The sequence below is a fragment of the Glycine max genome, chromosome 17, assembly GCF_000004515.6.
Source record: "Glycine max cultivar Williams 82 chromosome 17, Glycine_max_v4.0, whole genome shotgun sequence".
Lineage (NCBI taxonomy): Eukaryota > Viridiplantae > Streptophyta > Magnoliopsida > Fabales > Fabaceae > Glycine > Glycine max.
The window spans coordinates 6,344,311-6,416,399 of record NC_038253.2 but is presented as its reverse complement, the minus strand read 5'-3'; the positions used below and the strand labels follow the sequence as shown (position 1 = coordinate 6,416,399).

Genomic DNA, 72,089 nt, shown 5'->3' with positions numbered 1-72,089 from the left:
AAGGAACAAAACAGGAATAAAACTTGACTTATGGGCCACGAGAAGGTGAAGGAAGAAAGCTGAAATCTTGATTCTTGACCATTAAATCCATATAAACAACAACATAGTAGCCCGTGAAATAAGCATGAGATGTTGCTTCACAGCACATAAATGATACTGTATGTAGAGAGGGAACAACAACATATATGTTCTTCAAAAATGATGAAAATTGATGCTTGGAATTAGGATTATAAATGGTTTTGACAATTTAGTAAGAGATACTGGTAATAATTTACTTAACGTATATAGGTTAGCTTCTTATTTGTTAAAGGTTTAATTATTTATTTGATCCTTAAAGCAACTAAAAGAAATTAAAATAATATATTTAAGAATTAAAAAAATATTATCAAAAGAGAACATTTTAAGTATAGAAAGTAAAAGATTTTTTTTATAATTATAATTTATAAGAATCAAATGAATAATTAAACTTTTATTAAACTAAACATTTATTTTTGTTTTAAAAATATTACTACTATTTAATTAAATAAACCTGTTAAGTCCACGCGTATGGGAAATCTAGCCAAGTAAAAAGGGAACATTGTCATTGCGAAAGTAATGTGACAACCACGAACATTTGGTCTGGTTTGAACTTCATGAGTTTGTGAAGAAGTATGGATATACTTATCGGGCGACAACTAGGCAGAAATAAATGTAATAATTAAGGTTCCTAATATGATTTGATCTAAATGTTTGGTTTGGTATGAATAAAAACCTAAATAGAAATATATTATTCAAGTTACACGTGAAGAAATGAGAATTTAAATGTCATTGAAGCTCTCATTGCCCAAGCTAAAAACGTCACCCTTCAACATACTCTTCGTGAAGGAAATACATCACAGATTGACTCATTTGATTTTTGTGGATGCCATAGACACCACGTTTAGTCGTTGTTCTTAGTTTTGTGTTTGTTTTCAATGTATTTTTTCTTGATAAAAAAAAAAGTTAATAAGGATAAAATAACATAAATAGCTATGGTATTTAATTAATTTAATAATGAAACTTTTACTATCACCAAAACGTGATGGCATTTCTTAAACAGTTGTACTACTAGTTATATTTTGAATAAATTAAATACTGTCCTCTAAGTTTCTAATTATAACATTATTACTCGCTAATCGTAATGGTCAAACCAAAACACTTGTTTCGAAGTACCCTCTAATCTCGGTCAAAATGGGACTAGGCCTAAAGCTACATGTATGGGTTGTTCCTTTCTCAGAACCCCAAGAATGAGATACAACTGTAAGTCTATACTAACTACCTTTATTATTTTATACTCCTATGCACCTTCACCACAAAGCGCGCCCCAATTTATTTCTCCCATCCCCACTCGCTTTCAGTTAGTAATTTTTGAAGTTTAACCTAAGATCACTCTTTAATTGTACAAAAAATATTTATTATAAAAATCATAAAATAACAAAAAAAAATTATGAACAACTTAATTTTGAGTGTTCTAATAAAAAAGATTCTCTTTTTAATTTGTTAACCATAGCTAAGGACATTGATCAACATCTTCTTATAATATTAATATGAACAAAACCTTAGGTGCGTGTTTGTTAGGTGAATGAGCTAAAATGCGTTTTCAAAGTACAGACAAAGATGGAAAAAGGTAAATGAAGTATTAGTTTCATAGGAACTGCAGCGTCATGGAAGAAGGACCAAACAAGTTTTCCCCGTTGCAAATGCATGACGGCCGACAAGCGCTGAACAACTCGTATCTTCCATTTCACGCGATCATACACCTTTTTCTTCAAACACTTTGACTTCACTCCTACAAACAAAACCGTTTTCAACAACATTGTTCTCGCTACTATCGCTAATTACTTTTCCCAAGCAAAGACTGTGAAACCCTCAATATTAAATATTGACAATAAAAATATTCATTCTTTAATTAATTTGTTCATAAAGCGCCAAGAGCTAGAAGCTGGCAAGTTTTGACATGGGTTCAAATTTGGACCCTATAAAGAAAGACCCACTTCTCTTTCTCACGATTCCTCTCCTCTTTTTGTTCAACGACATACCCTTAATTACTTGTTATTCCCTTCGCAATAATGGTGTCGGCAAGGTCCACTACCTTTCTCCTAGTTTTCATTTTGCTTCCTCTAAGATTCTCCAGCGCACACACCCAACACCAAGGTTCACTAATCAACTTTTTCACTTTCCCCATCTCTTTTGTTCCTAATGTTGTACGTGTTGTGTTCAATCATGCAATTTCCCTCACCTTTGTCTTTGTTGCAAAAAAATGCCTTAACCTTTCGTCAAACATTATTGTTCAGGTAAGAAGACACCGGTGGTTGCCAAACTTGAAACAAAAAGAAGTCCAGTGAAGGTAGAGGTAAGAATATATACATTAATTTAATTATATGCAACACATGTATATGTATGTGATGAAATAATTCAAAAAGCGGCTGAATGTGACAATAATATATAATTGTCTTGAGCAGATTCATCATGGTGTTCCAGCAGTTGCTGAGACAGATCAACGAAACAGGCTTCTTCCAGGAAGGAAGATGATGTCTAAAGGAGTAATCTCGAAGTTGATTAATGCGGTAGACTCTGACAATGGAATTAACATGGCAAAGGGTGTAACCACCAAAGGAAAAGCGCGTTGCTTGAATGGAAACTGCAAACGTGAAACGGGGAAAAGAATTTTGGGTCTGAAACATAAAGACAGAAAAAGGAGCAATATTGGGCGTTCTACGAAAGCGAAGATGTCTGGTTTGGTGCCTCTGAATGCTGATTATTATGTTCCAAGACCTCACCCACCCAAGAATAACTGATTCACAAAGTTTTAAGCATATATACGGAATTTTGGCACACATTTATATATAGTTTGTTTTAGCTTGATTAGTTTTTTTCGTACTTCTAACCATTTGCTTTGTATTTGTTTTCAGTTTTGTAGTGCTTACGTACTGTTTAGGATAGTCTCACAAAAGAATATTAGGTAATTATACTTGTACGTATATTGAGACTTTAAATGTGAACTCAGCTACATGTTCTAAAATAGAGTTCTACGATTTATATTAAGATTTCGTTTAAATGTTATTAATAAGATCAACTGTTATTCCTTATTATTTTTTTACTTTTTTTTTTAGTTTAAATCCTCCATATAATTTAACTCGAGTGAACTCATTTAAGGGGATAAAATTCTCCTGTATCTATTTTCTCAGCTCACATAGCTTAAATTTAACACTTTATTTAAGCAAATTTAAACTTCTTACCACTTATCTTTTATACACACATGACATGATGCGAGGCATTGAGGCAATAAGTTATATTAATTCTAACATTATTAAATAACTTAAATAAATGATTATATTCTAAAATTTGTCATTAGATTACAAATAAATATTACATGGATTATATCTATATTTTTATATTGATTAAAGATTATTTAATATATCATTGAAATATTTCAAAATTAACAACCATATATATTTTTAAAACATATGACGATAAAATATTTAACTGTTAGTTTATTAATACTATAATTTGACAAGGTTTGAAATAAATAATAAATACAATAAATATTTATGATTCATCAATTGAATTAACAAAAATCAAATATTATCTAAGTTAAGAATTGACATAATTTACATTAGGGTAAGTTAAAACCTCTTCTTATATATATATATATAGTAAAACATAGGGCCTTTGGCCCATTCCCGAGAGTGTACAAGAGATAATAATGAATTGGGCCAGAGCCATAAGTGTTGGACTTAGCAGAGGCTGTCATCGTACTTGTCGTCTTCACCGTATAATAACTATCGCCTGGTTCTGAACAGTGTGTGTTTCGGAATTCGATTCCGACGAGGATGTCGTCGTCGGCGTTGGGTTCCCCGAAGAAGCGGCTGAGAGCCCAAACAGAGGAGGAGGATGAGGAAGAGGTAGTTTGTTGCGGGATTTGCTACGCCGAGAGTGGGGTTTCGATTGCAGGGGAAATCGATTGCTGCAGCCACCACTTTTGCTTCGTTTGCATCATGGAATGGGCCAAGCACGAGTCTCGCTGCCCAATTTGCCGCCAGAGATTCTCCAACGTTCGCAGGCTCCCTATGCATGGCGTATTTTCTTCTTCCAGGGACGTTAAGGTCCCCCATCGTGACCAGGTTCTTCTCTCTCTCCATAACTCATCAAGTGAAATTGAAATCAAAATTTTGCGACCAGTGCATAATGTGATTTTAGAACTATCAGATTACTCATAGGCACAAATTATATAGTATATAAAGCATCATGGTGTAACGGAGATAGATTAAGTTTATCAACTTCTCAGCTACCTATTAAAACTGAGGACTCAATCCATAATGTAAAACCCAATTACAATATTCATAAAACTCACTAAATGCATTAATATAAATTATAAGGATATAATAGATCATATAATCTACTCATGGACTAGAATAACAATTATGGTCAAAGCATGTGTTAATCAACAATCTAAGAAACATAAGCTCTAATGTTGTGGAAATGATATTCAATAGATATAGATCATACATGTTACATGCTCACACTTTTCGTAAGAGTAATGAATATGGAAAAGCATAAATAATTAAGAGAAATACGCTATGTAAGAATGGTCCCAACATCTGAAAATGCTGTAAAAAATATGATAATAAAGTCACGTCAGCTCATACATATTTCTATCTCATAAGAATGAAAATAGAAAAAAAAAAAAAAAAAGATTTTAGTAAGTGGATTTGTAACTCCTCTGAAAAAAAACATTGGCAATCGTGTTAAGTGTTCTACCTAACTGAGCTATAGTCCTTGTGCTTTTGATACATATTTTATCATAGTATGTAGATAATTTCTTGTCAAGATGAAAATTACTCGATCCAATCCCTTGAATGGATATTGCGTTGGTATTGCTTCTGAGTAATATTACATTTATAATCAATTGATCTGATAGATAGGTACCATCCTTTTTTTAGGGGTGGAGGGTTGATAAATGACCTACTTAACTCAGTGGTTAGAATATTGCTTTCATACAGCTGTTTCTTGTAGCATGATGCTCACTCTGAATTTGAAAATCCTTCATATTCTCTTGACAAATAGGTACTTAATATCAAAATGCTTTGTACGAGAAGAGCTATTATTTTGAGAGAAATGCATAATAGTATTTTAGTTATTGATTAATGCTAATTCACATCAACTGAATTCAACAGAGTGTGGAGGGTTCCTAATGTTGGATAGGAGAGGAGATGAAAGATTGGAAAGATTTCACAATCAATATATAGCTGTTCTTGAAGTTCACAATCAGTTAGCCATTAAAATTTAAACCCCTAATATTAAACCCTAATTGGAAACAAATCATAATTGATATAATCCTTGTGTTATAAAGTGACTTGAATAAGGAAAAAAAAAGGTTTAAAATACACTAATCAAATATTACATGCCACTGATGCCATGTTGCGTTGTATAAGTGTAATCAAACATGAAATTGGGAGAGCTATTACCCCACTGTCCTTGTACATCATTCTGCCCCAGTGTACATTTTGTTTGTGGCTTTGCATTGTCCCACCAAAAGTTTGTTGTTTATATCCATTTTTTTGTAAAATTTAAATTTTGACGCATAATCATTATTACATTATATAATAATGTGTTGCCATGTGATTTTAATGAGTTTGATATCTCCTATTGTTGAAATCAATAAATGATGTCACAATATAATTGGATGACAACGTAAAACTTATTTAGACCTACAGGGTATCAAAATTAAAAAAAAAATCATAATTCTCTTAATTTATAAATTAGTTTTAGCCGGTGATCCAATGAGCTTAAAGAATGGAAGAGCTAATATTTATATATGCATTAATGTTAATATGCAAATGATGGCTTATGTTTCGTAGCTTTATCATCCTCATGGAAATATGGCAACTGGTCCTGCTGATTCTTATACTGAAACCAAATGTGGTGTTTGTCATGCCGGGACAGATGAACATCTTCTACTACTTTGTGATCTTTGTGATACTGCTTCACACACATACTGTGTTGGCCTGGGCTATACTGTTCCTGAAGGTGATTGGTTTTGTCACGATTGTGCTATTTCCCGGAAGATCAATATCAAGGAAGACTCGGACCAACAAAATGTTGTGCCAACAGCTGAGCCCAGAGTAACCGTCGATATCTTTGATATTGTGAGGGAAACAGGCAGCCAGGTGGTTCAGAGACCAAGGGCATCTCCTTTACAACAGAACCTTTCATCTCCTTCCGTTATTCCTTTACCTGATAGGTTAAGTTACTTAAGTAGATTAAAAGGAAAAAGACCTGTCACAGGGTTCTGTCATATGCAGCGGAATGTAAAGGCTTTTCGTGAAAATTGGAATGCTTTGAGAAGTGGTTCATTACAGTTCCGTTGCAATTCATCTCAACCTGGAAGCACAGTTAGTCAAAAACAAGATTCTAGTTCCTTATCACATCACAAATTGGATGATTTGCATTCTATGGCTTCCACAAGCCTTCAACAATCGACTGTCCAAGGTGGTCCTTCTAATAAAATGTTGAATGAGAGAGTCTTTAAAGATGCTGACAAGGCATGGAAAATGATGGACAGGGCAAAGAAAATACAACTGCCTCATCATAGAACAGGCAGAGTAGATAAACCCTCATGCAGTGGAGGAGCTAGAAAAATATCATTAGCACATTGCAACTTCTCCGAAGTGAAAGATCAACATTCCAAAGCATTAGACTTGAGGAACACTAAAAAAGAGAAGCAGTGTGACTATTCTAGGCTCAACCAGAATTTGGAAAATCGCTCTACTCTGAAGTTGGAAGAGAAAAGGCAAAGTAGGGATACATGTGAGAAGATGATACATGTGAGGGACCATACTACTCATTCAAAAGGATATTGTGAACGCCCATTGTCAAGAAAGGTCCATACTAGTATCCAGGGTGGTCCCTGTCGTGAAGATGGACTGAGAAATGTTGCTGAGGAACAAAGCTTGTATGCTTGCTTGGTAACATCAGCAGATTTAGCTTCCTCTCGTGACAAATTTGGCAGTATGTTCTCTAATAGGGGTGTGAATCTTGTTAATGAAGAAAAGAGATTGGCTAAAAGCTCTGAGGATGGAAACACAAGAAATATTGTTGATTCAAAAACTGAGATCCAGTCTCTTGTTAAATTGAATCTGAAGCTCTTAACTAGAGATAAAAAATTAGGTAATTTGTTATCAAGTTTCTTATTTTCCTTTATATCTAAATGACCATTGTTGGCTAAAATATTTATACGTGTTTTGTGTACACTTTTACAATCCAAACCTGATCTTCAATTAGGTTGAGTGTGTGTCTAGTTCAGCTTATCTTGGAGAAATAATAGGTTATTTTTGTCAATGTCTTGAGAAAACTTTTGAAAGAGAAAACTTTTGAAAAATAACAATTGTTTTCTTAAAACCATTTCCAAACATGCACCAAATTCATTAGGTTTGTATTCTACATTTAGCATATCAAGGGTATCTCATATTTTGGTTCATTCGATTCAAGGTGGAGAGACAGAGTGCACCTCTATGCCAGGCACAAATTCTATCCCCTCATTGCAGTTTCTCAATTTTTCCCATGCAAGTCAAAAATTGTTTATGATAAATTTCTAATGTTGTTTTTCCTGTATGTATTTTGTAAGCTGTTAAACAGGTTGCATGTAAATTCCAAACGGTAACTGTTACTTGAATCAAAGTAATTTCACTTTAAGCTATTCTCTTGATGCAGGCTTTGATACCTTCAAGGTAGTTGCAAGGCAGGCCACTCATACCATCTTGGCTGCTTGCAGTTCTGATCAGCAAAAGTCTAGTACATCCTCCTCTAGCTCAGTATGCAGCCATGCCGACAATACTCCTCAGTTTCAGAAATCTACTTTAATGCCTAATTGTTGCAGGCAATGCTTTTATAACTTTGTAAACAATGTTGTCCACTCCACCATATTGGAGAAAGTGGGTTGCGCTTGATCTACATTTTTTTTTCTCTTTGGTGAGTGCATTAGCATGCAGCTACTCTGTAAAAAAAATTATGTTGCTTCGTGGCTCAGGCAACTGCATTGTAAAATTTATGTCGTAAGTTGGGGATAGCAGTGTAATCTATTTATTTTCTACCTGAATGGAATAGGAATTGAGAATATAAATTGTAAATTAGAGTATTCTTCTGTTTATTGACTCTTCAAGATTGCACAATAATCATCATGCGAAAAAGCCAATACATGGAAGAAACATAACTTTTGCACTATGTAATTGTATCACTTGTTTGGGTACTATAGTCGTAGAGAGAAAAAGCAAAACACTATAGCTCAACAGTTGTCTCCAATGAGTGTGTGGCCTCCCATTACGTCACGAATCATCAAAGCACTAAAACATCAGGATTCAGGAGGGTGCTACAATTGACATGAGCTCTCTCCACCAAAGCAGATACAGTTTGCAACCTCCTTAGTAATGGATAGTTTTTTATCTCCAATTCTTCATAATAACGTGGTGCAATTTTTATTGCAGTGGTTTAGTATATACGAAGCGTTAGATTGGTTCAAGACTCCCCTTATAAAAGTAGCAGTTTTAATGGCCCAGTCCATAGAAAATTTGAGCAGCAGAATTGCTAGAGGAAATAAAGCTGATGCTGGGGCGTAGTTAATTTCTAATTTAAACTTATACTGTCCTAGTGTCCTCCAATTATTTGTTGGTTCATTCTTAAATTCTTTTTCAAATAGCAGCGCACAATACGAGCAGCATAGTTTCTCTCCTGTGTGTGAAATTATTGTTTATTCTGTAAAAAAATTGAATTGATAGCCTAGCATGGTTTGGAGTTGCAAAATAAAAAAGGAAATATGATAGAAAATTGTTAAATATATGAATTAAAAAGAAGAAGAAAATGATATATTATAATTAAATAAGAAGAGTAATATATGAAAGAGGTGCGAATAGGAAATGGAGACATTAAAATAAAAAAGTAATGAAAAGAGGGAGTGGGATGGATGGTGAGGCCCATTGGGGGTGGTAGTACTAGTGAGTCTAGTCTGTGCCAGGGTCGATGGAGACACTTGTCCTACCACAGGTGGGGCCATGAGGAGGCGTAGCTAAACGACAAACAGAGAGGGGCACGTGAGTGAGCCACGTCATGTGAAGGAAAGAAAGAACAGTTTTCACTGTCTCTCTCTCTTCTTGGATCGCTTTCAGATTTGAATGACCCATAAACGACAGGTCAGTTCAGAAAGGAGAGCACATGTCCCCACTAAAGTTTTTGAGGCTGCATTTCTGGGTCCCTTACCCACCTCCACGTGACACCGTCACGAGAAAGAAAGCGACACACACGCACCAAGTCCTCCACGAAACCACGTGCTTTCATCTACCTTTTCCCTTTCCCTCCTTATTTCTCTCTCTCTTTTTCTTCTCCTAAATCCCAATTTCTTAAATCAATAATAATCCTACAATACACATAAAATTATTTTTTAATCTTTTAATAAATTAAAAAACACCCATAATATCTTAAGTAAGACAAACCAATAATAATAACACATTCCTTCTTTTTTTTCTTTTATTTAAGACATCATACATCCCATCAATAATCACTTAGCTGTTTGATACGAAAATCACAAACCCACAACTTAATCAAACTTTATTATTAGTTATGGTCATGGTTTAATAATTGTCTCTCTAAGTGATCGCTTGTCTATTTGATTTTTTCCCCTTCAATCAATCTCTTCTTGGCTATCGTTAAACAATAAACACCCAGTTCATCAAATAAATCAATAAAGAAGTGAACGCTTTATTAAGGACAATTTTATCACCTTTAATATTTTACAGGCTTGAAGTTGAATAAAGGGAGTTTAAATTAAAAATTAAAAAAATGTATAAGTCAATTATAATCTAATAATAATAGAATATCACTTATCTCAATGTTAGGGATTAGGAAAGGGTAAAGTGGGACTTTGAAATGAAGGGCAAAGGTCGTAACGGAAGGGCAGAGAGGAAGTGACGATACTTAACGGCGGTTAAGAAAGAGTGACGACGTGAAGGTTGAAGTGGGAAGAAAGACAAATAGAGAAGGGGCGCCGAATGTCGCAACTCGCAACATAAAAGTGGCGAAGGAGAGAGAGAATGGAGAAATTAAAAAATCGAAAGAGATATGGTCCCCACCGCACGCGGGGTAGACCAACGGCAGGGGATGATCGCACGTGCCCTCTGCACCATGCTCCCGTATTTGTAACAACAAACTACCCCCCTCCCTTGCATTTGATTGCATATAGCATATAATAATATTGAATTCATAATTTTATGTAGGAATAAAAATTGTTTTATAATAAATTACATTAATTCTTCATAATATTTTTTCAGACTGTACACAATATCTCTCTTTATTTAACTTTTTTACAAAAAAAATTCTTATAGAACTATATGATGTAATAATTTTAAATATTCTTATAGAAGTATATGTTGTAATAATTTTCAAATAAGTAAATGAGAGATTTATTTCTTACTTATACGTCACTTTTAAATGTTAATAACAATATATTTTTTATCAATCATACTCTTCATTGAATATAACCCTAGAATCGGGTAATGAACATTTAATGATTTGATTAAGATAAAATGACACTCCGTTTTATCACATGTTCTCACATTAATTAGTCAGTAAAGATTGCTTTATTTATAATATATAAAGTTTATGATGACAAGAAATCAGAATTTAAAGGAAAAAAAATACAAAGAAAATAATAGAAAGGGTTGAAATTTTCATGAAAGTGAAATCTGGTGATGACGTACACTTGCACCACAAGAGCTAAAGTAGTAGTTGAAGAGTCACTACATGATGCCAATACTACTGCATAGTCAGGAGAAGTTGAATGGCGTTGAAGATTGTACAAAGTAAATCAAGATTCCCACTCATTTGTGATGCTTGACGAAGAAAAATAGTATAAAACAATTAGGAATTTTGATTTAAATGCACCTATCCATTATGAATATGACTTAGTAGTAAATAAATTTCCAGAAGAAGAAGGAGAAAAAAGTTTTCAAGAAAGAGAGTTCTATATGTTATTTAAAATGTTATCACGCTATGAATATTATCATCAAATAAATAGGTTAATTGACATGAGATTATTTATTTCTCATAAAAAAGTATGTTTTATCTTTATAAAAAAAAGGCTTTTACAGCAACAATTAATTTTCTTTAATTTGTCCAAATATTTTCTTGTTTTTAATTTTAGAATTTTGATTTATATCTATTATATATCATTAGTATTTTTACTAATTAGTTCAACTATTTTATGCATTTTTAATTTAATTGAATACCGTATCGGGATAACCAACTCTTAGCTTTTACAATATTGAATTTCACACATAACGAGAAAATTTCCTTGTGAATTGTGAGTACTTTTAGATAGAGAAAAGCTCTAGGTATTATATGTATAATTTCTTTTAACTCATTCTACTTTATTGACTGAATGATATATACAACAAAAAATGAAATTATAAAATAATTACTCAGTGAAAAGTAGTTATGAATAACTTGCCTTAAAAAAAGTTATGAATAACTTAGGTAACTAACAGAAATAGAACAAAATATTTTGACTGAACCAACATTAGTTTTAAATAGAAATGTGACTACTACCTAATTATAATAGACATAAACCATACTATCGCTTTAAATAATTTAAAACTTCATGTGATCGGTATGCTATTTCTCACTTAAATTACAAGACATTGATAATGGGTATTTCTCTTTGATATTACACGTGCTTTCCCTATGGTTTAAAATTGTTGTAGTGGGATGATTTATATTTTTAGTCATTTTCCTTAAAAAAAAATAAGAAGAAGAAATACAATATACGTATGACGTATGAGTGAGATGAGAGAGAGAGCTTAAAGGATTAAGTTTATTAATTAACGTAAAATATGGTGGAGCCAGTATCGATGATGGATGAGTTGGCCACGTGAAGAGGGAAAGTATGCTTACATTTTAATCACGTGACGGGGTGCGGATTATCCGGAAAAACCGACACGTGTCCATTCAATTAAGACGTGTTGAAACCCGATATGATATTCTAATCCATATTGTCTGGCTCAGGGCATAAACTTTTATAGTCACAGCTAATTACAAGTTATTTGTTAATTAAAATATACATTTAACTTGTGATTCAAAAAACACACAAAAGAAAAAGGCTTTAGAAGTGTGCTTGGTCTTGCAATGTGTGTGTCGTGTGCGTGACTCTGTAATTAGATTATTAGCAAGAATGTCTCTATTATGATCATGACTTGTCCAGAGAGACTATTAAAAAGAGTGGAGTTAGGGGGATGAATTCATGATTATTATTTGTTAACTGATCCCTAAACTGATTCCTTAACAGAGGAATGTCACCACCTTATTAGCCAGCACATGGAATAAATATATAACTATTTTTTGACCAAAAATAACCAAAGCATTATATATACTATTAAATGTATTTATCTTCATATTTTAAGTGCGTGAAACCCTTTTTTATACATAAGTATATTTATATTATATATATATATATATATATATATATCAATATTTTTTAAAGTTATATTATGAAATTAGGCATTATATGGATCTTATTAAGTGATCTGAACTTTTTAAAAATAACAATATGCATTATTCTTTAAGAATTTGGGTAAAATTTCAAGTTATTCTTTAAAAATATGAGTTGAGTATTTTAGTTCATAAGATTTTAAAAACCCTTCAAGAATCTCTAATTTTACAAAATAATATACCCTTTAGTCTTTTTAATCAGGGTTAAATGATATTGGAAAATATTTTTTAAGACTAAATATATGTTTGAATTCCACTAAGTGTGTGGATCACATTACATAATGTTATTTTTTGGTTTAAATTTTAAGTATGTAATTGCTGTAATGTTAAATAGGCACACTAAGAATTTTATTATTTATAATGATTTTATTCAATTTAAATAGAATTATCTTCCATGCAAAATATTCATTATTGCTTGCACCAAAAACGTGTTTCATGGCCCGTACAATATTGGGGATTAATTAAAAAGTTTATTCTTAACTCACGACTAAAAATGAAATCACTTTAAGAGAGTATATATATACTCCATTTAAATATATAAGAGTGAAATGAATTGATATTATATAAAAATATACTTGAATTGATATTATATAAGAATATACTTGAATTTTATTCATCAATTTTTTGGGTTGGAAGGATATGAGGCACTCTTTAATTTTATTCTATGACTATACTTATTTTGTTTTAAATAAAAATGTGTAATTACTGAGTCTCAGTCTGTAAATCAATTAGTATAAGATTATTTTAATTTAATTAAGATCTCATTCAAATTTAGATTATACAATTAAATCAAATCGAAAAATAATTATTTATTGTAAAAAATATTTGTGCTCTTTACCAAAATGAAATATGCACAACTTATAGTTTAAATTTAGATATCTTGTGAGACCATGTTTCAATTTTCAATACTTAAAAGATATATTTAATAAAAAAAATTACAAACTAACCGATCTAGCTAGCTATCTCATTATTTTTTTTTCTGGTATACGTTTTTTTTTTCCGTCTACATATATTTATTTATCTTTTGTGTGTTACGTTTCTGCATCCACTTAAATATGAAAAAACATCTAATGATTGAAATCTTTTTTATACATAATATTATATAAAAAGTAAATGAATTAACTTGAAAAAGTGCATTGCACTACAGAATTAGAGTGTCGCGTTCTTGGTTGTATATTTTATTCATGCTTTCAATTGTTTAAAAAACAAAGTAGGATTGTCTAATTCATTCACTAATAAAGATATTATATAGCTAGAGCATAGTTTAAATGGTACTTTTTTTATTCTGTATCAAAAAGTTCTGGTTATTTAATAGGGATTAATTGATCTTTTACATTTTATTTTTCATTTCTTCATATGTTTAATAGAATATCATCACTAAAACAATTATTGTAACCAGTACTCAGACCCCGATGCCGATAAGGAACTTTAAGCAATTCTTTTATAATATTCTCTTTCAAATTTTTATTTTATGTTCAGGAAGGAAGCACAGGGTTGCAACTCCGTGCATGAACCTGGTAGGCTGTCATTATGCACCAGAATCTTTTCTTATTTTAACCTGAGACTTCCGTATATATATATATAAAAGCTAAGTCATACATTATCATCAAATATCTTAAACATCCATTCTTATATATAATTACTATATATAACCATATAAAATAGTCACACATATATACACACACACACATATATATATATATATATATATATATATATATATATATATATATATATATGATTTATCCGTTTAGATCAGATAAAGTCTACTTCAATAAATAAGTTAAGATTTTAAAAAAAAGTTTATTTAGTTAAAAGGATTAGATTTTAGGTTTTTCTTAGAAGAATAATAGTTCATTCATAGTTTGAGAAATGATACAAGAAGGGATATAATAAAAAACATGAGAGCTAGTATAAGATTTTAACATCCTTGCTAAGTTGTAAGTTACAAGATTAGTTTATCTCTTAACAAAATTCACCCCCTATCTAGGTTTTAGGTTATTAACATATCGTTTAAATTTAATATACTAGCTGGGAAGATAAGTGGACTTACAGACATATATAAATGTATAATTATGTGTTAAATGCTTGAAGCAGCAAGGATCCCAAATTAATAAGGCTATAAATTTGCATATAGCTAGTTCTGTTAAATTTTGTAGTTAAAATAATTCAATTTAATTTCATTACTTTTATTAATAAGGAAAAAAGTATTTAGTTTCCTTAAACTTTACTTCTTTTGTAAATAGATGCTCTAATTTTTAATTTTATCACATTTGATCCTTGAATTTTATCCCGTTTAGAAATATCATGTACTTTAAGTTTAGCTTCAATCGGTCTTGAAACTTTACCATTTTTTTAAAATAAATACCTTAAACTTTAATTGAATTCTAATTGATTCTTTAAAAGTTATCCATTTTGAAAATAGTTGTTTTCTGTCATGTTAAGGCTAAACTATTCATCTTAAATATCAATAATGCATTAGTATTTTTCTTCTTTTGTTACATTTGATTTCTTCAAAAATCAAAATATAATAAAATATAAATTTAGAAAAAAAAAATAAAAACCATAAACAATCTTTATTTGATTTTTTTATTCTAAATTTTTTATCAAGTTTTAATACTTGGAAAAGTGATTTATAAAAATGAAACTAATAAATGACTAGGATTTAAGATAAATAAATAATTGAAAGTAGTTTAACCTGAATTTGAATATGTGTCTATTTATAAAGGGTAAATTTTAAAGATTAATTGATATGAAATTGAAATTAAGATGTCTATTTGGGGAAAAAACAGTAAAATTTAAGGATATATTAGAATGAAATTAAAATTTATGGTGTATATTTACTAAAATGATAAAGTTTAAGGATCAATTAGGATAAAAAAAGTTTAGGTGTCATGTTTGCAAAATAAATAAAGTTTAAGGATTTCCGTTAGGGTACCTAACTTAATGGACATTATTTAAAAACCATGAAATTTAAATAAATAAATAAATAAATGACTATAATAAAAATAAAAATTGAAAGTTCTAATTTTATCAAATATTGAAGAAGATACCCGTTACAAATTAATAGTGGATATATGTTAATTGATAACGATAACAATGACAAATTTTGTCATCCTATGTATTGAAAAATACACTCTCCCATAAAATAATAAATTCAACAACTTATTATATAACATTTTGTCAAAAAAATAATATAACATTCTGCAAATAAACTTTTGTTTGTATTTACATACGAATACGAATTTTTTGCATATAGTTTAATTTTGTCCCTTGTGATCTCAAATTTTCCAATTAAGGAGGCTGCAGTAACTTTTCTCTTATTTTTTAATTTTTAAATAGGTTAACGTATATAGGTGTGGATTTGGATGAAAGTGGTGTGTGACTGAAAAAGTGGGGAACCCCGTGACTGGACCTGTCCACAGTGCAGTTCTTCTGTGATCTTGTGAGAGGTAATAGAAGTTACTGGTGCCTGGTTATGTTATGTTGTGCATAGTCCTTTTGTTTTTATGCACGTGAGTTAGGATCAACCTCACGTGGCCCCCATCCCCCTTCCATCTGTAACCCCATTCACGAAATTGACTGCTCATCACTTTTTCACCATACATTTTCCATCTTATATACAAGGTTAAAATATTAAATATAGTATTTTCTAACGAAACTGAATGGATTTGCATTTATTTTTTTTAATGGTGTATCTCTAAGTGCATACCATTTAACTTTCATTTAATTTGATAATAACTATATATACTTAATTTGCTAATGCATGCTCACTAACTTGTTTGCGAACTGTGCAGTATGCATTTTAAGAATTAGTAAATTTAGTACTCTTAATTAAATCTTAATAAACCATCACGGCCATTGGGAATCAGACTTTGAGGTGTTTTATAAGATCTTGTCCCTTTCTATATTTAACGGCAAAGTAAGTATTGCCATGTGTCCGAATTTGAGTGTTACATTTCTACTTTGTAAGAATTGATTAATTTAGTATATATACTCCCAACCAAAGATTATATATATATATATATATATATATATATATATATATGTCCGAAAAGAGAAAGAAGAAAGATAAAGATGTATGGATATCGTAATTCCAAGCTGTCCCATTGTATCTTTGCATCACAGTGTAAATGCTCGCCATGATTGTCGGAGGGCTAAAGAATCGTTTCATTAATAAATTGATATTCGTTTGTTTAATTAAAAGTGATACAAATAATTATAAAACTCGATTAAGAAAACAAAAGTACAAAAGAAGGTAGGGGCGAAGCTGCAGTCCGCGGAAAGAGAAAGGCCACGACAAATCTTAAAAATTCACATGCCTGTGCATTATCAACTTAGTAACCTGACAAATTTGTAAATTTCTGTTAATCACGAATTATATTAAAACTAATTGTTTCTTTCAATTATATATGTATGGGAAATCCAATTATCAAATGTAGGAATCAACGTAAATTAAGGTAAAACTTTTACTTGATATCAAATAATGCTCTTAATAATTTTGTTTCTTAATATGTGTGGTAGATAAACTGTTCGAGATTAAAAAAATATAAAAATTAATATAACTATTTAATTAGCTATAATGAGAATGTGAGACAAGTTTAATTAAGAACATTATATATTCAAACTGAAACAGTATTATAGCGATATTAATTAGTAGTTAATTACTAGTCTACTGTTAGCTGCGTAACCTATATATCACAGCAACACGAAGAAGGATACAAATGTAAGTATTATTTTTTTTTCTTTTGTTGAAATAAAAATGTAAGTATATGTTTTGATGGAAAGAACCTTGTCTGTATACGTTTTTTCTTGAGTGGGTATATGTATAAAAACAACAATGAGTGGGAGTAGATGTATTTTTGATATGTATGATGGGTATGAGAGAGAGGAAGAGAATCTTGAGGAGCATGCACATGGAGGCATAGGAGAAGACATGATATGATAAGATAAAGAGTAAAGAGCAAAGAGAGCTGTGTTTAATTTAATTAAGACACCCCCCTAAAACAAGAAAAATCGCGTTTGACGGCACAGCCAAAAAGATTCATCATACATCAGAATATGGAGAGTGGAGGTGGTGCAGCACGTGACATTTCCTCCCTTGCCACCAACATCTTCTGTTCCTTTTCTCTGTCTTCATTCTTAATTTTTTTTAATCTCTTGTTGTGGATAAAAAACGAATCAGGGGAAATGTAAGTCCATTTCGCATTAAAAAAATGTATTAGAGTTTAAGTAGTAACTTACGCAGATAATATCGCTAGGGATCTGTGCACTAATCATCAGGACAGTATTTATCACTTTCTTAATTTCATTTAGGGACGTCAACTTCGTCCTCTACTCCTGTTCTGTTCCCATGTCAACGCTCGCTCCGGTACCCTCCTTTCAGTCTCACGTGACTTTTTTTTTTTTTTTTTTTAACGAAATCGCATCATTTTTGCTTGAATAATACTATACGACGGTAGTAGTATATTTTCCCTGAACGCTTAGACAAAACTGAAAAACTTTGTAATATTCGTATTTTTATCCCCAATGATTTTTTCTATTTTTTTAATTCGTGGAAATTAATTACAGTATTAAATTTATAACATTCAAATATGTTTAATCAATTATTGAATTAGATCTCATGATGACTTTTTTTTATATGTAAACAGAAAAAATAAAAATAATATATGTAATTGATAAAATATAATATTTTAAAATATCGTTTACAGAAATTTGTACTAGTTAATATTAATGAGTTATCTTTCATTATAGTATTTTTACTTGTAATATGGTAAAAAACTGTGTAGCTCCGATCCATTCCTGTTTTGGATTTTCCCTCCGGTACTGCTTTGCTTTGGCAGTTTCGCCCATAGAATTATCCAGGCAGCTATTGAAGAGAAGAGGTGACGTGTCCTTGAAAAGTTAGGCTAAGTTCGAACAAATACAATTGCTGTCGCACTGCATTCTGAACGTGATAAAAACAGATAAGAATTGAGTTCACCAATATATACAAATTGTAGTTGACTATGTAATGAACCTAGCTATATTCAAAGCCTGTCTGTATTACAGATGAAATGGAATAAATGTGTTAGTACCTAAATAAAAATATGTATTGCAAAATACCTTTTCTAGGGCTATATATATTATCATAAATTTTTTTATATTGATTTTTTATATCTACAAATAAAAAAGACATTTTAGTGCAAACTTAGGAGGAAATAAATATATTTCCTTGAGAATTTAAATTGGTAATATTTCAAACAAATCTACCCAAGGAAATTATGCGTGTAAAAAAATTGATTTTTAGCATTTATCCTCGTGGAGTAGATCTCCTTTCAAAAGATTTTATTTTTTTTAGAAGTAATTGAGGAACTTTAAACAATATAGCATGAAATTATAATCATTAATTAAAAAATTAATAACTGTTCAATTCCTTATGTCAAGGTTGATATATGTAAGAAAAATAACACATCAAGAATGATAAATATTCTATATGGATTTAAAAATTGATTTAAATACTTTATTGTCGAAGATATAATTGATGTATTAAGAATCGTTCACTTGTTGTGTGAATTCTTTAAATTGAGATCAAAGTTTTCATTTACCTGATTGCACACTCTAAATTTTAGATTTTTAATAAAATCAACCTAAAAAATAATTGAATATGTGAAAACAAACGAGACTTGACCACACTATTTATTATCCTTAGGTATTTGCTATCACAAGTCTAATAGTTAGACCTAGACCTAGATGGTCTCTCACATAGTAATATTAGATGTTCAAAATTCATTAATAATTAATCATATTATTAATAAACTTAATATCATTAAATAGATCATAATATTAAACTATGATAGGACGGCAGAAGGCTAAAAACCAATCCAGAGCAATAATATGTTATTAATTTGATTGTTTTTAATTATATGTATATATATATCCTAAAATACTATATACGTGTATTTTATTAATGTTTTAATTAATAAATATAATTATACTTTTGTACAGTCAAATTCCTCCTCTCCAACTTAGTGTACTGTATGAATGTTGTGGGCATAAGAAATCCGGGACGCAATTAATTTTTTACTCAGAAGACACAATTAATTAGAAGGAGGCTAGGAGGGTATTGTGGGTTGAATAACCATTAAACAGAAAATATACATTTAATATAAATAGTTAAATAAAAGAGTTTTCAGTAATACGTGACGTCTCGCGGGCCATATAGTGGTGTATTTAAGCAAACGGCGACGTGTCGCACAGAATAAACCGTTTGCTTGTAACTTAACGCCGTTACCCGCCGCAACGACGTTTGTAAACGGAGTGCGTGAGACAAGAGAAAGGAGATGAAAATGGATGGCGAAAACACAGAAGGCAAGAAACTATATAAAAAACATCTCTCATCTCAATTATGAATTCTGAACTCAAGACACAACGCAACATAGCATAGAAAGAGAAAGCGCAGGGTCCGACCCGAGACCTCATCTTTCGCCGTAGTGCTCGTTTTCAGAGTTACAAAGGAATCGACCCAAAAGTGAGTTAAAAAAGGCCAGACACACACACACAGAGAGAAAGAGATCGAGAAGATAGCTTTGGTGTCAAACGCTCCCAGATTCTTCTGCTGTGGACTCCACTTCTCTACTGTTCCACCAATTCCTGCTCTCTGCTTCCACTCCGCACTACGGTAATTCTTCTAATTAATTACGTCTTTCTTAATCGAAATTCGCACGCACTTTTATCTTGTTATCCTTTGGATCTTTACTTTTTATTTCTTGATGTTGCTGAATTTTTTATTTTTCGTGGTTTTTCAAGTTGAATTACGCTTGTGCGAGTTTTGATTTGTTTTGTTTCGTAACAATTACTGATTAGAATTTAGAACAGAGAGCGCGTTAGATTTTGGAAGTTGAACTGTGATTCTGTGTTTTTTTTTTTATTTGATTTCAGATTCTGTGAAATCTCTGACTGGACGCTCTGTAATTGGTGATTTTGGAGCCAAACTGTTTCGTCCAATGAAAATCAATCGCGAAAGTTTCCGTTGATATAATTCGTGGAGAATTTACTGATAAAATAGTTATTCGTCGGCGAAATTGAGCGAATGCGTCTCCGATCTTCAGCCGGCCGGGGACGTAATCTGAGAGGATCTGAGAATTTTTCATACTAATCGAAGCTGCAAGTTCTCAATTCCTGTGTGCGCTGCCGAATTCAAACGGAATTTGAATTTAATCTCGCAACGCTGTAGCGGAATTGAATTCTATGAGATAAGAGCGAAATTCAAAATTCCGTTGAAAACCGGGAAGGAAAAGGAAAACAGAAAAACGGAAAAGCATAATATTCAGGTTTTGATGGAGCTTCCTCAAGCACGTCCCCTTGGAACCGAAGGTAGTTCCTCAAAGTAGTTGTTGATCTAAATTTTCCAGAAAATAAAATATGAAATAATGAATTAGTTTGAATTTGTTGGTATGAGATTTTCTGATTTTTCCGGGAACACGAGCAGGGAGGAAACCGATGCATGACTTTCTGTCACTCTACAGTAATTCAACTGCCCAACAAGATCCAAGGCTACCTTCTCAAGGTATTCCGCTTTTTTTAATTTTTGATAACTATGCAAAGCGATTCACTGTGAGTTTTTGTTTTTTTAAAAAAATTCCTCTGTTTTTTGCCGTTTTCCCCTGACGTGGGATCGTGGTGTAAATATCGTATAAATTCAACATCACGGTCAATTTCATTAAATAATTCAATTAGTTATGTGCATCATGGTTGTTGGTGCACGTGACCGCTATTTAATCAGAGGATCTGGGCCATGAATCTCATGGTCTGCGTATTTATCATTTAAGAAAAAATTGTGTGGTGTTTTTATTCATATCTGTCGTTTGAAGGCTTTCCCATCGAACGGAGAAGTGTCAATCAGAACGTATTTAACACCGTTTGATAGAAGGGTGGGTGGGACATGGGGATGGTTGGGGGGCCCAATTTGGAATTGGAGTTGCAGGTGATTTGACGTTTCGCATCTGCTCTTGTTGTGGAGAAATGGCGTGTCCTCGTGTAGGTGTAGTTTTCCTTTCTCTTCATTTGTGAAAGAAATTACTCCCCCTGCTCACAAATAATTTTTGATTTTTCCTCAATGAGGAAATGAAAACGAAAATGAAAGACTTGGATGCATGTATATTCTTTCTTTGGGTGCTATATATTTATTTCGCCCTCTTTTTTCTCCAAGCGAAAGGTTTGTTTGTCTCTTTGGCTCAAGTCTAGGTTTTGGAATATCCTGGCCTGGTGGCTTGCAACGTCTAATGGGACTTCAGGCTCTGCTTTCTCTCATTCTTGTCTCCTTGTAGTTTTCTCCAATAGATTAAGAATACTTTTATTTCACAACAGGTGAAATCTCGTTACGACACAGTTCGTACCACGTACCTAATTTTATATGACTGGATTTCAAAAACGTTGAAACAATACCATGCGTCCTGCTCGGTGTAAGGGTACGGTTGAGAGATTTAGGAGGCCAAAAACACGAGGGAAGGGAAAGTTTAAGGGTAACCTTTTATTTGTGACTTTTGTTTTTTTTAAAGGAAAAATATTAGTTTTTTTAGAGATTCTCTCTATTCATCCCTTCAGTACCTTCAAATTGAAAAAATATACTCAGTTAATTAATTAATCTTTTTTTAAAATAATGAAATCACAAATTCATATTATTATTAATTATTTTAATTTGACTAATATTTATTTTCTTATAAATGGATGACATCCAATCAAAGATAATAACTTATTCTTTGATCTCCTCCTTCATCTCTTTAACTTTTACCCTCTCTTATTCCTTTACTTTCTTTCATCTCTAAACTCCAAGCACAAACGGTGAAGGTTTTATTGTTTTTAGGCAAAACTTTAATTTGATGGTATTTTTATACTTTTTTATATTAGGTATTCTTTTCCTTATAAAATTAACTTAATCTTTATTTTCACAGATTTATTATTTTGTGTTGATAAGTTTCTATTCCTATATAATTGAAATTATTAGCGCATTTAAAAATATATCAATATTTGCATGGGAACTAAAAAGTAGTGAAATAAAAAGTGACATTTCTGATTAACTGAACGCCAATACGTTAACCTTAGTTAGTGTCTTACTGTGCTCACATATTGTGCACATGCGCGTCTTTGTTTCATGCATTATAGTTTGCTGGAAATGAAAACGATGTATCAGCTTTTCTCACAATCCGTCTCTGAGCTAGCGAAGCTTTACGCTCTTGTATTTGTTTTAATATTTATTTGGGATTTGGAATGAATGAATGAATGAGTTAGCTTTCTTTTCCCGTAACATGTTATTGCCTTTTTCACGTGTGAACAGGAAGTTACCTCAAGACCCATGATTTCTTGCAGCCACTAGAACGGGTAGAAACAAAAGCCTGTGCAAAGGAAGAAGCCACAGAAGAAATATTATCGGTGGTTCAAAAGCAACGTCCACCTTCAGTTGAGCACCTCTTACCTGGAGGAATTGGGACTTACAGTATTAGCCACATTTCATATGTTAATAATAATAATAATCAAAGGGGGGTTCTGAAACCAGAGACATCATCCCTTTTCGTGCGTCAAGCAACTAGTACGGATAAGAATGAAGAAAACTCTAACTGCAGTTCATATACTTCAAGTGGTTTTACTTTGTGGGAAGAGTCATCAGGGAAGAGGGGAAATACAGGAAAGGAGAATAATGCGGGCGAGAAACCCTCTCTAGGAGGTAAACACATCAATTTTCTCTCCGTCGCGTCCATTGCATTAGGAGTATTTTGGAAAAACTTCACCGAATATATATATATATATATATATATATATATATATATATATATATATATATATATATATATTTATTTATTTATAAAAATAATAATGGCTTTTATAATTTATTTATTAATAATACATTTTGGGTTTATTAAAATAAATACTTTTCATCTTAATTCAATAGATTTCATAGATTAATTTATTACATAAATTTTTGTATGATAACAATTTATTGAATAAATATCCGTGCTATATTAGGGACATTTTCTGTTATCAATAAAAATAAGATATATACATTCTCGTGTCATTATTTGAAAAATATCTTGATTGAAATGAAGCATGTGAAAGTTTACTTCTAATGTATTTGATGATTCATCTAACCATATATTCAAGACTAATAGCACAAAGTAGGTTTTGTTCACGTTGTATATTCGTTCCATTATTCTAAAACATGATTCCATAATAGAGTCACCTACAGAGGAAATTATCTGATTATATCTAGTTAATGTTCTTATCAAATTTAGTTGTTCATATATTGTGAATTTCTAACGGCAGCAGATCACCTCAAAATATAGTATAGTTGCAGAAAAATATTTAATAGAAATAAAGAAATAAAAAATAATATTATAAAAATTTGTAAAAGTATTACATATATATATATGTATCACTACAATATATGTGTTGATTCCTTTAAGATTTACATGGAATAGATAGACCGTGGCTGTGTGCTGGACTAGTTAGTCAAATTCATTGTTTGTCAGTATTCAGCAATAAAAAAAACAACAGAAGTAATAATATTATTGTTGTAAAATATTAACTGCATGGTGTGTCTAACGGTAATTCTTATTAGCCTTAATTATTATTTTAATCCTTAAGGAGATATAACTTTTTCCCTTGAAATTTAAATATATTTTTTTAGTCTCTAAACTTTGATAATTTATTTTTTAAAATTCTTGACACAATAAATTAATACTTTATAGTATTTTTTTAGTCTCTAATTTTATCACTGTTTTAATCTTTAAAATTAAAATATTAAAATATTAATTTATTATCTTTAAAACTAAAAAAATAATTTATGAAAAAATTAAGGAACTAAAAAAATATTTTAAAATTTTAGCAACTTAAGAAAACACACCCCTAGGACACAACAATTAAACCTTCTTATTATCAACTAATAATAGCGTTTGGCCGCGCTTTATACAGTGACAGAGTCTGCAGCGAAGCTAGGGCAGTGGACATCAACGGAGCGAACGTCACAGTCGTTTTCTAACAATCGTCACGGCGGTTTCAGCTCTCGCTCTTCATCTCAGTTAGTCTCTGCCTCCAGTTCAATGTTTATTGGCCTTTTTTTCCCGTAATTTTATTAATCGGAAAGAGGTGTCTTTTAATTAAAGTGGGGTTATTTACATGTTGGGTTTCTGGAATTAATTCAACAGGACAACTGGGCAGAAGAACCAGAGTTTTATTGAAATGATGAAGTCTGCAAGGGATAGTAATGCCCAGGATGAAGTGCTAGAAAGCGAGGAAACATTTTTTCTCAAGAAAGAACCCTCCTCGAATACCCAAAGAGGTATGTTTTAATATTCCCTTCTCGAGAAAGGCTGGAGCAGGCCCATGCCTATTTTATGGAATGGAAGTTTTAGAATATTTTAAGCCGGCTCAATTAATGTTCATGTTAAATTACTCCTTTTAGCCGGAATCAATGCATCATCATAGATATGTTAACTAGATACACTTTTTTAATAACTTTGTCAAACAATTTTTATTATTCTCTAATTTTAAAAAGCCATTATTTGCTTTAAAACCTTATCTATTTAAAGATAATTAGTAACTAAAATACATTTTTAAAAATAAATTAATAACAGTGTATTAAATTTTTATATTATTATCATTTTTCATCTTATTTAGTATGTTGTGAGTGGTTTTTATTTATTTATTGCCATATTTTTTAATTTAAGAGTTATATATCGTCAAAAAAAATATTTAAGAGTTATATTATCTATTCAACATCTTTACAATATTATTTTTTATTTTTTCCTTTGTATATATTTTTTTTTCTCTTCTTTACCTATCTCTATGTCGTATAAAAATATTAGAAATTCTAAAATACTGCCTAACACATCTTTGTTATTTGCTGAAATTTATTTAAAAAAATACTAATTTATGTGTATCTCGTTCTAAGTTTTTTAATGGATTTTACTTAAAATTTTATCATTTACGTTACTAACAAAAAAAAACGTTAGACAGAGTGTGGTACAGAATTTGTTGTTCACACTCGTAGAAAAATATTGTTCAAGTACCATTCTCCTTCAAGTTTTTACTAGTTGTTTTTACTTTATCTTTGGACTACAAAATACCGCTGGCTAAATTTTCGCAAGAACAGGTATGGACCAATTTGAGAAAGTTTAAACAGGAGTCTCAAACCAAAACAAGTTGAATTTTGTGATGCATTCCGGTGATACTTTGTATCAACTTTCTCATCTCAGAATACATTTTGTTCCTTTAACAATTATTCTTCCTGTTTGTTGTCATTATTCTTGTGTTTTCATTTTAATGTAAAGAGGGAGTAAGGAGAAAATTTTGAGTGCGATAACCACTATTTAGTTCTAAATTCTAATTTATTTATCTACCTTGTTTGAAATTTTCTGACAAGGTTAACTTATGAGATTATTTACAACAGAACTCAGGGTGAAAGTGGATGCGAAGAGTACTGATCAAAAGCCAAACACACCAAGATCAAAACACTCTGCAACAGAACAGCGGAGAAGGAGCAAAATTAATGACAGGCAAGTATCTCCTACCAAGCTGATAGAAGTTTTTCTGGATGCTAGAACAGACACTCACTAGTTGTAAACTTGAAAATGCAGGAGTAAAAGGAACTTTCCTTTTTACTTTTTTTAATTATGAACTGAATATAAACTGACATAAATTAAAAGAAAAATTCCTTACAATAATTAGGAGTAACTGATGGGTCCTAAATCCTAATGGTTAACTTGTAAGGACATCAAGTATTTTCATATTTTGATACATAATATAAGCAAGTTACAGCCTTTCAGGGCTTTTTATGCTTCCATTGCTGCCTCATTTTTGTTTGGGTGGACCAAATTCAAAAATCATGAATCAGGGTTAATATAGTGTTTATTTTATAGTCTTCTGACTGAACATTTGAATTAATCATGCAGATTCCAAATGCTAAGAGAGCTTATTCCACACAGTGACCAAAAGAGGGACAAAGCATCTTTTTTATTGGAGGTACATTCATATGAGATGAGATGACATAGTTTTTATCTTATAAGTTTGTTATATTGCTGATTAATGCTCAATCTGAACTATTTGTAGGTCGTTGAGTATATTCATTTTTTACAAGAGAAGGTGCACAAGTATGAAGGTTCATTTCAAGGGTGGAGTAACGAGCCAGAAAAATTGATGCCATGGGTAAATATCATTTCTTTGTTGGATTCATTCATCAGTATCATTAGCCTGGTGCAACGGATTTGAATTTAGAAATATTCATAAATCATAATGATCGTGACCTATCCCAAAAACTTATTTTGCATTTTTTTTATACCAGAGAAATAATGACAAGCCAGCAGAAACTTTTCAACCTCGTGGCACTGATAATGGATCAAGTCCATCTCCAACACTGCTGTTTGCTTCAAAGGTTGACGAGAAAAATATTACCATCTCCCAAACAATTCCTGGGAGTACCCAGAATGTAGAATCTGGCTTGAGCTCAGCAACTACCCCCAAGACAATGGATCATCATGCTGGAATGATGAACAAGGCTTTTCCAATTCCTATTCCTTCACAGCTAAATTTCTTCACTCCAACCCAAATAGGTGGTCCAGGTGGAGTAGTATCTCAGCTAACACATAGATCAGCATCAGATGCTGAGAAAACTAAATATCAACCTTCAGTGGAATGTCAGACTATGACTGCTACCAATGAAAAGCTGAAAGAGAAAGAGCTCACTATTGAAGGTGGTGCCATTAGCATATCAAGCGTTTACTCAAAAGGGTGAGGACTTATATTTATTTGTTTTCTGTATAATAAGAAAACAGCTTGCTTCCTTTAGAGTTTAGACCATTTTGAAATTGTGTTGGTCTGTTGGACATAAAAAATATGGATTCATTCCCCAGTGAGCATTAATAGGAAGAGAAAGGAGATGTGGCATGTGATTATGGAGACATGCTCTTTAATACTACTAATGTTGCATGATACTTATCTTGACCCTGGCCTGATGCCGCAAAGTCTTTGGATTTATGTTATGCAACCTATATTTGAACTTATTTAACTTTCTTTCTTTGATTAGGATTTGCAATTCATGATCCTGTATAATAGGGGAAGAAGTCCATAATTTCAGTTCGCACCTTAACTGTTATTTCTTTATATTGTAGTGCTGCTCTGTTCCTTTCAAACAATTAATTATGCAAATATTAGAAATTAGTCCAAATATTTGCACGACATTTATATGAATCATGTCAATCTTTGCATAACATTTGAATTAAGTATGTAAATTTTGCACTTCCTATCTTTAGTACCTTTGTCTTTTTGTGATCGTTAAAAACAGTCTTCTCTATGAATGCTTGCAAGTGATAAATGTTGTAGCTAGAATAGCAACATTGATTTCTAGGAGCATTTTGGTAATAATATATTAAGATAATTATACTTGGACAGGTTGTTGCATACGCTTACACATGCACTTCAAAGTTCAGGGGTGGATTTGTCACAGGCTAGCATCTCAGTGCAAATTGAACTTGGTAAACAAGCAAACATCAGACCAAGTGTACCAGTGTCAGTGTGTGCTGCTAAGGTATATTGACACTTGATTTGTAATAATTTAATGCTAGAATCTAGCTTATATTCATTATCTAATTTTTGAATCATGTTCTCCTAGGATGGTGACGTTCATTCTAACAATCAAAAGATGATGCGCTCTAGAGTTGCTAGCTCTGGGAAGTCTGACCAAGCAGTTAAGAAGCTAAAGACATGCAGAAGTTAATTCGATCGTTATATTCATTCTTTCTTTACTATTATAATTCTTATTAATTATTTGGGTTAACTTTTTAAAATTAATTTTTGGAAGGGGTAATTATGTCTTCTGCTGGCTTTATTATCCAGCGAGGGTGAGATCGACTGTACATTCAGTGCCTTTTTAGTTTGTTGGGATCATTAGGCTCACCCCAACAAAATAATATGAATTATTTTAGTTTCTAAATCATATAAATATAAAGGCTTCCATACTAATCGAGAAGCTATTTTTTAACCAAGGCTTCTATTCATGTATAGATTGTAAACTCTCGCTCCTTTATTTGCTGCATATTCTTTAACATTTGGTTTTGGTGGTTTAGTCAATCGTTATGAAATAGTGGTATAAACTATAAAGAAACGTGTTGTATTTTTTTATTTTTTTTGTAGAATATTTGGATAATAGCCAACAGGGATTGAGTGAATGAGTGGAATGATAGACGAACCTCATTCTTAAAAGGACCAGAGTTTAAACACTAAAGGAATGCAACTATTGAAATGATTTGAATCACAATAGTGTATTAGTGTGGGTCGATTTTATTTACCTGTAGGAATATTCTGGTTGAGATTAACAAATATATAATAAATTAGGATAATCAAGTTATTGAATTTTATGTACTATATGTATGATTACATAAATAACGATTACAAGTAATTTTTGAAGTTTGTTGTTATGAATTAATATGTTGTTGTTGGCCTTTTGTATTTTTGTTTTTTTCTTTTATATATATATATATATATATATATATATATATTTTAAGGCAAGTCAAACCATATAATCCACTAACTCACAGATTAGTTGCGTTGGATTGTGTATTTATTCGGCTCAAAAAAAGCCAACCAGGTTGGATTAATTCACTTTTTAAGCAATCTTTGGTCAGCTAACACATGATTCGAGATGATTCTCTTTGACATCTCAAGAGGACAACATTTAGTAACATTAATTCGACAATAATCAAAATTTAATTTTATAAAGAAAAAATCTAAATGTCTACCTCGATTTGAGAAGGACTCGGATAGAAAAATAAAAAAAAAATAAAAAATAAATAACCAATCAAGTGTAAGACTGCAACTGCAACTATCGTTATTAGAGGCTTTTTTTTTCTTCCTCTTTTGATAATTGTCTAATTGATCACTAGAACACGCATTACAGTAGAAGAGGGGAAGGGGTAAACTGAATTACTCTATGGTACAGAGTACGGACTTATAGAACAGATTCTATTCACTATTCAATTAAAGTTCTAAAGGAGAATAGTAAATGCGAAATTTGACCTTTTACAAACTTAGCCAAATTACATCTTTCGTCGGAGTTTTTTTGTTCTTGTCACATTTTTACTATATAAAAAAGGTAAAGGGTCTCATGACTCTGTTAATTAATCAACTTTGAAAACACAACAATGTGCCGAGACAAAGGGAATGTCACTAAATCATCATTAAAATCAAAGGAAATTCATATATTTTCTACTAATTAATAGTGTGAAATTTAAGAAAGCGTTGAAGTAGTACACAGCACCAACCATCACCCTCAGTATATAGGTCATAGTCATAGCACGGTCTCGGCGGTAACAAAGATTGTAGCTTGCCTTCCATTGCATATTAGGATTTGGGTCTGAGCAACAATCAGTTGCTTGAAAAAAAAAAAATCAGTTGCTTTAACTTAAAGCATTTGAAACAGCAACTCACTGTCTTAATTTTAATTAATTAGTCAATTAATTATCATTTACTTGATGACGGCACTTGTTAAAGGTTGTTAATCGAGAGAAATGTTGAGTACCGATCATGACGTGGCACCAAATTTAATATATAACCATGTGTGTTATCAAGCCTATTAATATTTGCTACTTATGAAATCCCTACGTACTGCTACCAACATTAGTGACCACTGACCAGTGACTAGGGTAGTGACATTACTCATTGTTTAGGTGTTTAGATAATTTATACTAATTGGACACTTAGTCCTAATTGTGGTTTCTTGGATCATTCAATATATATTAAATTAAAAAAAATTAAGTCGAAAAGTTCGTGAGTATTTTCTTGGGATCTACTTCATATTCAATTTCCCAATGATCTTCTTGTTTTTTATTCCAACACTAGTATAGATTATTTACAAGAATTTAGATTTAGTTGCTCTCTGTTCAAACTGTGTTTGATTTGACCAAAACAATCCTTCAAAGCACTCAAAGAAGATACTCCATCATCTCTTGTCTTCAAGTTTTATTTAATTGAATAGTAATCCTAATTTGGCCGTGACGGATTGGATTCACGGTTTCAGAAAATGCTGCCTTGAAATTGTGTCTGCCACTTTTATGCTGTTCACAAAGTAGGAATTGAATATGATGAAATGGATGAAGTATTTAACAGTAGAATACAACGCACTAATTTTGTGCTATTCGCATATTGCCGACACCTTACACATCGAAAGTGACTTGAATTGGTGGCTTTCAATTGTTAATTTGATTATGTTAAAAGAAATTGATCTGCATGATTTAAATTATTTTAAAAAATTATACTCTTTTGATTTTAAGTTGAGTTGTATTTGTATTATATCCGTGGTTCTAAACTGATTTATCACTAGATATTAAGTCCATTTTCTAGCGTCTATTGAGGTATAAGTTTATGAGCGAGTACACTAGCCGCTAACTAAAATAACAAGTGATCCTTATAATTCGAATAACTGCCAATTAGGTCGAGTTTAAAACCTCCCTCAGATCTAAACAAAATATGAAACTCACTTTTGAATACCCTAATTAAAAGTCATCTCTAGACCATCATCCGAAAGTTTCATGTGACTGGGAAAAAAAAGCTATTCATATGTGAATTTTAGCATGAACAAGTATTCAACTCCTTACATTTTTTTTAAGGAACATTGTTAGAGATAGGAGAAAAAAGGATTGAAACACTACCTTTTTTATATCAACATTCTCTAAATACAAGTGTTAACCATCAAGGGAGTAGAATATTGTTGGGGCAATTGAAATATCCAATAAAATCTCATGATTCTAGCATTAGTTTGTAAAGATTTCGATATTCAAAATAGTGACAGCTGGAAATGACGAGAGTGAGAGTTAGAGTGAATGTTGTAGTGGTGTTTGCTAAGGTGATGTTTATTGTGTGAATGCATGCGAAATGCACTTATTGGGACTCGCAATTTTTTTAGTGCTCGTTGGTAATTGTATTTTTACTATAATTTGGTGTTTCACGTATGTCTTATTTCTCTTGCAACGCTGAGATCATTCTTGAATGGAGTTGTTTACGCTAAGGTTGTATTTAGGTTTGGGCCAATTTGGCTTTGTTGAATTTAAGTTGATTAAATGGGACTGAGATGGACCTAATATTAATGTCAAGAACAATTTTCCCCAAATAAAATACTAGCGTGGAATGTATTCTGTTTTTACTCGTAGATTTTGAGATTGAACCCAAGATAATATGCTTAAATTTTCTGAATTCTTTTTCATGGGATTGGGTCCATCCTACTCTTTGATAAGTATTCTATTTGTAATACTATTTTCAGTCCCTTTTATAAAAAAATCAAATCAGAAGTTAGATTTGGTCCTCTTTATTAGAACCTATAATATATCTTGAATTAATTATTTTTCACAAATATTCTTAATTACGAGTCATCTTTTTAAATGATAAATAATAAGTAAAATTCATTAATGGCTTAAGTTCTTTAGAATTTTAACTTTGTGTTGTATGAAGAGTATTTTAGAAATTTTATTATTGGTACGCATAGCCACCGCCCAATCCACTTTGGAGGCAATGGGGGTAATTATCTGACAAAGTAATTTTTTTACTTAAGTAATTATTTTTTCCATAAAAAAATAAATGTTGCCCCAATAAGATAATTATTTTAAAAAATGAATGTAAAAAATTATAAATGATAAAACAAAAATAAGTTAGTACTAATTTCTTTATAGAAAAATAAATTAGAAATAACTGTACTCACAGAAAAATAAATCGGTTCCAATTTTACTCATTTTACCTTTTTAATTTTAACCATTGGCAATTTTTCTAACACCTAATTCAAAAATATGTAGAAAACAATTGTAATTTGTAAAAGATTAGATATTTTAGTTTTTTTTGTTTTTCATGACATTATTATGTCTTTTGTAAAACTTATAATATTTTTTGCGGGTAAAAGTATTATAAACTATTTTTTATCAACACTAAAGAAAATATTTGGATATGTAACTGTGCATAATCAATAAAAATTAAAGCAATATAAATATATTAATGATGAAATAGATTAAAAGAATTAAATTTAATAAAAAAAGTATGTGTCGTTACTATTAAGGGTATTTCTAAATATTTCTAATAAATTTTAATGTTATTAACTAATAATTATATTAAATAATTTTCTCAATTTTAGGAAATTAGTTAATTGGATCTTATCAAAGGAGATGGGGGAGTATACATTAATTGTTATCAATTTTATTAATAATTCTTCCACCAACTTTTTTTATTAATAATTTAACTTAAATTTTGAACCAATTGAAGGAGAAGGGAGGAGATAAAGAAAAAATTTCAATTCTGTCTCATATAGTTTATAATTTTGAAAGGAAGGAAAATATTGATGAAAAGGTTAATATTTTTTTCCTCTCTTTTTGTCTCCGCTTCAATACAGGGATATCAAAAATTGAAATTTTACTACTCATCTCTATCATTACTATTTATATAGGTATAACATTATAATATCCCCATTTTTTCTCCCCTTTCTTTACATACCAAGATATTCTTCTTCCCTTGAAAACATATTTCCTTTGCCTTTGCTAGAGAACATGATCCCTTTATTTACTCTTGTATCTCTTCGGGCTGGTAGATTTGGAAGTGGCCTGAGGATTCCTTTGGTTTGTTTACATGGCTATAGGAATATTTTCCTGATTACAAATCGTTCACAATTATTCACTCTATTCTTGTAATCCTGTTAAGCCTCTTATACTGCAAGAGTTAATGAAAATGATAGTTGCCTCTAACTGAAGTGGATTTGATGGCATTCTTAGAAACACCTTGGGTTCTTCGATTGTTAGATTTTCTAAGTTCTTGTTCGTGGAAATAAAAGGTTAAACAATATCAAATTAGTGGATCTTCAATTATGAAATGAAACACTTGTTATATTCAACAACAACAACAAAAAAGTGTAGAAGCAAATGACTTTGATGTTTTGATGATGATCATGATGATTTGATGCAAATGATGCAAATGCACTTTTCAAATTTAAATTCAAGACAATGATTCAAGAATACAAGACACAACATCAAGATGATCACTAGTATTTTGGGAAGGGAATTCCTAATTGATATAGCAAAAGGTTTGGCCAAATAATTTAAGTTAAAAAGTGTTTTTCAAGAGATTTACTCTCTGGTAATCGATTACCAGAGGATGTAATCGATTACCAGTGGCCAAAAATGTTTACAACAGCTATTAAAAATTTGAATTCAAATTTTAGACTTGTAATCGATTACACCATATTGGTAATCGATTACCAGCCGTTAATAAACGTTTTAATTCAAATTTAAAAACATGTAATTGATTACACAAATCCTGTAATCGATTACCAGAGGAGATTTTCAGAAAAATATTTCTAAGAGTCACATCTTCTCAAATAGTTTTTACATGACCACCAAAAGTCTATATATATGTGACTTAAAACACGAATTTGCTCAAAGTTTTTCAGAACAACAAGTCTTATTCTCTCAAAAAGCAAAAACATTTTATCCTCTTAAAAATTCCTTGGTCAATACACTTGCAATTCAATAAGGAATCAATTGAGTGCTTAGATTGTAAAATCTATCTCTTTCAAGAGAGATTCATTCTTCTCTTCTTTCTAAGTTCTCTAAGGGATTAAGAAACTAAGGGTTTATTGTTGTAAAAGAATTCTGAACACAGAGGAAGGATTGTCCTTATGTGTTCAGAACTTGCAAAAAGATTTTACAAGATAGTGGAACTCTCAAGCGGGTTACATGAGGATTGAACGTAGACACAAGGATGTGACCGAACCAGTATAAATTCAAGTTTGCACTTTCTCTTTCCTTAAACTCTTTTATTTATTATTGTTTTATATTTATATTCAGATTGTTCTATTTGAATCATTATTTAAGTGTTGTTGTTACTAATTAAAAGGTCCTCTCAGTCCTTGTCTTCTCTCATATTTTAAATTTACTCATCCTCCTAGAATGACAGCTCTTTATTATTGCGCCTAACCTTCGTTGGTATGTCATTTTTTATGATTGAATGGCTAAATAATGTGAATTGTTTAGGGCGACATTAATATTACTCTTTTATTACTGACAGTAATTTGATGTAAACATTTTTCATTAGACCAAAATGGTAAACATCCAATAATGATAATTTTGGGTCAGAATAGTGACTGATTTTTTCATAGAAATAAAATTTTAACTCCAAACATACTTAACCTACAACGTTAGAAAATTGATTTTGAAAATCACTACGGCCTGTGAAGAAAATTATTTAATCATCACCTTTTTTTAAGATAATTTAACCATCACCTATGGTCCAAAAGATTAAACTCATAACTATGCTTATTAAATACAATAAATAATATTTATTAGTTTGTGTTAAATCTTTCAACTATGATTTTTCAATAAGTATTTATGTTATTAATAGAATAAATATTTGTTAGTTTCTTTATTTATTTATTTAACCGGTGTCCTAGGAATACTAATTTACATTCTCCCGTGATAATAATTAAATAAAATCGAAACAACAGAATCTTATATGGTTTCGATTCAGTACACGAGCGCCATCTTAGCAAGACATCAAAAGTAACGGTAACAAAGCATATTCCTCCAACAATCACATGACCCAAATAATTTATCTTCAATGAATAAACCAAAAATCACAGTGGTCCACTTTTTTTTGTCTAGTGGCTTTCTTTGTTTGGCACAATTGACCACTGATTTTTATTCAATGTACAAATTTGTTAGCATGTCTCCCTCGGGAACATAGGCTCCAAAGAGAAAGAGCCTACCCTAACTCCAGCTTACCAAATTATAATCTTATCTATAAACATGACACTACATGCTACACCCATAAGGACAAGGAGTTCCTATCCGATTTTGTATTATTTGGTCTTCAACTACTACTTTATTATGGTTTGATGGATAAGTTTTCATGAATTAATTAGAAATGACACTCACTGTCAAATATAAATATGAGAAGATGATACAAAAGGCTCGTCCAACCTAGCATTCCCGAAACGGACCAAAGTGGAAAATGAAATTAGGAGGCATTAACTAATACACGAACAAACAAATTCTTTAGTGTATAAATAATCCAGAAAATCACAATGATGGAGGCCAATTTAAGAAAAAAGGAAGGGGGGATATTATATATTTATATCCAAGAAAGAAAGAAAAAAAGTGAGGCAAATACCAATGAATGAAGCTTTCCACGAAGGGCAGTTTCCAGTAAAATCCAAATTTGTATAAGAAATTCCTCCGTCTACATGTTGTTTGAACTGCTGCTCTCACCCTGTAATGGCAGGGTAGCTTTCTATACATGAATGTGATGGATTGATTATTTTGCATATATAAAATATAAAGTATCCCCTGGCTGTTTTTGCTTGACTAGAGTTTTTACCCACTTCACTTCACTTTTCTTTATGGGTCACCTTTTGACTACCTTGTTGATTCGCTAAAACTGCGTGGAAAAACTATCTGTGGTAGAAAAACCAAGTGCACCAGGAGATGATGGCACAAGTAAATTCCACTATTTCCCAACATATTACTCACTCACTCACGTACTACTACTCAACGCCAACGGTTCATCTGCTGATTGTTCCAAACACTCCTGTGGGTTGGCATAGAAATAATCCTCTTCTTTTGGCCTCTCAGGGATTACAAACCTCTTTGTTTGGCTACCCATGCGATCGGCATGAGCTTCCTTCACCGCTGAAGAGAATTCATCCCAGTTTAGCACTCCATTATTGTACTGATCTATCAATTCAACTAGGAGCTTTCTGTTCAATAAAATCGTTCTCTTGAACCCAAGATATCTGTACAAGCATTGAAGAGGGTAAAAAGTCAACTCACTTAACAGATAAGTACTACTGGAAAGTCCAAAATCTTTAAACTAAGCCAGAAATTGTTTGAACATGAAGTGTTTTTAGTATTTTAACAGAACACACATGCCAACACTCCTAAAGAAATATAAAAAATACAGTTTGTGTAGTCACTGATAAGTAGTTCAAAGTTTACAAATAATGTAATTTTGTACAGAACTATACCTGCGGTGGCCCTCAACCACTTTGGCCATATTTCCATCATATGTGGGAACAAAAATATCACTCTCTAACGAGACAAGATAATCCAATGCTGCCATCTGGGATGAATGATTTTGGAAGAAACGAAGGTCAGATGGCTCCAACAGCGTTTCCTTCCTGACCTGTTTTGGCAAAGTGAAAAGTCAAATGCTAAGAAAGACATTAAACAATAACAAACATTACAATTACCATACTGCCTTGAGTATTGATGTTTACCAATTTTGGGTACTCCTTTGCAAGACCTGCCATTCTCCTTTCCCCTCCATATATTTCCCCTGCTGCAATGTAGATTTGAATGTTCTGATCAATGTCAAGAGCCTTAAGTGTAAGGGCGGTCTCCTCAGGTGTTAGAGGGCATAAACCATCTTTTCTTTTCAAATCAGAATTAATTATTTTTTCTTTCCACCAAGGATAAGCATATCTGACAATGCACAGAATATAGAAATTTGAGAGATTCATATCAAATCTTTTTTCAATATCCAAGTTCATCGGAATTAAAAAGGAATGAAATCATGGAATAGCATGACTTCACAGCTAAGTAATCACCTCATTCTTGTCAATTCATCCACCTCATCACTGTTACAACCTTGAGTGCAGCCAGAAAATGCCAACATGTCCATCTCATACCTAAGGTGGAGCACAAGAAATTGACCTTTTTGCCTTAGAAGCCTGATCACCTTTCTGCCCAACTCCTCTATCTGGGAAGTAAATCTCAGACCACTAAAATTGACCCGGCAACGCAGCTTCTGAATCTCTATCGGTTGACCATTATTGGCCAACCGAGCATCAGTTCTATTTAAGTGAACAACTTTGTACTTTTGTATCAAGGGTAGAATCTGAAAGAACAAATACAACACAATTCAGTTACGCAAGATAAAAAAAACTATCACAAGCTAAGTTGACAGTTTCTAAACTCCAAAACCAATTGGCTCATACATAGCTACAATAAAGCATACCTGGTCCTTATAGTAAGATATATCAGACCAACTAATAGGTGGCATGGTGTAAAGAAAGCCGCGTTCCACTTTCATCTTGAGTCTGGGAGGCAACTCTTTCAATATCCGCACTTCATCTCTCAAGGACGCGATAAAATGATCCACATCAAATATGTCTTGAAAGTCACTAGGATACACAAGTAACAAAAAACACTCATTGATACGAAATCATCACTGGAAATTTCTTCAACCTGGGATCACTAAAACAACAAATCTACACCATGCACAGTGAAATTAAGAGGTTCACCTGGGATCAGCCCAAAAGGATGTTTTATCCAGTTCAGGAACTATAAGCGTGACATTTAAATATCTGGCAATAGCCACCATGTCACATATCTGTCAAGTTACATCAAATAATCAGACCCAAATCAAGATATAGGTTATGGATTATGATTGAACAAAACAAAACCAATCACTCACCGCAGCTCTCATTTGGTTGAGTCCTCCATTGCACGAAACCATAAGGTATCCATTGTTTTTATAAACCCCTGGTGACAAAAAAAACGGTCTTATCCATAAGGTAACTAAATAAACTGTTAGAAAACAAAAATTAGAGCAAAGAACTAGTTTAATAAAATAGATAGAAACAAGAGACAATCGAAACAGAAACACTGACTCTTGGGAGGGAGAAGAGGTGGACGCTGTGACGGTAACTCGACATCCATTGCTCTAACGGCAGACTCGTGAGTGAAACAAGAAGGCCAACCTTTCAAAACTCTCGGCCCCCACATGTCACCCAACGCCGTTAACTGAACGATGCAGGTCCACAATAACACCGATGTGGTTGCCCGTATCATCCACATCTTCATTCTCGACCGCGACGAACCCGAACCCGAACCTGAACCTGAACCCCCCGAACCTAACACACCCATTCCCACTTTCTGAACCTTACTCTCCCACTTCTTCAGACCCATCAAACCTTCCCACTCTGCCCTGCACATTTATTTACTGTTCTCTCTTCATAACCGTCAAAACCCTAAACGCCGTCGTTTTGATCCCTTCTCCTCTCCTACGAGATCCTTGCTTCACCCCAGATCGAACTTAAAACAATCTCACGAAACCACCATTCGCCAATGCCGACACTTCAAGAAGCGTCAACTAAGTTCAATTCTTGGCCGCATTAACAGAAAGACACATTCACCCGCTTCTTCCGCCAGAGAAGCGCAGACGGCGCTTATTATCCAAATCGAAACCGCACCACACAACCACACAATTCTTTTTACAAGAAAGAAAGAAAGAAACATATGCTGCAATTTTGGGGAAAGAGCAAATTAAAAAGGAGAAGGGTGTCGCCGGAGAGTGATGTGGCTGATCGGCGGCGAGTAGAAAAAAAGTGTTATAGTGAGAGAGAGAGAGAGAGAGAGAGAGAGAGAATAAAACGCAAACAGAGAGACATTCGGTGTTGACGCACACTAGAAAGCAAGCAACGGCGTGCGCCACCCGTGTTAACTCAACCCAACCCAACCCAACTAACCATGGTTAAGATGATCTCACCTTTGGTTCGCTTCATTTACTTACTATGAATGAATCGTGATATCATATGTGTCTTATTCACATTTCAACAACATATATTTTTTTTCTTTAAAAAAACATATTTAACAATTTTAGGTCTGTTTGTTTGAAGGCAAACAAAATACAAAATAATGAAATGAACACTAAAAATATATTTTTACATTTTACTTTAATTCAATATTTTTATCACATTTTATTTTCTTTATTTTTTTCATTCTACTAAACAGTAGCTTAATTTTGTTTACACTGTACTAACTGTGCATGATTAAAGTGTTTGTTGCTTTTGCCAAGTGATAAAAATGCTTTATATAAGAGCTTTGATTTAATTTTGTTATAATTTTTTTATTTTTTATTGGGAAATAGTAGTAAGTGGAGAAATCCATGTTTTCATATTATGTCTATGGGTCCGTGACAATAATATTTCGCACGTGTTGTTGAGTGCAGATGGACGCGTGGCGGTTTGTGATTGTGGGCTTTAAGAAACTCATATAGGAATAGGAAGCGGTAGGTGATTTGTATCCGCCGTTTGAGCTATACACGGCTAATCGTGTCCACCACGCCGACATTATATCGCGGATTTTTCAACCCTTCTACACGGCACCTCTAGAAATTAGTAATTATTTAAATAAGTTTATATAAGTAATGAACTGAAAATAAAACTTTGCACTTTCTAAATATAACATATATATATATATATATATATATTAAAATGAAATAAACGTACTTTAAAAAATAAAGCATATTTATAGTTATTGATAAGAAATTAATAATTATAATTAATTTTAAAGTTTATTATAAATAATATTAATGAACTAGGTTTTTAATTAGCACAATTTCACTCAAGTCCTTTCGTGTCAAGCGTTTATAACTTTTGGGATTTTACATATTAACTAGGTCTTTGGTCGGCTCACCAAAAGTAATCTAAGATCCCATTAACTTACATCAATGATAAAAATTCAAAATCAGTAGTAAAAATCTTGAATTGTCCTATCTCGCCTAATAAATACTTGGAATAGGATTACAACCCACACTCCAAAGAGACTCTTGTCCCACAAATTGTGTGTTTAATAAAATTAACCAATAAACTAGTTTAGAGCTCACAAGCTAGCCATAACTTATAAGCTATAAGATGAGAGTTGAAAAACTAAAATATTATAAACTAGATAATTGAATATAAAGGGACATGTGCAGTTGTTTTAATTTGAGGTGAAAGTGGGGTTTCAAAAAATTAGTGAGGATAAAAATGAAGAAAAAAATTAATAACTTATAACTATTTTTTTTTTTACAAACTATCTTAAGTAACTTTTTTTGTCATGAGTTGTAGGTCGTATTCCTTAATCTATTGAGTTAGAAACTAATCCTACTCATGGTGAGAAACTACCGCTGGTTCAAGAAAATTTTCCACACGATAAAAATTAAGTACAAGATAAATCATTTCAACTCATAGGCATGCAATGGAACCTTGCATCACTACATCAACCCTTTAGATTACTACCTAAAGTAACTTATGAATATAAACTAAAAACTACTAAAATAAACTTGTATATCAAACAAATTTAATTTGATCAAACTACTTTATAACCGAATGAAAATAGTTCATAAACTTTAAAGGAGTTGAGTTTGATCGTCATTGCAATATACTTATCCAAGAAACTATGATGGTTGTGGAAAATGATATCTATGATATATTTATTAAAAACAAATATATTTACTTAGAGTTTGATTAATCCCAAATTTAAGAGGAAAATAAAAAATGACATATTTATGAAAAAGAGACTCAAAATTCCAAAATTAAGTCCACTTTAATTGAGATTTGAAAATAAAGGACAAATTAAAAAAAACCCTTTATTTCACTATTCGATTACAAATAATATGAAGAAACTCACGATGAAAATAACAAACTTAAGAAAATGTAACAAAATAATGTGTAATTATATAATTTTTTATTTATTTTATTATTATTATTATCAACAACATCAACGTTATCATCATATGAATAAATATTTTTAAAGGATTAAGCATGTAGGCGCTAAACACACTAATAATGTGAAAGTGTCATCAAACAACATAGTTTGTGATGAATAGATATCGTTTATATAATGATGATCACCTACAAACACTTTAATGTCAAAGACAATTTAAATTTCAAATTTCAAATTATTATTAAAAAAATCCAAACTATAAGACAATTTCATACCAATAATGGGGAGAATGTACCCTATGAGAGTGTTTACAAATAGATATTTATAACAAAATCAAGGTAACATGAATGGATGGATGATTGTGTTATATTGTCATTCTCCTCGTTGCTTGAACACTATCTTCTTTTGTACACGAATGATTCTCATTGTAAGTGACAAGGAGAAATCATGTGACTTATGATGAAAAGATAGTTAAAAAAATTGGATAATTAAAATTGAGCTTAAAGTAGAATTTCATAAAAGTTTTAAAAATAGTAATCCCATTAAAAATTATATCGTCCCCTATTACTTTATTTTAAAACTCCCTTTTATAAACTGTGGGAGATCTCAATGGTAAAAAGCAATTTACTAGTCAGGAAATTGAATTTAAAACATAATCTAACATAGTAGAATGATAACTCCACGTTTCTATAGCTAGTTTTCGACATTTCCTTAAAAAAAGTTAGTTTTCAACCTCGAAAATAATGGTCCATTATTACTCATATATATCTATCCCAAATAAACAAGTTTATAAATTATAATTAACACACACTTCTCTCAATTCACGAAATTCCTTTTGCCTATGGCCTACCCAATCTTTCTTTTAAAAATATAGATTTTTTTTAAAAAAGGAGAAAATAAAAAAGGAGTTAAAAATATTAAAGATGCGGCAGTAAAAAGAAATAACAGTATCATACAATCAGAACAGCTAATTTTAGATGGAGAATACTAGTTATGGATAACATTTTTATTTTACTTTTATACAATATATTGTGTACAAAAGAGATAAGAGAAAAAAGGAAAAATAAATATTTGACAAAAAGAAGTGGTACTGTTATAAAAATGTTATATAAAAATATAATTCATACAATATATTTTTAGGAAGGCCCTGCAACATGCAGAATTCAGTGAAATGCACGAGAAGTCTCTCTCTGGGGAGGGATCACACGGTTACAGTGAAAAAAGAAAAAAAAGATAGAGATTTGTGAGTGACATTTGCCCCATTTCATTTCATGCTTTTAGTTTGCTTCCACGAAATGGGGAATTTTTATTTTATTTTTGTATTAAAAATAGGAAAAGTATTAATTTAGCGAGAACTTGGCTTTACATGTTCCTCGCCGTTAAGCCTCCGTTAGAGTGTCGGTTCGCCGCTACGACGTAGTCCGTTTCTCTTTCAGAACGGTCCACTTATTTGGGCCATACGATGTGGTTTCGGGACAGGTGTCAGCATCCTAACTCATCCTTTGAGGACCATGTATCACATCAACGGTGACTGATCTACCCTCCTAATCCTTGACCACGATAGATGCTGGGTCCCATGAGATACGCTGCTTCCTCTCACTCTCACGCTTTTTTTCTTTCACTATCCTCTATTTGCTTTCCACTCAAATTTTGTTTTCATTTAACTAATAATTGTGCACTAAAAAAATTTAACAAATTTTTTTATTAATATATTTGATTTTAAAACTGACAATAATATATAAAAAATGAAAAAAAATATTGTTCATAAATATATTTAAAAAATGAAAGTTCAATATAAGAATTGTAGATAAAGTCTTTGGGAAAAAAAAAGACATGGTATTTAAAAAATTTGAATAGTTATAATTTAATATAATAATAAAAAATTTTGCTTCATTTAAGAAGACGAACTTTGTTTTCATTATGATTATTTTGACAAGACAAAAAAGTTTTGCAATTGCAGTCAGTGTTGTTATAACCTCGCTGCCCCTGCCGTTCTCGCATGTCATTCGCGTGACATGCTCGCATGTTTAATTTTTACGCTCTCTTTTTAATCATTATTTAATTACCCTTTACAATTAATAGTTTGACCATTTGCTAGTAAACTAACCACGTCACTCAGAATTCATGCATTAAATAACGTAAAAAGGTATCTCTTTTGCAAACATAAAATGCTGAGGATTTGCGGTAATTGATCTCATAGAAAGATATAAATATAGAATTCATATTTTTTTATTAAAATAATAACTATAAATTTCAATATGATTATTATCATATTAATACTCTGATCCAAAGCAGTAGGTGAGGAATCACATATGCATGAATGCGCACTTATCAAATTATCCAAAAAAAAAAAAAACTGGAAAGTTCAATGTATCGATCGTTATTAGCAGTTAATTCGACTTTCTGTCTAATTCAAAGTCCTTCTCCTAATAAGGGCCAAGAGATACGCAGGAAAATAATATTAGTATTACCCACAAAAAAATATTAATATCAGTAGACCTTGGTCTTTAGGTAGGTAGTTTTAAAAATCAACTTTGGGATTGACTATGCATCAGCAAAATGACCTGTATGAAGTACGAATATATATATGGATTTCAATTTGAGATGCCATTGAGTTAGAATCAATTGTAACTCTTTTTTTTTTTAAGCAATACAATAAATATTTTTTGATAACTTGTGTGAAAATTAATATTAAATATCTCTCTGAGAAAACGATCTTTAAAGCACATATGGACCTCATACATAATTCCTTTATTTCTTTAAGTAAAGGGCGGTTTGGTTATTAACTTTTGAACATAATAAATAACTTAATTTATTTAGTTCAATTAATGGATACTACTTTTTAAAAAAATACCGGAATGGACAATTCAAGCAAGCTAACATAGCTTTATTTAACTAGTAAAAAGTTTACTTCTGTTCCTGGTGTCATCTTATATGGTTTCACATTTAGATGGAACATAATTAAATAAGAAAAATAAAAAGTCGTTAACACAAAGAGAAGGCCATGAATGTCTGAATTATGGGATAGACCCCTGACTGACTATAAAAAAAAAGTAAAGGGCATGAGATTTGGGGAATGAAAAAAAAAAAACAGCATATGTTGAGTTAATGGAAAATGACTCTCAGCATAAACAATTTCATCTTATCCTCAGACAATCAAACGTGCTTCCCGTTTCTCTCATTTGAGGGGAAAAAGCAGATGTGAGATAAAGTTACCAAAAAAAAAAAAAATAGAGAGAGGAGAAGCATAAGTTATTTGGCTGTAACTAGGTGGTCACATGATTCAAAGTTATACGTGATCCAGCTGGAGAATTATTATACAGCTATAATAACTAAAAAATATTTGAAAATATAGAGATATAAAGTGAAAACACAAGCAGAATATTCCAAATTCTCCTATCTCGTAAGCAGCCATTGAATGTATGCCACTTTTAGTTGGTTTCTGACATTTATTAGCGAAATAAATGAAAGAAAGAAGAAAAATAATAAGATATGGTATTATTGCAAAGCCTCCAAATAAACAAAATAACAAAACTACTCCTAAATAATAAAACTCTCACGCGGCTTATTATTCATCAAATAAGAAACTTTACTAATGATTGAACTGGGACCCGTGAAGGGAGGAAGAGGGAAGTGGGTGTATATGGAGAGGATCAGTTGACATTGAATATGATAAAAAAAAATGGCATTTATATTTTAAGTGGCATATTATTTGTTAAAATAAAAATGTGATGAAATAATAACTAATTTTAATTTGACTGAACTTTCATTCACTTAATCATTGTTATTAGAACTATCAATCTAATAGTTAGATTGATGAAATTTTTTTTTAAAAAAATATTCAAGATAATATTTTAGAAAAATATCAATTAATCACGTCATATATATTTATGAGAAAGAAACTCAAGACCAACTAAATGGGGCATAGGCGCATAGCCATTGACTATATAGATAATCAATTCAAACAAAAAAAAAAAAGCAATTTTTTAAAACTTCATGATAAACACGCCAAATGGAGAAGCAAACAAGAAGACAGCAGAATGGAGCAAAAATTAATAATCTCAAAACACATGATTAAGAATTGAACGAATACATTGCTATTTTAATGTTTTATATCTTATTGTGGGTTAAAAACAATGTTTTCAAGTTGGATCGCACTAAGGATTTTCATTTGTCAGCACTTAGCAGACTCATACCGAAGTTAGAGCCTACTAAAAATTAAAATGGCAGTTTCCAGGGAAAACGACACTGAAGAGTAGGTAAGATCAGGGTCGATTTTCAAACGTATCCAAGCCTGCTTCTCGAAAAAGAAAAACACAACTTGTGGTTGTGGACTAATTTCCTGTAATTTTTCAAGAAATAAAAAATGATTTTAGTAAAATTAATTTTAAATTATTAAATGTGACTAGAGTATATTTAAATTATGTAGTAGTGTGTAAAATTAATTTTAAATATAGTAAACAAAATTTAATTTCAAATGCTAGCTAAACGATAACTGAATTGAAACGAAAAACTATGTCTCCCAAAGACACTCACGGGACATTTCAAAACCTTAATGGCTAGCTACCTTCATTAGCCAGTTAAGAAAATTTATCTAGATAAGCTTCTTCAAAAATTTATTAAAATAAACTAAATTTAAACAAACAAAATCAGAAATTACTTACATTCGCTCAGATAATATTTTTCAGACATTCCCTTTTCCCTGGGTTGGGTTTGAGACAATACAATACATCCAAACGTGGGGAAGAGGGGGTGGGGGTCTGACCACAAACCAAACCAGTCTAAGTATACACATGGCGGGACAAGCAATATCTGTATGATTTTTCCTTTTCCTTTCAGTACATTTAATGTGTATCTTTTACATAAAAAAACTAACAAAAGTAGACACCAAATAATGAATATTTTTTTAATCACAAACCCAACGCCAGGAAACATCTAACATAAATAAAGGGGCAGGAAAGGGTTGAAAGAATAAATGTAGGCATCATGGAAATGGAACAGATCAGCCACCGTATGTGTTGCATCAATAAATTAAGCCTCATTTCATCGTGTATATTCTCAGGCATGTTGCAACCACTTATTTATTGTCAGCCAATAATTTCAAGCACCATCTATGATTTCCCTTTCTCATCATCCTGTACATTAAAATAAGTAATATAATAAATTAGTAATATAAATGCCGCCAATTTCAGTTAATGATTTAATAAAGTTTCAAATCAAAATGAAGTTCCAATTGGGCCGAATAAGTCTTCTATTATGGGAAAAAGGTATCCAATATGGTTCAATAGTCTTCTACTGACAAAAAAAAAAAATCACTATTACTGCCAAGGTCTATATAAGTCAATACCGTCATCCCCTACTTTGGTAATAGTAAGCAAGCAACGATCATTTCCAAATTCTTACACAAGTGAATACTGAATACTAATGTCCTTAGTCCTTACAACAAAAGCTAGGATTATGGCAATACAAAAGCAAGCAGTTGCTTATAATTTCAAATGGAAAGGCTAAACCCTTTTACTACTTTGTCATCCAAGAAAAGAAAAAAGGCTTGATCGAGTATATCAGTAGAATGACAAAAAGAAGAATTGACACGACGGGAAATTTACCAAATACTTAGATTTAACAGCAACAAGTGTATGGATGAAATCTCTCTCTCTCTCCCTCTTGCAAGGATCAAAACAAAGTGTATATCTGTTTCGTGTAGGGACAAAATAAAAAAATATTGGCAAGCACAAGGACTAAATCTAACAGATTTATAACGATAGCAAATGATGAACCATTTAGTAATCGACTTTTCAAGTAGAAATAAAATGTTTTTCCATATACGAACAAAAATGAAAAGTAGCATCAAATGTAGGGATCAGATTTTTAATTTAACCCCCAAAAGTATTTCAAATTGTAATTTTTTGTCAAGCACAGACAAGCATTTTCTTGCATAATGAAGAAAAAGTTTTATTTAATTTTATTTTAAAGATAACATTTACTAAAGGAATGAGAAGAGACATATACACACACGGGTTTTCTAATATACTCTTGCGGGTTTTTAAAAAGGAATATAGTAGTAAGCTACAGTTTTGGAAACATTTTAACAAATCTATAAGTTATGTTTGCCAACATAATCCTAAATAGCAAGTGAGTATATATATACCATAACTAGTACAGATTATTTCTTGCTTACCGAGTTATCCATCAGTTTGTCCAAATCATCATCATATCCCCCATCACCATCATCTGAAAAACCAGAGAGACTGTTGGCAAATATAAACTCTTCAAAATTTAAATTCATCCAAGAAAAAACGAACCACCCAGAGCACATATTATTCTATATTCCAACTAATATACTCAAAGGAACATACTATCATTGGATATATTTCTCGAACTCTAGAGAACATAGTGGTATAGAATAATAAACAGGCTAACATGAAGAAAATGGTAGTCCATCTAGTTGGCTTAGCTTTAGTTCTCACTGCATTGATTGAGAAAGTTAAGAGTTTAAACTACATTACTTATTTGGATGACTTAACACCCCGGATGAATCACACCACAATGAAAGCATTCCAGAGGCTGTGGAGGTTGTACAAGTTGAGGATGACTTAAAAAAATTAATTGGTACTACCTATACTAACAAGATGCATCTACTTTTTGGTAGTCTATCACATAAGAATTTCATAATTAAGCGTGTTTGGCTTGAAGTAGTTATGGGATGGGTAACCTTCTGAGAAATTTCCCAAAAAGCGTGTTAATGAGAACAAAACACGCTGAAAAGTTTCATGTTGATTTGTGAGAACAGTCATTGTTTCTGGAAGCAAACAAAACTGATTGTTGAGGTTTCGGAAAGGACTACCTACGGAAGCTTCTGACTGGTGGAAAGTTCTAACCAATAAGAAAGTTGTGTGAAGTGTCGTAATGTGAGTCGTCAAGAAATTGACAATAAAAAATGTTACGGATGACGGGTGGAAGGAAAAAACATGGAAAGGGAATAATCCCCTCAAGCTCTCACTTTTGTTCCCCTCCAAACAAGGGCATAATAAGGGTAAAGAACTTTGCTTTATTTTAAAAACATCGAAGTCTTGCTCAGTTGATGAATTTGAAGATTTGGTCTCTTTTTTCACTTCTTGCACCTCTTGATTGGAGATCAATTCAGTGTTTAAGGGTTCCATCGTCATTTCATGATCTTTTACTTGTATAGATGATTTTAGTTTATCACCTTCCATGTACTTATTCTCATTGCTGTCAGAAATCATATGACTATAACAGTATAACCTAGGTTGAAGAGCATGAGTTAATTTCTAGACGCATTTCATGTATAACTAGCATGATATTTCTAACAAGTACAAGTGTAGCAATTATCTGCAAAAGTTATTGTATTAATAATTTATGCACATCCAACCAAATTTTCAAAATCTCAACCAACATTCTGTATGAGGTCTCATTTAAAAAACTAAATCATATTTTTCAAAAAACAATATTTAATGCGAAAACCAAAATACTCAAGCTACAAGATAAAGTACTTACGGTGCAATGTGATTATTCACAAGTATAAAGTATATTCTCCAAAACTTCCTCTCTTTCATGACTTGTGGACACGGTTCATACCTCAATCTTGAAATCTCCTGTAACAAAGAATAAAATGAATAGTGAGTGGGAGTACATTGACTGTTACAATTACAACTACAAGAAAAAGTGGAATTGTAATTGACTTAGAATACATTATGACATGTATACACAAACCAATCCATATACATAGGTGACAAATTTTACTTTATTCATGCTAGATTAACGCAAAAACATGCAATGTATTTGACCCAAATACCCAATGATTTGCTCAAACAAACTTGGATATCAGAATACCAAGCATCAATTCTACCATGGCAGCATGTCACCGATCATCACGAGTGGATCTGGCAAGGTGACAGTTACAGGAGCATGAAAAAAGACAGCCATAACTCACCTTGCTGCAATTCAGGATTGTTAACTCTTACACCATTGTTCTATCCCCCTCCCTCTTTCTCTCTTCCTCACATAAACAGACAACACCTCCTAGAACACAAAGGTCAACACTAATTAAGACACAAATAAATCACAGTTTCTGAATCTCATACTCACTCTACAACTTTTATTGTATTTATATGTTTCAGACTCACAGCTACTCCATGATACTATTTTATCCCAAACATTGGTTTCAATTTACGAAGTATCCTAGTTGAGTAATTTTCTGGACAAGTTGATAAATATTAGACACTTCCCATTCCAATGGTCATAATTTTTTTATCTGTCGTCTATGACTACTTGTAGGTAAGCAAACAAAGAGAACATTTTTTCGCAATTAATCGGAAGGATTTAGATGCAAATTATTACTTGTCCAATATCTATCAGGACCTTTACCCCTAATCAATCTAGGCCTTGGCGCTCAATAACAAACAACCAAAGGCACAAATCTTTTCACAGCCCAATCCTAATCCTCAGATCAGCATCAAACACTGCCGGTACCTTCATCATACTCAACCTTTCTAATTTCTCTGGAGAAAATAAATCACTAAGACAAGAATACATAGATAAAACCAGATGCAATCATATCCAAGGCATGTAATGTTTTCAAGTTAATATGAATACTGAAAAATAAAAAAGAAAAGAAAAAGCATGTTTAAGAGTCTAGGACTAAACTCTTGACTAAAAAGAAAACTGAACTTCTTAGCCAACACTATTTACATGTTAGTAAAACAATGAATAACCGATGCCTCTCTTAAATTTAATGAAAGAACTGAGAAACTATGTACTATGTAGTCCATTAACATTGATAAAAGCACCCATGCCCTACATAGAAATGATAACATTTTGTGATTCACAAAAGCACATTAAAAAAAGATGCTACCTTGACTGTAGAAAGAACAAGCCTGGCATGTTTTTCCTGCCACTCGGTTAGATCCTGCCTAACATTTGAAACTGCAGGAACATCAGACAATTCCGTATCATCTGCAAATGGATGGGAACCAAAACTGTCATAAACTCCTCAAATTTGGTAGGTAGCATTAGTAATGAACTAATTGTGTTTGCTATGAATAAAAAAAAATCATTTAAAACATGTTTTAAATAACAGAAAGAAAAACTAGAAAATAAATTAAAATTCTCTCGTTTTCAGTTTAGAATATGACAACTTTGGTTGCAAATTATATTCATTCCATCCTCTATTTTCCATTTCTCATTTAATGAAACAGAGTTTAACTTTATTTATTTATTGATAGCTCATGGACACATAACTGCACCATCATTGCACTTAACCCTAATCCACACACAATAAAAAAAAAAGGGGTAAAAAGAAAGAAACCTTGAAGGGGAAAATCCTCAAAGGTAGTGATGGTAATTCCTTCGACGAACTCCCTCAACTCTTGGGTGATGCCAAAACGGTGGAGATAGACGCCGTTTATGATAGAAGGTTGGGGCAAGTACCTGGAAGCTTGCGCTGCGATTTCTTTGGTGGTTTCTGCTATGATTTCGGTGAATTTGGTAGCTCTAGATCCCAACGACAGTTACTGTGATCGTTTCGCTGCTTCTTCCGCAAAGCCTCGGGCTCTGTTCCACAGCTCCATCTTTCTCTATTTCTCTTTTGATTACAAGAATTTCTAACTTCATTTCAGAAAAAGGAATTCACAGAAGAAGTTAACTAGGTGATTTTTGATTGGGCAACGAAACAGAAGAACCAGTGCAGGGTAACACGTACTGTGATTCTGTCTCTTTTTTTGGATACAACCATGTCTCATTTTTCATATTATTTTATTTCCATTTGTTATTAAAAAATAAGAAAAAGATATGACCTTGGTGCGTGTTTAGTTTTACATTGGATATCTGATTTTAGATTTTTTTTATAAAAAAGTTTTAAATTTGAGTCTGTTTTGATTCTGAATCTGAAGTTGAAATAATTTTAAATAATAGGTAAGAAGTAGTAAAAAAAAAATTGACATCCAAACCAAATTAAAGTAATTAAAATCAATCTTCGGATTTCATTTTCTCCAACCCGTGAATACCATGATTCTTCCAATGATCATCCCAATTTCCAAGACACACTTAGCCTTTTGTCTTTCTGATTGCTTTTGAATTTTGCCAACGGGTTTCTCATAAAAGTGATAAATTTTGGGATCAAGACATGCAAACGTGAGGAAAGGTCTAATATTAATTAAAATAATTTGAACTATTTAATATATAATTATAGTTTCGATATTAATTTATTTTGCATTTTTCTTTTTTACTAATCCTAAAAATAATTTCTTTATATTTTGTGGAACACAATTGACATAAAGTGGGATAATGTACGTGTAACTATGTAAGTGTGTCTGTGCAGGTGTGGTTGCAGTGTGTGGGTGGGTGTGTAAGTGTGTGAACTCGTTACTTTGATCATGAGCTCTACTAACCTAGGGTGTCCTCAAAGGTTCCATCGGCAGACTTTCAAATTTCAACAGCACGATGAGAAATTAAGAATAAGAACCCAGACTTGGGGTGTAATGATGAATTGATATGAGCACATATTTGTTTCTAACTAGTAAGTGCAACCTCTAAGACATATTGATACAATTATGTTAGTCCTAAATTTGATACATCGTTTCGGTTTAATAACTGATATCAAGTTTGAATTTTTAATATACAGTTATATATTTTAAAAATGAATTTTTCGTTTATAGTAATCTTACAAGATTTAAATATATTTATTTTCCGTAAAAAAATGCATGTGACGTAGAATAAAATAACAAGTTTGAAGACACAAAAGGATAGTTCTAAAATTGAAGTCGGCTACACTTTTGGGTCAAGCCCAATGGACCAGGGATGGTAAATTAGTTTACTTTAGGCAATTGCTTGAGCCACCTAACAATGTGGGTGAAACGACGAAAATGCCTTTCACCCTTTATTATAAAAGCAGCACAGTGACTCGTCGTACGAGTACGAGTAACTGTGCATTTCTGAAATTTCTTCTTCTTCCTTCGAGAGAATGATTGTTCTTCTTTCTCCGAGAGAACGGCCCTTCTCCACTTCGTGGCTTCATTTCTACACTGCCTCTTTTTCTTCAACGGCCTCTCCATTGTTGGTTACGGCCTCTCCACTGTTGGTTGCGGCCTCTTCTTCGTCGCCTCCTCTTTATTTCCTTGTTGTTGCAGCGTCTTGTTCTCCCGTCGAGGTTAGTGAATCTTCTTCCTTCTGTGGTTCTTGTTCTGTCTTGCTGTATTGTTTTGTGTTTTGATTTGCATTATTGTTGCTTGTTTTGTGTTTTGTGTATTGTTAGACGTCTTGTTCTGTGGTTCTCTGTCTGCTCCATGCTTATTTTATGAAAAGACCATACGGATTGGCTGCATACGGCCAATCCGTATGACTTTTTTAAAAAAACTATTTTTTTAAATGAAATAGCCATACGGTATGACTTTTTTTTTAAAAAAAAAATATTTTACTTTTAGTGAAATAGTCATGCGGATTACCAATCTGTATGGCTTTTTTTAAAAACTATTTTTTATAGTGAAATAGTCATACGAATTGTCAATCTGTATGTTTTTTTTTTAAAGAAAAACATTTCCTTCATACCGATTGTCAATCCATATGGTTTTTTTTTCAAATTTTTTTTTATTTTTAAAAAGGTTTTTTTTAGAACAAAAATAGGAAAAATGAAGGATATTTATGTTGATTTTAGTTTGTTTATTATTAATTTTATGAATGATTTATTTATTATTCAGTTTATCTAAGAAATGTTAGTAGGATTAGATTACAATTTAGATTAGATTAGTTTTTTAACACAAGCATTAGATTAGAAACAGAAAAATGTTAGTAGGATTAGATTACAATTTTTATTAGATTATATTAGTTTTTTAACACAAACATTAGATTAGAAATAGGAAAAGTAGAACAAAAATACTTAAATATTATTTGTCAAATATATTTTAGAATGTCACACTCTTGTGCGTCGTCATCACATTGGATCAGTCTCAATGAGAAACTAAAACAACTTCTTGCGAATGTGCCTAGTAAGAATTAACATATAGTTACTTGAATGTTAATTTTGTCTTGTGCTTAAATGTCTGTTAATTGCTTGAATGTTAATCATGTCAGAATTAACAATTGAAGAGCACGAGGAATGAAGGGAATTGACAAACATAATGTAGAATGTCGCGACTCCACCAGAGGCTTTTTTCCAGACCGTTCACGCTAGGGACCAGGCCATTGTAGTAGGGTGGACAACACTACGAGATTTTTACCAGCTGACCGGAGATCATCTTGTATCCTTGTATCATTATGGTAAGAGTGCATTTTTTCTTATCATATTCAAGACCAGTTGTCTACCCAGATCATTCCCAAGATGACACTCTTTATACCATCAAGTGTCAGGCTCTGTTAGCTTCAAGGTTTATCTCACTGGACAGAAAGTTACTTGTAGTAGTCTGGTAAGCAACTTCCTAATTTAGTTGTCAGCATTTCTTTATTTTTCAAGTTTTAAATTTCATTACATAAATTGCTGACATAACACTATTCTTAATATTAGGACGTTCCAAGCAACATGTATTATTTTCTTAAAGACAAAGGCTGAACTCATTTGCACTTGGAGAACGTTACAAAATGCCGGCTTGTGTTCAATCATTGGAGGAAGACACTTAAAATTGGAGCTGGATGGAAACATTTCTGCGAAACCTTGTCCTTGAAAGCTGACATGGAAATCGTTTTTGAATTCATTGATCCCACCCTTAACCGTGTGCTTTATTGGCCATGTTTATAAACATTTTAAGATTTTGAACATTTTAATTACTATGAACATTTCAATTACTTCTGAACAATTTATTTATATAATAGTTGTCTTATAATAATTGTTTTATCATGTGTTGATTCTAAATTTGCTGCAACTTATATATAATAGTTTTTTGTAATGTCTAATATTATCCCATTATTTTGAAAAAAAATTGGTCATATTTTTGAAATAAATTATTTTTAATTAATGACTAAATTAAATTTTATCATTGCTAAATTTAACCAATTAGTAAATTAAAATTAATAACTAAATTTAAGCAATAACTGAATTAAAATTAATCATTAAAATATTATGTGAATTCATTTGTTTTATCATTGCAAAATTTTTGTTATTTTTGGTTTTTTTGTTAATTTTTTTTGTAATTCGTATAAAAAAAATGCCGGTATAAAAAAAGTTGACGTACGTACGGATTGACAATTCGTATGGTTCATAAGGATCAGTAATCCGTATGGCCATACAGATTGTCAATCCGTACGTGTGTCATCTTTTTTGGCACTCATCTCATTTTTCGACGATAAAAATCGATCAAAAATTACCGTATACTTCTAAAAAATTCACGTACACCACTGGAGATCAAATACGCTTTCAAACCATCCTTAACAAAAGCAACTTACACTAAGTTACGAAAAATTTGTGAAAAAAAAAGACGTTGACGAAATGAAAAAATATAACTGCTATTTGTAATTGAAAATACATCAGAGTATTGCTGGTATTTTAAAAAGTTACTGGGTGCCCCAACAAAAATACTCAATGCCGGATGCAACTCCCTTTAGTATAGTGGATGGTTGTGTTTAAAGGGGTCTACTTTTTATAGTGTTGTCAATTGATTCCTTAAAAAAAAGGTGTTGTCAATTGATAATTAGATTTTTTTTTTGTCTCGTTCTTAGTTAAGTAATGTTGAAATATTTGGTCCCAGGCTTGTGGTATGTTTTTACTTTTTAGTTTATTACAATTACAATAGTTATTCTGATGCTTTTGTTTTCGGCTTGGGTACGTTTCTTAGTTCATATAAGCCGTTAGAAGTTGTGAATGTTTTCTAGCAGGTTGGGCTTTATTATTTGCAAGTTATTTAAGCTTTTCATATTTAGCTTATTTTTTCTTTATAACATACTAATAAAAAGTTTGGAAATTTCAAAAAACCAACAAATAAAATAAAAATGATAAAAATGTGACTTTCTTGGATTGGTTTATTAGTATTTTATATTTTTAAATAAAAATATTCAGTTTTTCTCTTTAGTTTGTGAAGTATTTACCTACCAAATAAACAAACACTTTACCAAAAAAAAAAATTGTTAAGGACAATTTTTTTTGTAAACCAATTAAGTATTTTTGTAAATTTTATATACTCAATAAAAATGTCAATCCAATTCCAATGGATAAATTGATAGAATTAAATGTCCATGAAAAGTTATATTTATGTAAAGTTAATTTAAGAGACTTGTCCCTCAGGTAGTGCATCCTCATCAGTTCACCCTTGTGTGTGCGCGTATATATGTATACACTAATGCACGTGAGTATTGTAAAAATTAAACAACAACAAAATAATTCAATAGTTGTTATATATATATATATATATATATATATATATATATATATATATGTATGTATTGTATTAATTTTGATATATATACATATATATATTAATGAAGTATAAAATAATTTAAAATTAATCTAAAATTTTATAAATATAATTTATATGATAATTGTTTTAATCTAATAGTATAATTTGAAATAAAATTATAAATTTAAAAAATATGAAAATAATGTAAGAATAACTTTGAATTACCCCTCTGCATAGCTTAAATTTGCTGCTCCACTCTACATGAACTTGTGCTGACAAACACTTAAAAATTGCACTTGACAACAACATGCATATATAATATCTCCAACATAGTTTCATAGCTTCAGGCAAATGTTTTGGACATGCTCATAAGATACCCCAAAAGGAGTGGCTCTTGATTCTTGTTTAACAAACAAACAAAAACAGCAAATGTAACTTGTGTTTCTTCAGGAATATTTTTCTTTTCCATTGCTCCAAATAAAAAGGTGTTTGCATCTATTTGTGTGTACTCTTTTGGATGGTGACCCGAGGGAGAAAAACAGGGCAATGAAATGAATCAAATTTTGAAGTGGATATTGGGTCCGTGGGTAATGCTTCTAGCTCGTGTGTAACTTCAAAAAAAGCTATTGCACCATCATTATGTAAAATTTATTGATTTCTGGGTGAACCATCCGTCGTCATCTTTGTTTAAGACAAGGGGAACATGCATTATTGGAGATATATATAAAGCTTACGTGTCTCGTATTATAACAAATTCCATAACAAACTTCACGTAACCATTTTCCTAGACCTACAGGCACTTAGATAATATCTTAAGCTTTTGCTATTACATTATTATTATTACTATTATTATTCATTAGTCTCTGAATCTCGGATAGTAATACTCCAGGTTCACTCAAAAGAGGTTATCCAACCTCTTCATGAATTATTATTATTTCCACTGAAAATGATTTTCATTTCTACGTTTCCAAATTAACCATTTTAAGATGTATAACCTTCATTTAAATTTTAAAGGTTTAATTATGCACACTTTTGCTAGTAATTTGGATAATAAACTAATTATATTATACTACGGGTTGTATGATAGTGTAGTTGATTTCGTACTCAATTGGGTTAATTCTTACACAGGGGAGGTTCATGTTCCGCGTAACCATATTGTACTAAACAAATTATTTGTTTGGGTTAACTAGGCTATAACCAAAGCAGAGGACATGTGGTAGACCAATGTATGAATTTAACTTCACTTTTATTGCCATATCATCCAGTTTTACATTATTAGAAGCCAAGTAATTAATTAAGAAACTGAAATCAGTGACTGAAGAGTCAATAGCATCAATATGTCTGGATTTGAACTTGTCCTATATATTCATCTTTTTTTTGAGTTTTTCTTAGGAGTTATATTTTTTGTCCTAATATTTTGGTTTATTAAGATAAAAAGATATGAACTAATTTGATGTTGAAACTCAAATAGAATTCAAATAATTTAATTTTTATTATATATATATATATATATATATATGAGTTGTGGCTTGTTGGGAGGCCATTATTATTTTTCCTTTTCAGAACCTTCATTCCAGCACGTAACTTCTGCCACCTTTTGCTAACAGCTAGTTTGACAGTTACACGGATTGATTATTTTTCGGTTCTCCATCAACTCTCGAACGTTGAATAGTAAATAAATCAACTCTTGCACGTGCTTAAGTTATAGTGCAATAGTCTTTGTTTGGATAGGTGTATAAACTTTTTTTTTTTTTTTGTTACAATGTATAAACTTGACTTAGAATGATAGTGCTTTTAAAAATTTAAAACTGTGTATAATTGATTCGGGAATAAAGCGGTATGTACTTAGATTTTTCTTAAAAAAATTATAATTGATTTGACAAAAATACTAGTAATTTTTTTAAGGTAAAATTTGGCATGTAATAATATCACTAACAAGGTGATTGAGACACCATTTCCCCCCTATTTTTTTTTCTTACAAAAAAAATCCCTATAAGGCAAGAGATTCCAACTCAGTTGGCATCCCAGACCCTATTAATCACTTACGACACACCATAAAATTTATTAAAAAAATTGAAAAATAATGAGCAACACGAGAGGAGGACCAAAGCCAAATATCTCAATACCAATATTGCTAAAAAGAAAATCCCAACCTAAAACTAGAAATGTCCACCCTGCTATGGAAAAAAAAGGAAAAAAACCTCCTAATGAAACTTGGGGTTAAATCAAACCATGTGAATTCTTGAGAAATTATGCTATGCTATAGGTAGTTAATTTATCTGCACAATTTTTGTCCTCACTATAAATATGAGATATTATGAACTGCATGCTTTTGCACCAGGCTAAGCAATTTGACCATCAATTACAAAGACAAAAGAGCAAGCAGGATGTAATTTAAGTATTGTCTAATGAAGGAATATCTGATATGTTTTTTATACTCTAAAATATGCAATTAATACAACAGATTAATAGGAAGCTACATATTTGGGTGAGATTTTGATGTATCCCCTAAGTTGGGGTTTGAGATTATTCAATCCGTTATCCTTACAAATTCTGTGTGTGTATGTTATTAATTAAATTATTGTCGTTATTAGTAAACAATGGATGACAAATCTAAATTAAACTTGGAAGTAGAGATTAGTGGAGACAATCTATTTTAAAAAATAAATCTATCACATAAAGCTTGAAATATAAGTTTAACCTGATTCTTATTTAGTTCACTAGTTTCTTAATAATCTTTTTTAGTTGTATTTGATAAAAGAAATCCTTTACTTTCAATTAAATTACTATTTAAAAATAAGATTATTAAGTAAGCTTTTGAGAAATCTTATAAAATATTTAATTTTTTCAATGTTCCATTTGAGTCTTATATAACTATAGAGGTTTTTTTTTTACTGAGTATAACTATAGACTTAGAACTTAGAACTTCAAATTTTTCAAAAAAGGTTTCCTACTTTAAAAATAATTTTGCTTGAGACGTAGTCGAACACTAAATATGTATAACTTTTTCCATGCAGATTTGTATTTTGATTTATCATTTTATAAGAAACTAATCCTTCTATTAGTTCTACTAAACTTCATTGGTAGAATTTAAAATCTTCTATATACTATCCAAACCCCTGATGACCCTAATAGATTGATATAAATTAGTTAGAATTTTTTCTTCTTCTTTTATGTTTGAAGTAATGTGATTTATATATAAATATTTATTTGAATTTATAATTAATTTTGAGTTATACTTTAACTGAAAATTAGTTTCTTAACATGAAACTAAATAGACACGTAAAGTAATAGAGGTATAGTGAAATAGAATAAAGAAGAATAAGTTGGGACAGGCAATAATGGGTGGAGTGAGAGAGCATAGCATGGAGAAGGAAATGAAGAGTAGGTAGAGAGTAGAGTCATGGTGCAGTGTGTAGGAAGACGGAATGAAGAAGATAGGGCTAGCGTAGGGCCCAGATGGGTTCACTCCAACCGACTGGGTCTCGGGCATAGTTGGAGGGTTGTGATAGCGACACCCATTAAACCACGAATACCGTATCTTTCTCGATCTCAAGGACCCCCCAATATAAAACCTAATTCACTTCCACTTGGGAACAAGAATAACCCCATTCGCAACACAAACTAAACTAGACTTGAGTTTTCATTTTGTGAGATGTGGACAAGTACCGTCCCATGTGCATGTGAACATGTTCCCATCACCTCACTACTCCATTTTGTTCCACTCCTTAACATGTCTCACACTCACTTCCTATTCGCCAATTATTTCATTTGACTAGCCACCTAATGTGCATTGCACATTTTCAATCTAATTCATTTCTCTTGCCTCCATTGCTGGCCACGGTTAGACTTTAACTCATCCTCCTTAATTATGGCTAATTAAATCTAAGCCATAATTAGATCAAGTGGTGCTTAATTGTTTCTAACTCGTGGTCGTATTTGCACCCAAATTGAGTGTGTATGTAGTAGTCAATGGACGGCTATGTAGATACTAATAATTAATCATAACACTTAGCACACAGCTAGTCATAGCTAATCTCCCAGTTGTAGTAGGGCCTGGAGTGTTACGGGATCAAAGCTTGAATCACACGCCGATGATGCTCTGATGAAGAAGAGCAATTAACTCTTGCATAAATAGCAGGCATATGTTGCTGACCGGCTGATATGGATTTAAATTATGTGCAATTATATATAGTTTTGGCTAGCGGGGAAAAATTAATAGGGTTTAATTAGCTAGGTACAGGGGTCCATGAATCAATTTTTGTCCAACCAAATTAGTTGGAATAGAATAATTAAGGGGGTGTCTCATCTCCTATGTGTTTAATTAAACAGTTAAACTTAACTGTGCCTGCCCCTACTACTAGTACTATTCGCCCGGCACACTATGCCAAATTGCCAATCACATAATCATAATAATAACACGAGAAGAATTAGAACTAGCATTTTTGAATCTATTAATCAACTAGAGGGTATGTGTACTCGATGGTGCTTGTCTTTCATGTCAAACTGATTTGTCCAATCAGTTCTCGTTAGGGTAATTTCACTTCGACGTAACCACTTATGTTTGGATATGGTGGTCCTTCTTTCCTGCTCCTTTCCTTGAAATAACAGGTGGAACAAAGAACGATCTTAGTTTCAATTTGCAAGACGATTCCACATTTCCAAGTTTTGAATGATAGCATATATCTTCACATTATATAACGCATGTATTCCAGCTAGTACTCGTCGAATGTTCAACATTTGGCCGTGACATATATACGGATCAACAAAATAGGCAAGGAGTTAAAAGTCAATTAAATTTTATAATAATAATAATAAGAAGGTGATGCTTTTTTTTATATAAAAAAATCCATATGCATATCTTAAAAAATGGTAAAAACTTATTCTTATTTTTCCTTTCACTTATCCTTCATTTGATATCAATCTCGACTTAAATATTAATATTTTAAAGTAGTATGGTTCTTGATAGTCATATAAAAGTTGTTCGGTGATCGAATGCACAATAACATGAATATTAATAATCTATCGAATGTGGATCAAGAATACATTATCTCGTAGTTTAGTTTCAAGTACGCAAAAGCATGAAGAAACTCTAGACTAAGAAAGTCGATCAACTATAGATATGTTTTAAACAAGTGAAGAGCCGATTCACAGATAAATTATGAGATATACAATTCCTCAGTTTCAAGTGAATTAATACCTTTTACATGTCGTGTTTTTATTCTTTAATCTTCAAGAAAATTCAACTTAGAACTAAAATATAATCTATTATTTATTACTATATTTGTGGATCTCAACTTTGAACTTCACATATTGCAGGCAGCATGCCTTTGCATGCTTTTTTTTTCTCTCGCTATAGAATAGGTACTCACCACACCTTTCACTATCCCTATAATTTCTTCACCCCTATCACTTCAAAGATTAACTTCTAACTTAGAAAAATATTTCTAATGTAAAATCTAGATACTAGATTCTAGAGATAATTACATTAACTTTTACTGATATTAGTAATAGTTGTACAATTTTTTTATTTTAAAATATAAGAATAATAAATATTTAAAAATATACACTTTATTTTTATATACAAAATCACACACACGGTGTGTGTGTGTATAAGAGATTTTAATTATATATGTTCATGTATGAAACGGTTGGATAATATATAGTTCATATACGGGCATTTATCTCCATTGAATTTTGTGGATAAATTTCCTCTCTTGGAAGGAATTGGATTTGCTTCATTCATGCGATCACGTAAACATGAACTGATAAATAAAGATGGAATGTTTCATATTTTGGCTGTTAATTTTAAGCCTAACTTATGAGTTAAAATATGATTTGTTCGATCTTTTATCAAATAGTCATCATTAGCTAAGGGCGTAAGTGCGTTAATATATTCAACTGCATGAAATCTGAATCCCTCTTGAATCCATCCCCATTAAGCAAGTATTTACCTACTTGTCGAGGATATATTTGGCATGTGAAAAATGTTAGCAACATATTATTTTTATATTAGTTAAAATTTATTGAAAATTATAATTTGTTTGATCTTATCTTTCATTTAATGATCCTCTCTCTTGGATCCGGAAACCTTGTAAGGGAGGGCTTGAATTTTTTTTTCTTGCTTTATAATTGTTTAAATGTTTAACTTTTAATAAATAATAATTTTTATAAAAATTATTATTTTTACACATAAAATTAAAATTAATTTTTATATTAAATGATGATAACCTTAATTGTTATTATAATAACAACAAACACACAATTAATTTTATATAATTTTACATTAGTTATTACTTTAAGCATTATAATAAAGCTACAAACTAATCTGTATAATTTTATACTAATTAACACTAATCATTATTATAATAATAATATATAAAATTAATTTTATATAATTTTATACTAAAAATATATATGTATATAGATGAAAATTTTTAAGAGAGTAAACATAATTAATTATTTACTGGACTTATATAATGCCTCAGATTAAGATTAAGAAGATCTAATCTTAAATATGACATTTACATTGAATATTTATAAGTCAATAATTTTATTGTACTTTATCATTGAGGCTGAATTTAGTTATGAGGAAAGAAAATAGAGTAAAAATATTTAAATTAAAATTATTTGATATATAAGAAATAGAAAAGTGTGAGATACACATTGAAATTCAATTTTTTTAACACAATTCTTTCGATGAAACACTTACACAATTCTCTTTTTTTTTTTTTCTCATTTTCATGGTAACCAAACAAGGAATGGTTGTCTGCTTAAAAAATTAAATATTTTTTTTAAAAACAATTATTTATTAACTTCTTAAAAAGACTTTTTATGAAAAAAAAACAATATAATATATGCATGTTCTAAGAAGAACGTTAACAAAATGTAATTTTGACTAGGCTGGGCTTCAATAATTATACTAATTTATAGGAAAAGAGGAGCAGAAGAGGACAAGAAAGGCATCAGTTACGGAGGTCAAATACATGGTACAGTGAGGTGCGACGTTCACATTTTATGAAAGAAGGACATGCCACCAATAGAAAGAGGCAACGTGGGTTAGGTTGCACCATTTGTTACACACATACACACTCAGTTATGTTATGGATAGATATTAGATATGCAGCACAATCTTAAATAAGTGTAATATAGACAAATATTTTTTAATTTTAAAATATTCTATTAATATTTCCTATTTTTTTATTCTTTTTTTCACATTATAAATTTATTATATTTTTTCATCTTTATTTTTAGACGTTGAATAGGATACAAAGTGTTGGTGAAATATTTTTCATCAAATAAATATGCGACTCACTCGCACTCACTGCGAACGAGGGTGGCCGACAAGACAAGGCAATGAGACAACTGATTTTGTGGATTACACCTTCCAACCACCCCTCGCTTCGCTCCACGTGCCCACCGTACGATCCATCCCTTTCGTCTCTCATTTTCAACTCTCTTCCTTTTCAATACTACTATTATTCTCTCTAACTTAGGACTACTAGTTTTATTTATAGTAACATCCTATACACACTGTTTCCACTTAAATAAATATTTTCATCCTTTTTCTTCTTTCATTTATTTGATAAACAATAATTAACTTAAGGATTAAACTAACAATAGTTCTTAATTTATTGAGAGTACATAACTATAATGTTATCAGCAACAACTAATTATAATATTTGTTTTATGAAAAATAAAATAATGTTATAATTTATTTAATAATATTTGAGTTCACTAATGTGATTAATTGTTGATGAACTTTAGACATTTAATTTTAATTCGTGTGAGTTTAAATAAGAGATGTCTAAAGGTTAATAAATAATAAAACTAAGTTTTCTTTATCGTCATGATAATTAATTACTCTTTAGGGCTTGTTCTATTGAAAATCCTATAATTTTGAAACGTGTGATCAGGAAAAAAAAACTTAGACCCATGGTTTCATGGATTTATGTGATACATACAATGCCAATACATTTGATTATTTCTTCAACAAATAATTTTAATTGGTGTGATAATTTCATATAAAATATATATTCTTCACAATTTTTTTTATTGCATATTAAACTCTCGAAAGTTCATGTATGGACAACAAAAAAACATGTATGTCAATATAAAATATAAGTAAATCTTAATTAATTATACCCCATTTAATGAGACAACTTCCAAAATACCTTTGATAATGTATTCTTTTATTTATTTTATACTAGTAACAAGTTTCAATCGAGAGCCGCTGAAGAAAAACAATTTCATTTTTTAAATAGGATTAGTAAAGTCAAATAATGTTTTTTTATTCCTGAGAATTACAATACCAAGAAGTTTACAACACGTCATAAGAAGAGACAAAAATGAGGTATTCCAATGAAAATAAGAAAAAATATTTCCTAAAAAATATTAATTTATTTTTATGTATTTTTTTTATTTAAAATAATTTTGAATTTCAAAAGAAATTTCTAGAAATATTAAAATGTAAACTTGTTTAAAATACCCAAGAATGATATTTTGATGTACTATATCCCTATGAATAAAATAAATAGGTCAACAGTAATATATTTTAAAAATACTATGAAGATTAACAATATATTAATATGCCATATATCATAAAATTTTATTGAAATACATAAAATTGAGTTATTTATAATATTTTTTTACGTTCTTCTATAATTTTTATAATAAATAATTTATTTTTTATTTTTTTAACTAGTGTCCTAGGACATTTATTAGTAATACCCATATATTATTTAATAATCGTAAATATTAGAGTTTAAGGTTGGGGTTCATCATTTTGACAATTTATTCTTCTATTTCTCATGTTACATCATACCATGCATGTCTTCATGTTAATACTTCTATCAGTGTCATCATGTTAACATAAATTGTTAAATTGAAACTCAACAAAACAAAATGGTACAATTACCATACATATCAGATAGAAATACTACATAGTACTGTCAAAAAAAGAAGAAAGAAATACACTTAAGCCTAATTTGTACATAATAAATACTGTCATAGATTCAATATTTATTTGAACTAGTGTTTAATTAAATTACTCAAATAGTAGTATTTAATTGGGATATTGAATAAGTTGAAGATGACAGAGGTGGTAGTACTAGTACTAGTAAGGAGTTATAGTAAGTAAAGGATATTTTGGTGATATTTAAATAAGTCCATGGGTTCGGCTGTGAAAGTAGTTACGGCTATGTTAAAGGGATCGTTGGGTCAATTCACTTCCCTCCCAAACCCGAAAACATAATAACATTAGACGATAGAGAGAAGAAGTACGTTGTTGCAGGGCAGGGATATTTGTTTCTCACTCTCTCTCATGTTCACTCAACAACAACGACGCACTCACTGACATCAACACTAGTTTCAGGTGCTATCTCATCCACCAAATGCAGCAAATACACTCCATGCCCGGAGGGAGGTTTTTCTCCGGCTCCGGATCCGCCGACCGGAGGCTCCGACCCCACCATCAGAACCAGCAGGCCTTAAAGTGCCCCCGCTGCGACTCTCTCAACACCAAGTTCTGCTACTACAACAACTACAACCTCTCCCAGCCCCGCCACTTCTGCAAGAACTGCCGCCGCTATTGGACTAAAGGCGGCGTCCTCCGCAACGTCCCCGTCGGCGGCGGTTGCCGCAAATCCAAACGCTCCTCCAAGCCCAACAAAATAACACCCTCTGAAACCGCTTCACCGCCACCACCCCCGCACCCCGACCACAACAACAACTCCAACTCTCATTCCAGCAGCGAGAGCTCCAGCCTCACCGCCGCCGCTGCCACCACCACCGAGGCCGTGTCGGCGCCGGAGACTTTAAACTCTGATTCCAACAACAACAACAACATGCAAGAGTCAAAGTTGTTGATCCCTGCTCTGGAAACTAATAATTCTCTGGAGCAGGGAACAGGGGACTGCGGTGGTATCTTCTCTGAAATTGGTCCTTTCACCAGTTTGATCACTACTACTACTTCCACTAATGAACCTTTAGGGTCAGGGTTCGGGTTCGGTAACTCCACTCTCCCCGATGCGTCGTCGTTTCAGTGGCACTACCAGAAGGTTAGCAGTAACAACGAAGAATTGAAGTTGCCGGAGAACTCCTTTCTCGATCACACCGTTGATTTGTCGGGGATGCATAGTAAAACCAGCCACGGGGGAGGATTCGGATCGTTGGATTGGCAGGGCGGTGCAGATCAAGGTTTGTTTGATCTTCCTAACACCGTTGATCACGCTTACTGGAGTCACACTCACTGGTCTGACCACGACAATTCTTCTTCTCTCTTTCATCTTCCCTGAAAATGTTTTCACGCCTCTTCTAAATCTTATCTCACCTTTTTTTTTATTTCTTATATAAATTTAACTTTAAAAGAAGAAGAGTAAAGGAGATTGGAAATCAAAACCAAAGTTTTAAAAAAATTTGAAAGAGAAGTGGAAGGACTTGGTATAATTAATTACGCGGTGTATATTTTTTTTTGAAGTTATAAATTTGGGGGGTGATTGAGCTTGATATTAATTAGTGATGTGCATGCACAACTAACTTCCATGTTAGTTTCTACAGTATCTGATTTCTTTCTCTCTTTTTTGTTTTCTGAGTTCAGGTTTTAATATATATGTATGTGGAATTTGATTGATTAACAGAGAAATTATAGCAGGGTGTTTTAATTTTGTCATCCACCCGTCGTCCTTGTTTATTTAGTAGTTGGTTGTTTAGGTTTGTAAATTGTAATCGGATTTTTATGTTTGTTGTGTGACGCTAATCCTTCCGTACCATTACTCAACAGCATGACTATGGCAACACTACCTATTTAATATTATTATATGATAACATGTTAATAATGAATTAAGAAATGAGAGGATGAGGTAGGGAGAAGACATTGTATTGGTTGTATGTTAAATTCTAATTCTAATTCTAATCTAACTCCCTTGTTTTTTGGTTTTCAATTCTATTGTGAAATTGATGGGAGTCTGGTATGTGGGGATTTCATTAGTGAGATTAAGATAAGTGCAGAAAATGAAAGTAAGAAAATTTGGGATTGGGAGGGATAGGAGTAGGTTGGGGCGTGGGGTAGTGATGAGTTGCATGCGCGATGGATCATGATTCTTGAGTCCGCGTGCGGGAGAGGAAGGGTTATGAATGCCAAAAAAGTGGGGACAGGTTGGTTTGGGTGGCAAGACAAGAATGTGATGTGAGGAGTTGGTTGGGTTGGGTTGTCTTGTGGTGGATCATATTTGTTCTGTATGCTATGGACTAAACATAAATTTTCACCCATGAGTCTCGAACACAATTCCTAAGAGAACATCACAGTACACATTAATAGTGGAGTATCAACTCAACCACTGTTGTGGGGATATGCATGAAGACGCTCATCATGCCGCGGACTGCGTCGCTCTCCATCACTTGAAGGTGACGGTGGTTAATATTCATGACGCAGGTGGGGCCATGCTGCAAGCAAGTGCCAGCGTGATGAACAGGGCATACCAACAACCACTCCATCACCATGCCACGATATTCCACCCTCGCAAACTTTCATTTCAAATCTTGTTCACACCCCCATCACATTTCCCCCCTATGCTTCTAACTTCTAATAATATTAACCAAGTTTCAAAAAATCACTGCTGTTTTTCCCCACTACAACAAGGCTTACCGGGTTTGTCACATGTAGTATTTCCTTGCCCTTTCCAAATACACTGACAAAGCCAAATTAGCAAAATGTATATTCAAATTAGTCTAGGTAGGGCTATAGGGAGTCATTGTCAGGTAGGTGTGGCTTTATAGTATAGTACTGTTATATTGTTTACATACACAATATTGCAAGTTGCAATCTGACTCGCAAACAACAACAGTTTTTGAGCCCGAAATTCACTGTGAATGATGCAATACAATTAATAGCCAACTGAAACGACCGACCAATTTCGCTGTATCTATACATTACATTCAACGTCAATGTTTTGTTGTCCATGTGTTAGTCAATAGGGGAGGGTAAGAAACTAAAACCAAATGGTTCAAAGGGATGGGCAAAGCACAAATGCAAATGCATGTAACATAAGGCAAGCAAATCAATTGTTACGGGGGTTGTACAGAGGTAGCCCATATTGTTTGCCAAAATAGGTAATGGAAGGAAGGACTGGTCCATGGCGATGGCGTGGCCTTTTAATGTGACAGAGCAGCGTGGAATGCGACTGCACCCATGTTAGGGCCTCAGAACTAGGCACATGGTTTTCGTGGTCCTTCTTTCCTCTCCTCGCCATTGTGTTGTGTTGTGTTGTCATAGCTGCCCCCCTATTCAAACCTTGACGTCTCAACTCTGAACAATTGTGCATTGCCACCATTATTGCTTAGCTAGCTCCTTTTCCTACACCCACTTGCATCAAGCTTCAACTAATACTATTATTGTTATTATTATTATTATTATTATTATTATATTGGACTGTGGAACTGAGTCAGAGTATAGACCATATGTCTGGGGATGAATGATGTTAATGTTAGGAATGTATTCCTTTCCTTCATATTCTACCAACAGATTTGCTACGGTCTTTGCCCTTCATAATTAATTACGTTACGTACAAGTGAAGTGATGCTACCACTTATCTTATTTAGATGTACTTGTGCTTCTCCGTAATAATTCATTGAGAATGACTTTACTCAATTGGTGTGGACTCATTTGGACGAGGTTCCGTAGCTCAACGACAAATCCGTATTTGGCAGAAATGGAATCAAAATCTAATGTTATTAATGCCATGCTTGACCCTGTTGAGCATATCTGTACGTGCTGTTCCATATTTGCATAGGTTGTAATAATACCTTGTGCTCTTACAATGAGTATTCTAAGTTATGAATTGGAAGTAAGCAAGGAACTGGAGTTTTATGTTCCGGCTTTCAATTGAGCTATGAAGACATAGATAGCATAGCTGTTGTTTTGTTTGGCTGTAGGAGTTAAAAAAAGGAGTTCAAAATCATGTGCTTTACACGCAAATTTGGATGCGATGCAAGTGCTGTTTCATAAGCACCACGGAAAAATTAATCGATTACTAATGACCCACTGCTACTCCAAACAACCTAACATATTGATATTGCTATCCAATGTGTGAAGAGATTCAGAGAATTTGTAAGCATATTTTACTTCTGGCAGGCCACACTTTCAAATATAGCTGTGATTGTTTTTCGGTTCAAAGGTGGTTCAATGTGAATCTAACCTTCTACTTTAGTTACGTTCAACTGCATTGAAACTTGAAAGGTATAGTGTAGTGTGTTTGGTTTGTTGGCAGCGTGCATTCCAAAACCATTGAAGTGAGAAGTACGTGAGAGGAAACTTTCAAATAAATAGACATTTGGGGTCATTCAATGACAACCCAAACACTAGTTATAAACTTTAAAATAAACATTTCAAACAATATAATTTTGTCACTCTTGATCTTTAAATATCTATTTCGTGGATTAATAGATTAGATAGCCATTATTCTGTGACTCAGACTAAGCATGCATAAACACTTCATGCAGAGAAGACAAAACAACTTCTCTATCATAATTCATAAATAAATGGAAGTGGGGATAGTATATTTGTTCTCCTTTTCAAAGTATGAAATATCTCAAAAATTCATATCTTTGTTTTGGAGAGAAAATATCTTTTCAACTGGTTATTGCAAAAAAGGGTGGGGGGAAAAGTTGCACGACGAGCTCCAAACTCATGCATAAAACGACATATCAAGAGTCATAAATATGGTAACGCCAAAAGAAATTACATGACCACTAGCACCCTGACACCATGAAAGTGAAACATGGAACCGCAAGATTTTCTGCATGTCGCACAATACACAAAAGATAGATGTCCACGGCAAAAAGGATTTGAAATACTTCCTCCCTCTGTGTTAGAAGAAAATACATATTACTTCTGGTATACATAACCACATGATTCAAGAAGATCTATTGCACAAGAAGAATTCTAGTGAATAAATTGAGTTTAGTGTAAGAAAATTATAGTTGTAAAAATAATTAATCTCTTGGTCCAACGAGATCAAATGTCGAAGCATGAGATCAACATGTTTTTGGGGGGTGGTTATTTCTTCTTTCTTAAATCAAGCTCCTTCACCTTCCAATTCCAAGGTCAAGTTTTTGAAACCATGCAACCTGTTTCATCACATCCTCGCTGCAAGCCACAAGGATGTCGAGAGGCACACTCTGACCCGTTTGAATTCGAGGAAAATATCTACTAGTTACTACTTACGTTGAATTTTTGTTGCTTTTCTGATTAATTAGGGACAAAGAGATGAGATATTCTGATTCTAGTATGATGTATACAGCTCATTAGTTCTAAGTGAGGGGTGTAAACAAACACATACTACAGGATCATATGAAATTAGAACACCAAGTTAAGACTTATTTATTTTAAACACGGTTTCAAATAGCTCGGAAATGTCTCACTGGATCTAAAAATACTGAAACTAGTCCTGAGATTAATTAGTTGATACGAATCTACTAATGGATAGTCTTGAAAACATGTAAAGAATAAGAAGAGAAATTTGACCCTACGTTCAACTTGCCAAAAGAACCAATATCAAAAGAAAGTGTGATTCTAATGGATAGAACCAACACTGTAAACTTCTTTAACCTAAGAACAAAAGGAAAAACTCTCACAATAAGTAAGTATATCAATTTCATTAATCTAAATATTCTACTTTACAGTTTATAAGAGGCTCCTATTTATAGGCCATGCTCACCAACCCTTGAATGACAAGTAGTGAACTTCCAATGGGCATATTTTTCACTAAGCTTTTACTTTCCACTATGTTTTTTTTTCCGCCAGAATTTACTTTCGATTAATCCACTAACTATCATAATGAAGTAGAAAGCTAAAAAACTCTCAAAATTGACCTAGAAAAGATGAATAGACATCTGAACTTATACCCTCACAATTAATCACAAAAATACATGAAAAATAGGAAAATGGGTCTTAAAAAACAATTAAGACCATAAAACTAAATAACTCTAATCCATGGATACTTGTTTGGTAAGTTTGGGCTTTTATCAAGCTGCCTTCATATTGGATTCAAATCTTCATTAACTTATAGAAAATTTATCCACTTTATAATCTTTAATGCACTTTGAGTTGAATTTCCCTCGACCTTCATGGATACTTCGTTTATTCTCTTAATTTTAGACCTAGTCATGAGACCTCTAATGTCACACAAAGTATTTTTGAGTTGGCTTACTGAATCTCGATCAGTGCTTTCTCTTCATTCACATTCTTTATTCACAAAGCTAGGGAACAATAATATGTAACTAATGTGAACGCCGAGGAACCTAACCCAAGCATTTTAATCCCGTCATGGCCTATGGATTTTATCCAAGCCCAAATAGAATTGGATAACTCAAGTTAATAAGTGGGCTTGCTTATTGCACCTTCTTGTGGATAATGAATTAGTCGATTTTTATTTAAACAGAAAACAACAATTGATTGTAATCCACAACAATTAGATAATTCTAACAAAGGGGCTCTAAAGAAAGGATTAATCTGATTATAATGACATTTTATAGCCATCTCAATCATCACTAGTTGTACTTCTTCACCTTTTAAGAGAAACTCATCACTTTAAAAATGTGGTATCCTACAACTAAAACTTACTCTTCTAAGAGAGAGTTGCCTCGTGTCGATGAGTCATGAGTTAATTCAGCCACGTAATGGAAATACTCTTTGTCACACACTTTGTCCATGAGACCATGACAATGATATCCTTATAGCCCCAACTTCTCAGATCTTCACATCCAGTTAATGTGTATGCTTTTACGCAGCACTTTTTTGAATCTCTCGTCTCCTTAATAGAATTGTGATTTTTCCTTGAATTTGAGGGACCGGGGATCAGGTTTACGAGTTAGAATTAAATAGGAAATCGTGGTTTCACTCTACAGCAAGTATATGGCAGCATGTTCAACGCTAAGCAAGAACAAAATGCGTCTCTATTGACGCCAATAATGAAATAATGTAGACAATTAGACATTGAACACCGACAAAAGAAGAGTTACTTCACTCTTTGTGCACGTTAGATCATGGGGAAAGTGACTACTTACGCAAGTCAAGGGATTGGTAATCATTGTAATCTGTATTTCGTCCTCTAGGCCCGTAACTTCGATCAAAGCCTAGTAGAACCTCGTTGCAAAATAATAAGTACTGCAGATTGTATGAATTTTGGCTTATATGACTGCATTCCAAATTACACGAACTAATTAGAAATAATCCACTAGCAATTCATTTATTCTAGTGTGGATAACAGCTAGACTTATATTTCTTAATTTCAATGGGACTCTTTACTTTCTTCTTATCTATTATTATTTAAAAATAATCAAGTTATTAATCACTAACTGAAACCAAAAACTAATTCCTCACATGCCAAATTATGGAAGGCCCCCTTAATTTGACTTTTAAATTACCGTATTTTTCTTTACATATAATACTCTTTTAATTAATCCACGATTTTTTAAAAATTGATTAATTTAGTTTAAAATGTTAAATTTGTTAGCAAATTATATCAATTTTAAAAAATTACTCTTAAAATTATTGAGACTTATCATTTCTCTTTTTACTTAAAATTATATTTTATCTAATTAATTAATATATGTTAGTCTTCTTCTCTAATCCTTATGAGAGAGAGCATTTATTTTAAGGGTATTTTGGTAAAAAATAATTAATATAAATTACAACTTATAAATAATCTTATAAAAATTGATA

At 31.8% G+C, this 72,089-nt stretch overlaps 5 protein-coding genes, 1 non-coding gene and 1 pseudogene across 7 annotated transcripts; 5 read left to right on the top strand and 2 right to left on the bottom strand.

The window, feature by feature from the left end:
• Positions 1–2,004: 2,004 nt before the first annotated feature.
• On the top strand, positions 2,005–3,063 carry LOC102662480 (uncharacterized). The gene is made up of 3 exons (XM_006600545.4): positions 2,005–2,172; positions 2,313–2,371; positions 2,481–3,063. Exons 1-3 carry the CDS (start codon positions 2,088–2,090, stop codon positions 2,814–2,816), a joined length of 480 nt encoding a protein of 159 aa, XP_006600608.1. The 5' UTR covers positions 2,005–2,087; the 3' UTR covers positions 2,817–3,063.
• Positions 3,064–3,697: 634 nt separating this feature from the next.
• On the top strand, positions 3,698–8,134 carry LOC100808541 (uncharacterized). Its single transcript, XM_014770027.2, has 3 exons — positions 3,698–4,142; positions 5,880–7,188; positions 7,732–8,134. Exons 1-3 carry the CDS (start codon positions 3,852–3,854, stop codon positions 7,965–7,967), a joined length of 1,836 nt encoding a protein of 611 aa, XP_014625513.1. The 5' UTR covers positions 3,698–3,851; the 3' UTR covers positions 7,968–8,134.
• Positions 8,135–19,899: 11,765 nt separating this feature from the next.
• On the top strand, positions 19,900–28,561 carry LOC100808016 (transcription factor BIM1). Of its 2 annotated transcripts, none has more exons than XM_014770039.3 (12): positions 19,900–20,212; positions 20,473–20,907; positions 20,993–21,100; positions 22,868–23,254; positions 24,499–24,604; positions 24,732–24,865; positions 25,976–26,081; positions 26,478–26,547; positions 26,635–26,730; positions 26,867–27,312; positions 27,973–28,108; positions 28,193–28,561. In XM_014770039.3, the coding sequence occupies exons 2-12, from the start codon at positions 20,871–20,873 to the stop codon at positions 28,295–28,297; spliced, it is 1,731 nt and encodes a 576-aa protein (XP_014625525.1). In that variant the 5' UTR covers positions 19,900–20,212; positions 20,473–20,870; the 3' UTR covers positions 28,298–28,561. The 2 variants fall into 2 exon arrangements, with proteins under 2 accessions (XP_014625525.1, XP_003549583.1); XM_003549535.5 differs by having other exon boundaries at positions 19,901–20,212; positions 21,023–21,100.
• A 7,019-nt stretch (positions 28,562–35,580) lies between these two features.
• Positions 35,581–39,046, bottom strand: LOC100814267 (rhamnogalacturonan I rhamnosyltransferase 1). The gene is made up of 8 exons (XM_041011108.1): positions 38,216–39,046; positions 38,020–38,087; positions 37,847–37,935; positions 37,561–37,726; positions 37,151–37,440; positions 36,821–37,025; positions 36,569–36,726; positions 35,581–36,337 (listed from the first exon to the last, which is right to left on the bottom strand). Exons 1-8 carry the CDS (start codon positions 38,538–38,540, stop codon positions 36,079–36,081), a joined length of 1,560 nt encoding a protein of 519 aa, XP_040867042.1. The 5' UTR covers positions 38,541–39,046; the 3' UTR covers positions 35,581–36,078.
• A 6,798-nt stretch (positions 39,047–45,844) lies between these two features.
• Positions 45,845–50,796, bottom strand: LOC100807477 (uncharacterized; annotated as a pseudogene).
• A 3,399-nt stretch (positions 50,797–54,195) lies between these two features.
• On the top strand, positions 54,196–54,299 carry MIR4373 (microRNA MIR4373). Its single transcript, NR_048699.1, has one exon. It is a non-coding gene; the product is annotated as a microRNA MIR4373 (primary transcript).
• A 10,329-nt stretch (positions 54,300–64,628) lies between these two features.
• On the top strand, positions 64,629–65,987 carry LOC778097 (Dof4). Its single transcript, NM_001249601.2, has one exon. It carries the CDS (start codon positions 64,762–64,764, stop codon positions 65,662–65,664), a length of 903 nt encoding a protein of 300 aa, NP_001236530.2. The 5' UTR covers positions 64,629–64,761; the 3' UTR covers positions 65,665–65,987.
• The last annotated feature ends 6,102 nt before the right edge of the window (positions 65,988–72,089 follow it).

What these genes read in the sequence shown, in the direction of transcription:
- LOC102662480 (XM_006600545.4), top strand. Translation starts at nt 2,088, where the DNA reads ATGGTGTCGGCAAGGTCCACTACCTTTCTCCTAGTTTTCATTTTGCTT. An exon ending in CGCACACACCCAACACCAAG is followed by an intron (nt 2,173 to 2,312) that starts GTTCACTAATCA and finishes ATTATTGTTCAG; the next exon opens with GTAAGAAGACACCGGTGGTT. An exon ending in GAAGTCCAGTGAAGGTAGAG is followed by an intron (nt 2,372 to 2,480) that starts GTAAGAATATAT and finishes TGTCTTGAGCAG; the next exon opens with ATTCATCATGGTGTTCCAGC.
- LOC100808541 (XM_014770027.2), top strand. Translation starts at nt 3,852, where the DNA reads ATGTCGTCGTCGGCGTTGGGTTCCCCGAAGAAGCGGCTGAGAGCCCAA. An exon ending in AGGTCCCCCATCGTGACCAG is followed by an intron (nt 4,143 to 5,879) that starts GTTCTTCTCTCT and finishes TATGTTTCGTAG; the next exon opens with CTTTATCATCCTCATGGAAA. An exon ending in AACTAGAGATAAAAAATTAG is followed by an intron (nt 7,189 to 7,731) that starts GTAATTTGTTAT and finishes CTCTTGATGCAG; the next exon opens with GCTTTGATACCTTCAAGGTA.
- LOC100808016 (XM_014770039.3), top strand. Translation starts at nt 20,871, where the DNA reads ATGGAGCTTCCTCAAGCACGTCCCCTTGGAACCGAAG. An exon ending in AGGAGCAAAATTAATGACAG is followed by an intron (nt 26,082 to 26,477) that starts GCAAGTATCTCC and finishes TTAATCATGCAG; the next exon opens with ATTCCAAATGCTAAGAGAGC. An exon ending in CAGAAAAATTGATGCCATGG is followed by an intron (nt 26,731 to 26,866) that starts GTAAATATCATT and finishes TTTTTATACCAG; the next exon opens with AGAAATAATGACAAGCCAGC.
- LOC100814267 (XM_041011108.1), bottom strand. Translation starts at nt 38,540, where the DNA reads ATGTGCAGGGCAGAGTGGGAAGGTTTGATGGGTCTGAAGAAGTGGGAG. An exon ending in ACCTCTTCTCCCTCCCAAGA is followed by an intron (nt 38,088 to 38,215) that starts GTCAGTGTTTCT and finishes TTTTGTCACCAG; the next exon opens with GGGTTTATAAAAACAATGGA. An exon ending in CAAAGGAGTACCCAAAATTG is followed by an intron (nt 36,727 to 36,820) that starts GTAAACATCAAT and finishes TTGCCAAAACAG; the next exon opens with GTCAGGAAGGAAACGCTGTT.
- LOC778097 (NM_001249601.2), top strand. Translation starts at nt 64,762, where the DNA reads ATGCAGCAAATACACTCCATGCCCGGAGGGAGGTTTTTCTCCGGCTCC.